The 72,089-nt window shown below is 32.9% G+C and overlaps 3 protein-coding genes and 1 long non-coding RNA gene across 4 annotated transcripts; 2 read left to right on the top strand and 2 right to left on the bottom strand.

Moving 5' to 3' along the window:
• The first annotated feature begins 785 nt into the window (after nt 1-785).
• Nucleotides 786-1,342, top strand: LOC115887007. Its single transcript, XR_004050989.1, has 3 exons — nt 786-950; nt 1,025-1,106; nt 1,299-1,342. It is a non-coding gene; the product is annotated as an uncharacterized LOC115887007 (long non-coding RNA).
• Nucleotides 1,343-16,105: 14,763 nt separating this feature from the next.
• LOC115887036 lies at nt 16,106-18,631 on the bottom strand. The gene is made up of 3 exons (XM_030906358.1): nt 17,882-18,631; nt 17,105-17,822; nt 16,106-17,044 (listed from the first exon to the last, which is right to left on the bottom strand). The coding sequence occupies exons 2-3, from the start codon at nt 17,375-17,377 to the stop codon at nt 16,106-16,108; spliced, it is 1,212 nt and encodes a 403-aa protein (XP_030762218.1). The 5' UTR covers nt 17,378-17,822; nt 17,882-18,631.
• A 33,929-nt stretch (nt 18,632-52,560) lies between these two features.
• Nucleotides 52,561-57,595, bottom strand: LOC115887035. The gene is made up of 4 exons (XM_030906356.1): nt 57,522-57,595; nt 56,110-56,257; nt 53,101-53,231; nt 52,561-53,038 (listed from the first exon to the last, which is right to left on the bottom strand). Exons 1-4 carry the CDS (start codon nt 57,593-57,595, stop codon nt 52,561-52,563), a joined length of 831 nt encoding a protein of 276 aa, XP_030762216.1.
• A 3,998-nt stretch (nt 57,596-61,593) lies between these two features.
• LOC115887034 lies at nt 61,594-64,051 on the top strand. Its single transcript, XM_030906355.1, has 5 exons — nt 61,594-63,288; nt 63,354-63,505; nt 63,555-63,630; nt 63,691-63,759; nt 63,819-64,051. The coding sequence occupies exons 1-5, from the start codon at nt 63,069-63,071 to the stop codon at nt 64,049-64,051; spliced, it is 750 nt and encodes a 249-aa protein (XP_030762215.1). The 5' UTR covers nt 61,594-63,068.
• Nucleotides 64,052-72,089: the final 8,038 nt, after the last annotated feature.

Here is a 72,089-nt window from a genome sequence, read left to right as displayed (position 1 = left end):
CTACAACAAGGCACAGAACAATGTCGCGGCATTTTTTATTTCACAAAGTAAAAATAAATAAACGAAAACTGTTTACCTAAAAATATACGTCACTTACGTTGGTTTAACACTATACACTAACACTAACGCTATTAATTATGTTTTTATATCAATTCCCCCACTTTTTCCTAGCCCGGACACAGTTTTTTTAATTTTACCGAAAGTATGTTTTTTTTCGCGGGTACGATGTTATGAATCGGATCTAGATAGTTCACTATTCATTCAAAGTACACTCAAAATTATTTAGTATAATTTTATTAGCATAGAAACGCGTAAAAACATAAATTTGTTGCGAAACTAATGAAACCAATAGGTTTGTTTACGACTACTAATTCTCGACCACTTCGGTAGAACTGTCAAAACAGTCAGGCCTTAAATATTAGCACAGATAACACATAATCCAGATGGCTCCTTACGTGTTAAAAATTGTCACCCTAATTTCACTCCAATTTGGAAAAATATTGGAGTGACATTTGAATAGTCTGAAATTTTTAGATTTCTTTTCTCACTTTTTTGGGAGGTTTTGCTTCTTTTGCACAGATGTCGCTTGCACTTCAGTTGCGTGGTTGCCAAACGTTATATCGAAATATATTTCATTTCATTATGAATATATAAAATTAAAGGTATACCAAATTAAAAATTATGTAATTTATAAACATGAAATAGATATGTTAAATTAATACATAAATATTTAACTTAATACGTTTATTATTATCTTATTATCTATTAATTTATCGTCCCACGTCATTTACCAGTTGCCTAATTACGAAAAGTTTCATATGACATTAACCTCAAAAATGATCTTTGAAAACAAACAACAACAAACAGAGCAACAAATGAACAAATAACTACATAATGACTGATAATGATAAGTGATAAAAATAACTTTAATGATATGAAGGCTGATGAAGGTAATTATAAACATTATTTTGAGTTTGTTTAATAAAATATAGGATACTATATATAACTAAGCAAAATCAAACAGTTTTAGACAACCAATACAAGATTTAGAACTTGACATCGTGATAAACAAATTGTACATTCAGCAACTCGTTTAAATATTATAGGTAAGTAATATTTTCACAAAACTAAACATTTTAGCATAAAATCACAGAAAATATATAGAATATTACCTATGATAAAATGTTAAATACTGATGTATATTATTCTAATCACATTTAAATTTAAACTCAAAATTTTCATAAAAAGAAAATGATAATTTTTCGTAAATATAAAGTAAATAATATTACATATTTCAGGTTGATTGACGAATACTCTACAGTTGATTAGAGCCCATGATGATGCGAAGATAATTAATATCACCTAACTTCAAGAAACCAGCGTAAAGAAGTTTACATTCACAACTCATCTAACCATTATAGGTAATAATTTACAAAATTAGTCATTTTTGATTATAATATTAAGGTACTTAGGTACATTTTTATCTTCTAGTCAGTAATGTCGTCATAATTTAAATGAACTCACAGATAGCAATGGGGCACTGCACCGAAGCAGTATTACAAAATATGTGAAATAAAACTGTAATACAAATTGCTCTATAAAATTTAATAGAAATAAATTTATTTATGAAAATTAAGTTATGAAGTTTTATTTTTCCTAGGAAAAAAATAACATTTATATTTTGATCAATTTAGAACATTACAGTTAAAAAAATATGTGTTAGAATAACATATTTTTAATAAAATTGCAGCTTTTAATTTTTATACTTTTTTGCTTTTATATCAATAAGAACTAACGTAAGGAACAATTCATATTTATACTATGAAAACACATGCATATTTTTTGATGTTTTTAAAACCAGTGAATGATGTTGAAATATACTACACCTATTATTCTTATTAACTAACTTTAATTACAAACTTACACATTATTGTCATTGGAAATAAATTAATTTGGATATTCTATTTGTTTAGAAACTTTTTTACCTATTGTAGTTTTTTTAAAACCTACTTGATTTAAAACAAAAAAATGTCACCTGTTGTGACAAAATAAGGTCTTTTTTACTAGAAAACAATCTAGTGAGCTTTTCTAATAATACTTTATTTGATATACCATATGATCGAAAAAACGGCGTCAGCGATGGCTATGAAATGAAGATCGCTGTCATTTTAAATGTAAATTTATATGGGAAATGTCATCGATTGCCATTTCCCAGCCAACTGGACGCCGTTTTTTTTTGATCATACGGTATAATATGTATTCCCATCTGTTAATCTTTTTATTTTAAGGAAGATTTAGGAAGGGTAGCTTAAAACATGTTTGTCGATCAATTATCTTTATATGTCGTTTGTAAAAATATTTTACAGTAGTAGAAAATAAAACTGTTTTTAAGGCGAACAGCTTCTTTGCTAAAATATTTTTTTGGTCCCAATACATAATGATTTACATTTTATTTTTAACTTCAAATAATGAATTTAATGGAAAAATTGCAAGTCATAAAAACGTTCTAAATATACAAATCTAACCATTTTTTCCATACCGTTGCTCCAGTTTTTTGTCAAATTAACGAATATTAGAAATAGTTTATTTCAACCTCTTCAGCTTATTTTAAAAATGTTGACAAATAACAAAGAATACACCCCTTAAAGTTTCGCATTTGTCTTGATATACTCTGTTAAGACAACAGTAAATAACTTGTAATATAACTTCGAAATATAAATTTGAAATTAAAATAATGATTTGTTCATAAGTGATTTACGTTTTATTAATTTTGATTTTTTTTTCTTAAATTTAATTTAAAAGTGATTTACGTTATTTATTAATTGAAACATTTAAAATTTGAATATACGTTCAAATTTTTTTTTTACAATAAATTTGTTTATGATAAATAATTTTATAATAAAAATATGACCGAATTTCCTGGAAAGTTTGCCAAATTTGTACATATGAAAACCTAGCTTTACCACTTATCACAGAAAATCTCTATTCCTTCCCTTATCACAGAATAATACAGGAACGAACCATATGCGACAAAGATAGAAGATTTAGATATGTCGTTACTATACCTATATGGTAATGTGGTACGTACGTGTGGTATGTCGTTACTATACCTATATGGTATACTATACCTATATGGTAATCTGTGATGGTAATATACTATATACCTTTGACTGTCTTTGATTAGAACTGTGTGATTAGTGATAATTATTATTAAAATGTCTGGTTATAAGTGTCAATTTTACAATTGTGAGATTTCTCGGAAATCAGGTGTACATGTGTTTAAGTTTCATGCGTCAAGAGATCCTAATTTATGTACAAAGTGGATAGAAAATTGTGAGTTCATTCATACAGAATTTTTTTGCACATTTTGTATGTAAAAATACGGCGTTAAGTTACCTTAGAAATTGTGATCGATGGCTTTTACCATATACCGTATGATCGAAAAAAAAACGGCGTCAGCGATGGCTATGAAATGAAGATCGCTGTCATTTGATATGTAAAATTATATGGGGAATGTCATCGATCGTCATTTCCAAACCAATCGGACGCCGTTTTTTTTTCGATCGTAGGGTATAATTTAACACATTAAGAGTTGTCCATCGTTATATTTCTATATCTATGCAAAGTTTACGATGGATAAATCAAGTAATATTAAGTGGATACAAATTATAAATGAATCAGTGAATATAAACTGTTATAAATTATAAGTAGGTAATGCAGTTAGTGAATATACCGTACGATAGAAAAAAAAGGCATGGGAGTGGGCTTGGAAATGAAGATCGCTGTCGTTTAATAGGTATGTAAAATTATATGATAAATCTTATCGATTGTCACTTCCAAATCAACATGACATGCATCTGTACATCATTAATCTCACGACTAGAGTTTCCTGAAATCCCGAACTCCCAGGATCCCGGCGGCGTGTATGTTTATCTCCGAAATCCCGATATTAAATTCCGGGATCCCGAAAATCCCATAAAATTTAAATGTCCAATCTAAAATGATTCGACTTTATACACCTTTCAAAGATCAACAAAACAAAGTAAAATTCATATTTAGTAAGTAAAAAAATGCAGTTTCAGACAATAGTTTGGTTTGGTTTGGTCGAGTTTTGTTAACACTGTCTAGTCTGGGCTTTTTATTTGATATATGTTAATCAAATAAAAAAGCCCAGACTAGATAAAATCAGGAGCTAACTAATAGAATCATATCAATTCTCTCTGATGTAGGATAAGTTTCTATTTTCGGAAAATTTCTTAGATTTTTTTTTGTTTGAACTGACGAACTGACCCAAAATGATAACTAGTTGCTAAAGTTGAACTAATTTGACAGCTATGTTGAAGTAACGTCAGACATATCACAGCCACCCTAGATTTTATCAAATAATAAAGATCTATTCACACTAAATCATAGAAATGAAAATATCTAGGAAAATCTTTGTTTGAGGGGTAGGCCGGCAACCTTAATAGTATTTGGAAGTGACATGAATTTCCCATTGAATATCGGAATAATATTCTGGGTGATTCAATTAAACTAAAGGAGTTATACAGGGTGGGTATTAAAGGAGTTATACAGGTTATACCAATGTTCAGCATTAATTTTGCCCCACCCTGTATAACTTTATGGGTCAGGTTTTAATTTGATTTAAAGTGCAATAGAGTAAATTCCAATTTAGGTAGTTTTTCTTGAAATTTAAAAATTGTTCTTCAAAATCTTAAGTAAGTCTAAAACCTTACATTTCAGTCATATACTTCCCTAATAAAACACACCTTTATTTTTCTCTTAGAATCTAAAAATTAATTAATAAAGGGGGTATTCCGTTACAAAAAAACACAAATTTGATGTGTAACTTTTTTTGGGGACACCCTGTAGAACTCTCTATATTTTTAAAACGTGCGCAGAATTAACTTACATATGCTTACAAAATTTCATTTCAATACGAACTGGTCGTTCTCCTTGGAGCCTCCGAGTCGTATGAGAGGCGCCACCCTGTATAATTTTTATATAGTTGCACTTAAATAAACACAATAAATTGTTAGTTAAAACTAACAGTCCTACGAGTGTGGAATTTTGTACAGGTGGATTTTGGACATTCATCTCCTAAGAGAGTGAAATAAGGGATGAAAATTTGTGTATGTTAAAATCGGGTTTAGAAGTATGAAATTCTGTTTGTTCCTTATGTAACGTAATTTAGCAATAACAAGCAATTTTTTTTTCAGAACGTCCACACCTCATTTCACCCCGTTAGAGGGCGAATTTCCAAAAATTGTTCCTGAGTGCTAAATTACGTTACATAAGGAACGTCTGCGCAAAATTTCATACTTCCAAAACCGATTTTAATGAATTTTTGTACAAATTTTCATCCCTTAATTCTTATGGGGCGAATGCCTAAAATTCGCTTCTGAGTACTCACTTTCATCACTTGAGGAACCTCTGTGCAAATTTTCATACTTCTAGGACAGATTTTTTTTCAGAAAGTTCACCCCTCATTTCACCCCCTTAGAGGAAAAATTTCGAAAAATTGCTTCTTAGTGCTAAATTACCTTATATAAGGAACGTCTGCGCAGAATTTCATACTTCTAAAACCGATTTTAACAAATTTTTATACCAATTTTCATCCCTTATTTCTTAGGGGATGAATGTCCAAAATTCGCTTCTGAGTACTCACTTTCGTCACTTAATTAACAATTTCCAAATTTCAAACTCCTCGGACTAATTTTAAAAAAGTATGCAAAATTTCACCTTCAGTTTCACCCCTTAGTAGAAGAATTTCCTAAAATCGCTTTGTATAATCGAACTGTTAAGTTACGCTACTTAAGGCACCTCTGTGCAAAATTTCGTAGTCCTAGGACATGCTTTTTTTGTATACAAAAGTACCCCCCATATCACCCCCTTAACGAGCGAATTTCCAAAAATTGCCCTTTAGTGTTCAATTACGTCAGTCAAGGAGCACTCCTGAAAAATTTCATACTCTTAAACCAGATTTTAACAAATTTTTATGCAGCTTTTCATCCCTAATTTCACCCCCTTAGCGGTCGAATTTTCAAAAAATCCCTTCTTAGTGCTCATTTACATCACTTAAGGAACCTATGTGCCAACTTTTATTTATTACTATATAGATAACCTTTACCCTTATTTTCAGCTAATGAATATTAAGAGACAAATAATAAAAATAAAATCTAAATTATAAATTTCATGGCTATAAATAGCATACATATGCATCTAGAAATTCTGACTTTCAAATATCCACTGCGACTAGTATTTTCATATCCAATTGTCTAGTATTAAAGTCCGAATATACATTTTCCCTGGGTTTGACCGGGAATTTGCTTATAAATGTGAACAACCGGCTACATCGCTTCACATCGCGTGGCCGTGGTGTGGCTCCAAATTCGTTCGTTTTAAAAATATTATTAGATTTGGCTATAGGCGCCCTCTGTGTCATTAATAGGGAACTGTCTCATCGAAAACATGCTGTTCCGTAAGCAATGGCCATCTGGATTATGTGTTATCTGTGATATTAGCCACGCTGGGGAATAATAATAACAAATGGTTTACATTAATCCAATACTAATTGAGGACTCTGTTGAGGGGTTAGGAAGTAAAAGGGTTCAAGTGCGTTATTTTTTGTTCTGAGATAATTGACATTAAAGTCAATTTGCATTTAAAAAATCCCGGATCAAGTTCAGAAAATTATGTTACTTAACCTTAGTTTTATTTGCAGGCGGAAAAACACTACAAAGAAAAAATATTTTTTTAATTTTGCTTTTTTATTTTTATTTTTTGCAAAAATGTATTTGAATCATTTCGCACCTGAAACATTATTTGGTGGTAAAATGATTCAAGTACTAAAAAAACATTTCAAAAAACTTAGGTAACTTTTTTAATAAAATTTCTTATTCATAATCAGAATTCAATATGGTGATGTCATCTTCATCGTTTTCTTGTTCCGAATATTCTGGTATTCGTTGGGTTTGGTCCAAATCAGACTCTTTTTGGCTTAAAGAAACGGTCTGGGATTGCTTCTGTTTTCCTTTTTTGGATAATGCACTTCCATCATGCTTTATGTTTTTATAGAATGGGTGGTGAATCGGTGGAATGGTGTCTAATAAAGTTAGCAAGTTTTTGAACTTGGCGATTTTAATTTTTATTGGAGTTTCATTCAAAGGCTTAAGTATTGAGCACTTAAAAGATGGACGCCCAACTTGTGAAGTTGCCATAATGCAACTGCAAAACTCAATGTCATTGTTTAAGGTGTTTTTGTATCTGAACGATAGCCTTTCACTTTTGTAATAAGCAAACCAGCTGATTTCTCTCTATTTTATCGGGTGGCCCTTACTATTTTTTAAAAAGAGTAAAAATCATCCTTGCTCATATTATGCACAATTAAGCTGTCGGGCTGTACCTGTCTGGAAGAGTGTTTAGTATCTTTGATATTAGCATGTCATCATTAATATCTTGCTCCAGAATTTTTAATCTATAAGCTAAGTTTTCTAACTTACTTATCTGGAGAGACATGTCATACCTTTTTCAAATGTAAAGTTCAAGAATTCTTGTAATAAATTACACTTTTGTTGCTCATTATCTTTCTTATATATTGCACACAGTTTTCCATACATATCAGCTGCTGTTTTGCAATTCATAATATGCATTAACCCTTTATTGTCTATTATTGAAATTATTATCCTCTGTGCTTTTGCATCATTTTTAGTCCATGTATTTATATCTTCAATTTTGTTTAAATTTTCAAGCGTCTGCTGACCACTTACTATCTTATATAATCCACTTGTTTTAAGTAGCACAGTGATTTGGAAATTTCATAAATCAAATGATGAAATATCACAAAGTTTTTCGATGTTTCCAATCTCTTCAGTACTTATGGTTCCACAGTAGTAATGTAAAATGACCGTCATTTATAATTCGTGACATATGACGGTAAATGACCAAACCAAACGGTCATAATGTGTAATTTTGCTTTTACTCGCTAATTCATACTATACAATTCTAAAATACGTTTAAAGTTTGATTTTCATGCATCCGTTGTCCGACGATACGATTGTCCGACGATACGATGACCAATAAAATTAATATCGGACCAGCGTATCAACGGATAACGGACGCATGAAAATCAAGCTTAAAACGTACATTTAATAAAATTTTAAACAAAGTAATGACAAAAAACTTTATTCTTCTAATTATTATAATATATTATGTAGACTAAGTAACAAAAAAACATATTCATGGCAAATAACAAATAAACATTGAAAATAAACTCCAAACAAGTAAAACACAACGCTTAAAAATAACCTTATATGTATAATTATGGGCAAATAAACATTAAAAATAAACTCAAAACATTACCGAAAAAAAAATTATACAAGTTCATTTTCGCTCTCGTCATCCTGAGTCTCATCCTTTTCAACTTCATTGTCCGACTCCGACCCCATTTCAATTTCTTCATCGGTAGACTCACTTGACCAATCCTCACTGCTACTATGGAGGATTATTGTCGATGCTCCTGCTGAGGTAGAAGGATCAGCTTCTGATAATGGTTCCTGATGTGAAGGTGGTAGCATTGCATTGACACTCCCTTGCAGCTCTTCTGCAGTTAGAAGAGACAATGTTTTGTTGTAGACTGTTATTGATGCTAACAAGTTTGACAAACTTGTTGGTGTCCAAAGAACCAGCGGCAAAAAGCTTTAGGTTATGGCTAACATATGTGAGCATGCCTGCTCGCTCGTTTGTTAGTCGATTCCTATTTTTTGAGTGTATGCTTGCATACGAGCTAAAACTATGCTCTATAGCCGCAGATGTAGCTGGCATCGATAGAACCGCCTCCTCAATGGCAAGTGGGCATAAATACCTCTCCAAAAAGTGATAACAGGAACGTTTGTGATTCTTAGCAGATTCCTGAACAAAATTCATTTGCCAAAATCCCGAATCACTTCTGAAATCACCAAGATTCTCCAAAACTTCATTTTGGTTAATATTCGGTAAATGAACAGAAAGAGTATGAATATATTGTAATCCTTCTGCAAGTTGTTCTCCAGAAAGGTATTTTCTTAAAAAAAATTATATATATTAAAAAAATCTTTAAAATTAACAAAATAATAACTGTTATACCTTTGTACTTCGGATCTAAAATGTTGGCCGCATAATGAATATGCTTTAAACATAATTGTTTTCTTCGGAAGGTCCTTTAAACATAATTCTAATCTTCTACAGCTTTTAGTATCTTGTTCTCCTTAAGTTTTAACAGGGGCGATAGTGGTAATTCTAATTTTTAAAAATTTCATGGAAATTCACAAAAATTCATGGAAAGCTGTAACAACATCACTAATTCGTCCAGGTGTATCGGATTCCAAAATCGTGATCCACTTTTTTAAGGGTAGAGAAGAATTTTTAAATAGCTTTCTTTCTTTTCCAAAATATGTCCTCATCTAATATATTGCTTACATTTCTCTTTTCCAGCAAATCTTGGTAGTCGTCATTTATTACAAGAGCCTTCAAAACATTTTTGTTTCTTTGTAAGCTCTCAAGACACATCTCTGTAGAAGCCCACCGGGTTGCTACTGGCAACTTTAGCTAACAGGAATTTGGTTCTTTTTTTCTTTTTGTGTATTTAAGAAAGCTAATACTAAAATAGACTTAGTTTTAACAACTTTCATAATCGCCTTACAATTAATGCAGAGGCTGTATCTAATTTAAAAATATAATTCACTAGTAACTTGAGAATATGAGCTGAGCAGCTATAAAAAACAATGGGCTTCCCATGGGATTCCCATGCTTTCCTCATATAGGCAGCATTGTCTGTGCAGCAACCTAAAACCTTATCAGGGTAACGGCCTAGCTACGTTGAAACACCGGTTCCCATTAGAAAACCGAAGTTAAGCGACGTAAGGAGATACTGGTGGATGGACGGGTGACCGGTTCGAAACTCTGTATCGTGCTGTTGTCCAAGGGAAAAGTGTAAAATCTATTGACACACGCTCATTCACGCCGGTTCGAGGCCGGATGAGATCGGATATCTCGTGAGTAACAGTTAATTTAGACACTTCCTAAGTCGATAGGCCACTGACCATGATATGGCCGAGGACCGCGGTTCGGATTCCGCGTAAACAAATTAGGCCCCGTCCAGATTAGCCCTGGCAGCAAAAACGAGACGTTAACTGAAATCTTTACTTTACTTTACTTTAAAACCTTATCAATCCCAACTTCAAGAAAAACCGAATTAATTTCTTCTGACATGTAGGCTCCGGTTTGTCGGTGTTCTATCGACACGGTTTTATAAAAAACCGGCTTTGGGGTTGTGATAATAAAGTTTATGATGATGTCATTACGCATGTTAGTTCATCCATCACACTGGATTCCGACAACGCTAGACAATCTTGCATTTTGAATTCCACTTTATTAGAAACATTTTTTAATAATGTATTAGATAAAATAAAACGAGAGGGTAATCTTAAAGAGGGTCTATTTTTTTAAATAAATCAAGCCAATATTTATTCTCAGTCATATTTAATGGTGCGCCCGTGGCAAAAATAGCCTTAGCCAGCATTTTCCATATTTCCTCTGTTTCTTTACAAGTAGAGCGATCAACAAAACTATCAAGAGTGGAGCAAGTAGTTTAGTATCAGGCCATGGTACGGGAGATTCTTCAAGTTCGCTCTGTGTCTGTGCCGAGGTCTGTGCAGCTATCGAGTTTTCCTTCTGCAATATTAAGCTTGATTTTGACCGCTTGTCTTTCTCCTTAAATTCTTTTTTTATTTCGTTTTTAATCACTTCTAGGCATTTATTGCATCCTAGTAAATGATTTGCCATTCTGGTTGCATGCATAGCCAAAATTTTCTTGCAAAACTTACAGTTATCAGATTTCATTTTCATTTTTTTTGTACTGCTTTCGTTTTGAGCAAGCGTAAAATATTTGAATACCATACTCTTTTTTCTACTCATTGTATTGCCTTTAGTTTATTGTATTTTTAGTTGCAGTTTTAACCACTGTTAACACAAAAAGTCTATTGATAATACGATAACACGATGTAAATCCGAAAACTACTTGCGTCTTAAACCACCCGTCTCACACGTCCCGTAACTGCAAAAATACTAAATAGCTTAAAATTTCCTTGCAAGAAAATAAAATAGATAAATTGTACTGAAGCTGTGGTTGGTTCCTTGTGAAACATCGTTGAAATATTAGTATTTTAATAAAACACGCTTTTAGATGTATCAAAAAACTTTTAATAAGAGTAACTTTAACTCTACATATATGTTTCGGCTTGTTAGGCCTAACAAGCCGAAACATATATGTAGAGTTAAAGTTACTCTTATTAAAAGTTTTTTGATACATCTAAAAGCGTGTTTTATTAAAATACTAATAAAATAGATGTTATACATAATGCATATACCTACCTAATATACCTATATTATATTATATGGCTCTGTTTTTGTTATGCCGGTTCCACATTCACGTCCGAATACGCTCGCTGTGTCTCGCCGAGCTTCTCGGCCGAGAAATTCGTGCTCGGGTACGACCATACACATTAGCGAATGTTTCAGTTGCAGTTGTGAACTCCCGAGAAATCCATCATCCGTGCGAGAACGCGAGAAGATGGCCGACGCAGAAGTTGCTGCTGCTGTTGCTTTATGTGCAATCAGTTTTTGTGCAATCACGTGTTGTGCGACTCAATATGACCGCATTTTCAAGCTCCAGAAGAGAGCTGTTCGATATTCACTGGGATTAAACAGCAGAACTCATTGCCAGGACTTTTTTAAAAAATTAAAAATATTAACTCTTCCTTCCTTATTTATATTTGAATTCGTTTCCTTAATACGTAAGCATGTATCAGCTTCTCAAGAAAGGCCATCTCACACTTATCCACTCAGGAAACTTGGAGCAAGATGTGCTTGTCTATCTACCTACCCCACGCTCAGAGTTAGTTAAAAGTTCAATATTATACAACTCGAAAAAAATGCACAATCACCTGCCATTTGAAATCAAATCCATAACATCATTTTCTTCATTTTGCAAAGCATTGAAATCTTATTTACTAGACAAGGCTTTCTACGCCGTAAATGATTTATATTTTGGTAATCGAATTTGATCTTGTAAACACTGGTCTAATGTTTGCAGTAGATAATAAATGGGGGAAATCAGCGATAAGCCCCGTGTATTTCTTATGGACTTCCGGTGAAGATAAAAACGTCGAATATTTTTTGATCGTGTGTGAATACGAGGTGTGGTATGAAAGTGTGTGTTGGGGGCGAAGTCGTAGTTGAAGGAGTGAGGCCCCTTTTGCGTTAGTGGTGAGGGGCGAAGTCCTTGTTGAAGGGGGTGGGGCCCCTTTGGCGTTAATGGTGAGGGGCGAAGTCCTTGTTGAAGGGGTGAGGCCCCTTTTGCGTTAGTGGTGAGGGGCGAAGTCCTAGGGTGGGGCCCCTTTGGCGTGAATGGTGCCGTGTGTAGATTAGCGTCTGCGTGTTAGAAGTTAGGTTATGTGTGACTTCCGGTCTGAATTCCTGGAATTATGGTGATGACGTCATCGCCAGGAACGGTGGGTGACATAATTGACCTTGAAGGAGTGGGGCCCGTTTGGCGTTAGTGGTGAGGGGCGAAGTCCTAGGGTGGGACCCCTTTGGCGTTAATGGTGAGGGGCGAAGTGCTAGGTGGGGCCCCCTTTTGGCGTGAATGGTGTCGTGTGTAGATTAGCGTCTGCGTGTTAGAAGTTAGGTTATGTGTGACTTCCGGTCTGAATTCCAGGAATTATGGTGATGACGTCATCGCCAGGAACGGTTGGATTAATTGACCTTGAAGTTGTTGTGTTGCGGTTTGTTTGCACTTCCGGTCTGAATTCCAGTAATTCTGGCGGAGGGGGGGTCGGTGGTTTGGGGCTTGCGCATGATCTTCGTGGAGCGCATGCGTTAAATATGAATACTGTGATTTTGTTTGCATTTTGTTAGTATAGTTCTCGTCCTCGTAATAGGTACGAACGTGATTTAATTATTAAAATGGCAGCAGTAAATGAAGAACTGGATCTAGTTTATGGGACATCTGCCAACGAATTTTCTAAAATGAATTGAGTTGTTGGTCACGCGGCGGTGTACGGTAAGAACGGTTTTTCATTTGGACGTGCAATGGAAACAACGTTACGTTGTCTAAATACGTATAATTTGGAAGAGCTCATAATAAATGTCTCAGCACTGGGTTTACTGTGGTATCTGGAACCACTGAAAAAAGTTTATGACAGCTGACCTCGTTCAGATACATGGTTTCCCAGAAAATCGTTATGAAGGGATGAGGACGAAGAAGAAGAAGAATGCAAAAATTTATAATTTACAACATTTATATATTTTATGATTTGTTCAAATAAAACGGAATAAAACAAAAATTATCTCATATTATTCTATGTTTTATTTACCAATTGTTATTCTATCCTAAAAATATATAATAAATATAAATATTTTACAATAAATAAAAAATAAAATAACCAATAAAAAATATATAAAAAAAAAAATGGGGGTCAGGTGGATTCGAACACAGATGATACTTACCTTACCTATATAATTCAAACTATGCAGCCTAACGAACAAACCTTACGGGACCACCCGACTCCCCCATTTATTATTGTGGAAACTAAAATATATAAACCACTGATCCGTTATTAGTGTCTTTTAAAAATTTGGTGGATTTTGGCAAATGATCGCAATGGGGTTGCATACTTAAAATGTTCTTCTATAGGACAGTCTCCTCCCGCCTCCATTTGAAAATTTCAATGTTACAATGTACGCATCTGCATATGTCTCCTTCCTGTATATAGTAAAATCCAGCGCTTGCCAAAGATTTTGCATCCACTTTTTGTCCATTCCAATTTTGAAACTTTTCAAACGGTCCTCGTAAGATATCGGATCGACGCTCTCACCGCGCATTTTTCTGCTGGATAAAGGGAATGTAATTTACGGTGACTGTGGTTGGCGTAAGGATTGACGACGTTTATCTCTTAAATATTTATATACAACTACGATCACTACAATTCCAAGAATGAGCACAATATCACAAATTAATTCATATATAGGTATTTGGTTCTTGTCCTCCTCCTTCCCACCCACCGTCACATCTTCGTACGAGTTTATCTGTATGGATGTGTTCTACAGAACACATATACATATGTAGATTCCATCCTAGATCGGTAAAACTTCTATTCAGATATACGAATCGGATTTTATAGAAAAACATCGAATCCAACATATTAGTTGTATCGTATTGGTAGACACTGATATTATTTATTGTATTTTCTTGCAGTCGACTCCATCCAACAGTAGGCCATTTTTCCTTCAAATCGAGCGCTGCTATAAAGGCTTCTTTGTGCGTCAATAGGATGTAGTATATATAATATATGGGATACAAAAGCAGTTAATAACAACACCTGCATTTTTTCTCTGTTATTGGAATGAAACGATCTTTCACGACGAAAAGATTAAAACAAACTGAAATATTATATAATAAACAATAACAATATATAAAATAACTAGCCGTTCTTCTTCTCTCTCTCTCTCTCTTTCTCGTTTAGTGTACAGAGCAATTTTGTTTGAGATTTTGAATTCGGACAGATTTTGTGTTCGGGACAAAAAGGCAAAAATTTATGTTGATCGTGCAAATGCGACGGATAGATTAGGTCTACTTCTAAAATAATTGATTTTTCCTTTGAACTTCCATACTTACTAGTAACTCGATCAAAAACATTTTAATAAATTAAACTTTAAAATGTCAACCTCGAACTGTTCTAACCATCGAAAATCGTTAAATGGTAATAAATTTTGTGATTGAGCCCATCCATATAAATTGTATTTAAATCCCAATAAGATAAATAAGTATGTGGTTTGTGTTATCGAAATTTTTCAGAATAATACGGGTTATTAGATTTACTATAACGACAAAATTGCTTGATTACACCCCCTCCTCGTATTCCTTTTTCTATAAATAAAATTTGATCTATATCGGTTAATAATTTTAAATTAATTTTTCGACATTTTTAAAGCCGCTGCCCATGAAAAGGAGGCAATGTTAGAAAAGCGGCTGCAATCTAATCAACATAATACTTGAAAGACGACATTTTTCGAAAATTTTCAAATATTGATGTTAGTAAGAGAACGTCAATCTTTAGATAAATATCGCTATAATCACCCATATTATTCACATTAAAAGTAGACCAAACCATTTGCGCATGCCGATACTCTTCTTCAGATATATTTTGGTTTTTAAACAACGAATAAAAAGTCAGTTATGTGGTGGTAAAATAGTATCGTTAAAGTTTATCCCAATCGTCTACATAATCATGGAAATACTCCCTTCCTTATAGCTAGATCGAATTCTAATTCATTATTAAAATGTATTCTTAACGGTTGCAATAATTCTCTATCCAAATTATTCGCTAGCGTTTCTAACGATGCAGGCAAAATTTAAAGCGTGATCTAAAAACATTAATTTTATATCACCGAAATACACGGAAAGAGAAATATAATTTTCATGATTTAAAGGAAGTATTTCCACATGGGAAATTTTTTTGAAAGTTCTCTAATCAATACATTGAAATCATAATTTAAGTTGTGAAAGAAAACGGGAATAGTAGTATCAGTTTGAATCTGTAAATTACAATTGTTACAAATACAAGAAATATAACATGCCCTTGTATATAGTGATCGTGTGATGACGGACTTTAAAATTCGCACTCAGTAAATATGTTATCGCAGACTGTACAATTTGTGGTTTTAATGAAATCATTAAGTTCGTCCTCATTTAGGGATACGTAATTTTTATGTTTTCACTTTTTAATTCTTTTGAATATAATTTGAAATTTTAAACGATTCTTCCTTTGGGGTTGATTCACGAACCAAACGGCACACTTTTCTCCTCGATATAAATTAAATTTATTCAGGTTACTATTAAATGAACAAACAATATTATATGCTACACTATACGGCTCGTGTGTATTTGATAATTATTGTTAAATGACCTATCGGATTAGATTTACAGAATTGAATTTTTTCGTAAAACACTCAAAATCTGCATATATAACGAAAGGTCTTAGAATTAGAGCTTTAAAATTTTTAAATTTTAAACAGAATCCGATTCACTAGGTGTTGTTACTTTAACAGGTGAAAATAATAAACAATTTTCACGATGAGTTTGGTATTTCTTTTCGCTTGAAAAATGATTAAGACAGAGCTCACAAACAAAAAAGGAACTTTTAGATTTGGTTACGTGTTCTTTTACTAATTTCGATAAATCCGTAATTAAGCAATAATGTCCATTTTTTTGGTATTTTGAAATGAGATATAATAAATTAATATGCTTTTCTTTAACTATTTTTGTGTGATAGTAAGGACCTATAATACATTTTGATTTATTGTCAATGCCAAATACGTTTATTGATATATTCGGATTCTGTTTTTCAAACTTAGATATAGAAGTTAGGGCTACAGGAAATTCGATATTTTTAAAATTTAAAAAGTCGTGTATGTTTTGAGGATAAGAATTTACATTTTCACAATCATTTTGAACAGGAAATAAATGAGCTAGTATACACCAAGCAAAACACCTTGAATCGTTATTTTTTATATTAACAATGCCTTTGCCGCTTAACCAGCTTGGAAGGGAAACGTAGGTGGCTCCATTGATTGGTGAATACTTGTTAATCGATACTATTAAATGTGAAATACCTAGATATCTCCATCCAGACCCACGATGTTCAAATTCTTCCAGCTTAGTCAATAGTATAGCTTGAAGTTCTTGTAGTATTCTCGACACATTACTTGAAGATAACACTTCTTTGTTGACAGTTCCAAATTGTTTGATTTCTTCTTCCCCCGTAGAGGGCAATTCAAATAGGCAACAAAGTTTTAAATTTACTTTAAAAGACTGCAATTTTCTAAGTATATTTTTAAATCTAATTTTTAATAATTTTGAACATTCGTTTAAAAATAATTTAGTGTCAGTGTGAGATATATTAACTATTGATGCTGTTATTATTCTTGATTGAAAAGCTGAACTAATCTGGAATTAAAAACGGGGAAAATAAATAAAATTATTTAAATAAAAATTGTAAAAACTTACTTGTTTCCATAAAATTCTCTTCGAGGATGAAGATGTACTTCGAACTCCACTGCCATGTATAATTTTCCTTTGAATTTGAATATTGTACGATTTTAGTAAAGCCAGTGCATTTTCTATTTGCAACTTTTCCCCAAATGTTAAATTATCATCCACCTTCAGTTTTCTTAGAACCAATTTGATATTTTTTTTGTTTAATTTTAAAAATCTGTCCACTTCATTTTGTGTTTTAACAAGTTTAAATAGTTTTCCTGTAGTCCGTAAGATGTCTTCCATATTTACTAATTTGTGAAGTCTACTGTTCGAATTCAAATATATTCACAGGGTTGGCTAGACCACCGATCGTCTTCTTTCCTAAATATTTTATGTAGCAGCCAGTGCCACCCAAAAGCTCATCAACGACTGGTTTCGTCATTGAAGTTGCTATTCTTTTTGGTAAGAAAAATACCCCTTCTTCCACTTCAACCAATACTGTATCGCCATAGGCACCACGCATTTTTTTTAAATTTAAAACCTTATATTTTTCATTGACCTTTAGCGTTTCCACAGATATTTTTGGTTTGTATTCACATCTACTGACACTGTTTAACCTTTCCATTTTTTCTTTTATTGTTTAAAACACAGAAAAAAATAAAAAAAATCAACTGTTACTTGATGAAGCAAAACGGTAACTAAGCAAATATTGAATGATGATTTAAATTTATATTTTCTTGTAATATATCTGAAAAAAGAGGGGGGGTATTACTAAAGCATAGGCGTAGGTAATAGTGTTTTACTTACATAAATATAGGAAATTATCTTGTTCAATTTAATTGATGCATTCTAATTCTAAATATTCTGTAATCAGCACAAAATGGACAAAATTTTAGGAACCTATTTGGCTTATACAGCCATCCTTTCTCCATAATGATTTTGTTAAGTTTTTTACAACCACTGCAAATATACAATTTTGTTCTAGCTACTTCTGGTTCCATTTTCTTTTTATTGATACTATAACTTAAGCAAAGCGATAACTAAGCAAATATTGAATGATGATTTAAATTTATATTTTCTTGTAATATATCTGAAAAAAGAGGGGGTATTACTAAAGCATAGGTGTAGGTAGTAGTATTTTACTTACATAAATATGGGAAACTATATACTCATCCGTCTCTACACTCTTCCGTCTCTAACATTTACCATTACCACATGTTTCATAATTATATTAAACACTGTAAAAGCAGAACAGACGGGGCAGAATCTATAGAAGGGTGGTGTCTCATGCACCATACCCTTTTCGACCGTTATTTTCGAAATTCTTCTACAATTTGTGCACATATACAGTTTTTTCCGAAATACTTGACGATCCATTTTTTTTTACTTGTTGCTACGTTACTGTTCTTAAGACGAGTGAACGTTTTGTTTTTCATGTCTTCTGAGGTAATATAAAAAAAACCGCATTTGGAAACCAATATGGTTTCCTATAAAATTTTATAAAATGATAAGCTCGTGTCTTTTTTTTATGCGAAAAAGGAAAACCGTAAACCAATATCCGCTAGAGATTACACTTGTTTAAAAAATATTTTTTTTTTTAAATAAAATCAAATTCTTAATAGTTAATCAAAAAACGTTTATTCAATTTAGAATACAATATACAATTAAAAACAAAAAATAATTATCTCGTACAACGTACAAGATAATTCAAATTAAACAATTGCAGACTTTTGAATCCAGCTGTTGAATTTCTTGTCAAATCCTAGCCATTTCACAAAAACCTTGTTACCCTTTCTTCGTATGACTTTCTCCACTAAATATGTGTTAGGATAATTTGTTCGTTGTAGCTCTTCCTCATAAAAACACCCCTTTATAGGGTTTCCTTCCAGATCCGACAATAAGTATGTGGGTGGGTATAATGAATTAATTTCATTAATTCTAAACAACTCTGTGGTCCAGCTGGGCGTATATCCTTTCTCAAAAAAATGTTTATATTTCGAGATTCGTACAGTATCCCCCAAATTGTACTTATTTCTTCGAAAATATTCCCTATCGTTGCGTTTGTATACAGTTGAAAGTAGTTTTTTTTCATGTTTTTTGGTTACATTCTTAGGCTTCATTTTAATTGTTCTGTGTACTGTATCGTTGTATTTATTGGTCACATCTTGAAGATGATCTAGCCAATTATAAGATCCGTTGATATGAAATTCTTTATAGAGTTTAGTTTTAAGAGTTCTAATCACTCTTTCCACAATAGCACACTTAATTATACTATAGGTATGATAATGATTTATGTTATAATTGTTCATGAGTTTGCGGAATGGTAAATTTAAAAATTCTCGTCCTTGGTCGTACTGCAGGTTTTTAGGTTTATGCTCTACATCATTTAAGATAGACTGCATAGCTTCGGTTACGTTTTCGGCAGACTTGGTTTTTAAAGGTCTCGTCCAGAGATATTTCGAAAAACAGTCGATTACGACTAAAATGTACTTGTACCCACGATTGGCAAAGGCCAAATTTTGAAAGTCGGCCAAATCTATTTGAAACAAATCTCCTATTGATTTCACTACCGTTTTTCGTCTTTTGAAATTCTTTCTTGGCGCCTTATATAATTCATTAACAATTTGCGTTTTCACATCACCCATCTCTCTCTCTCTCTGTTTATTACTTAATCTTTTCTAAATTATTTGTTGCTATTTCAATAGCTTTCTTTTGTGCTGTTAATTTTCTATCTAATTCTTCTTGTACAATTTTCGTAAATTCTCTACGTAATTTTTTTTCTATATTCTGTAGACCAAATTCAAACACTTCAATACCCTTGTTAATATCCCCTATAGTTTTTGTTGTACTATCCTTGATGTTATTTCGCAAATCTTCGGTTGTAGAATTGATTTTTTGTTCAATTTCGAAATATTTACTATCGATATATTCTTGATTTTCCTTCTTCAAAAGTAAATATTTCTTATCAGTAAGCTTATCAACGTAATTCTTTGTAGTGTAATCCTGAGAATTTACCGGATCAATAGCATTAGAAAATTTTCTACCTTTTAGATCAAAGTTGCCGTCTGTTGTGTAGGAAAACTGATACTGCAAGTGGTTTTGACTTGCCCTTTGTCGATCCCTGGTAACCAGAGACGTACGTCCGAACTTGTCTAGAGACATTTTAATACTGAGGGTTAAATTATAGATTCATTTAATATATAATTTTAGCTTCACGTAATTCCTCTTCTATGGCATTGATTTCATTCAAGTGTGAATTATTTCCGGCATTTGTGGATGCATGTAATAGGGCTAATCGAGACACCAATTCATTTGGATCGTCCCAATAAACATAGTCGATTTTATTTGTGTTGTAAATATTATTATTATTATTGTTGTTGCCACTACCCACAATTCTACCCTCTCTTGTAGCAACAATAGGTTTCATAATATTTTTATATTTCCACGATCTACTACCTCTTAACTGGTTTGTGTTATTAAAATCCCTATAGGGAAGATTAGTTTGCAATACGATTTTCCTATAATTATTCAATTCTAATCTTGAATAATTTTCAGGTCGTTTTTTAAACATTAATTCGTATAGACCTGGTGTACCGGTATATTTGTTTTTACCAACGAAAAAATCTCCATCCTTTGTTATACGTAAGGCTACATTTCCGATTTCCCATGTTTCGTTTTCAACGTTAAATCGTGGACCAAAAACATCATCATATACGTCTTTATTGTGGAAAATTTCCAAAATATATTTTTTCGGCAAATCTGAATACTTCTGAAAGGATTTTTCTAAATTTTCACTGTACCTAAATGGCTTCCTTTTAGTTATTTTTTCCTCCTCTTGCTCCTCCTCCTCCTCCTCTTCCGCGCTCTGAATGTCACTATCCGATTGAGCAGATTCATATACTAAGGTTTGATCGATCTCGCTTTCATTATCGATTTGAGTGCTACTACTATTCGAGGGGTGCTGGTGGCTGGATATTTTACCAACCATACTCTTCCTTGCTTTCTTCTTCTTCTTCTTCTTGAAAAAAGACTTTCTAGTAATTTTCGAAGGTTTTGATGGTAAAGTGTTTGTCGTAGAGATTATCTTATTAATTTCTTCTAAAGGATCGGATATAGGCTTTAGTATATTTTTTATATTAGAATCCTCTTCAATTTGTCCAGCCTTAATAAATTTATATTTTTTTCGAACGTTATCGGCCGCTTCTATAATTTTCTTTTTTAACTCTAGATTGTCTTTATCTATCATTTTTTTTCCGATAGAGATAGATGTTACTTCTATAGAATATGTACGAATACTAACTTATGTATCGCCATGTATAAAGCTTTTATATCCCCCCAGTATAAAATCGTACAGGTGCTGTATGAAAACGTACAGGTGCTGTATGAAAACGTACAGGTGTTGTATGCAGGTAGTGCTATTATAACATTATAAAGGTGTCAAAGCCCTTTCTGTAGCGTCCATTATCAATATCGGCATCTTTTACAAGAACAAAAAATCCAAATTTATTTTTCCAACACTCTATACATACATCCTTAAACGATGAATACGTCATATCGGTATTTACGTGTTCATCATATATATGCTTCAAATTCACTTCATCCTGTTTAAAAATAATTAACATATTAACATTATCTCTAATCAAATGTTTCGGTATTTTTGTATACGTTTGACACAAGTAAAAGCTGTCAATTTTTTTATGCCGTCCCATAGAAAAGAATCCCCTAATTTTATTCTGTTTATCACAAGCAACATCATCGAAAATTATAATGGAATTTTCTTTTGCCTCACTGGGATCTATTATCTGTTCGTTTTGATCGTAGGTAAAGTATCCTATTCCTTTTATTTTGCTAATGACATTCTGTAATAATTCATATTTCGGCTGAAACAATGACTTCGAAAATACGTATATATTTTCAAACCGCAATCCATTCGGTTCAAATATTAGACTTAACAACGCATTTGTTTTACCACAATTACTCGGACCACATATTATAGCTCTAATAGTATTAGGTAGGAGAGAACCATGACGGGTATTTTCGCAAACAACACTTACATCTTGATTTTGAACAGGTAATAATACCTTTTGCTGAACGAACCTCATTCTACAACTGCTTAGATAAGACTAACTGATTTCGAAATAGTTCGATTATTTTATTTGCATGACAAATAAAAGGCGGGTAGCTTCGATATTTAGTTTAGTATTATGTTAGTTGTCGAAGGGAGCGGACTGCTGAACAAGGTTATAAATTCTTTACCTGTAGAACTTCATATACCGGGTTATCAGTATTGTGGACCAGGAACAAAGCTAGCTAAACGATTAGCCAGAGGAGATCCAGGCATAAACGAATTAGATCGAGCGTGTAAGGAGCACGATATCGCCTACTCTCAAAGTAAAGATTTGGCGGATAGACATAAAGCTGATAAAATTCTAGGGTATAAAGCTTGGGAAAGAGTCAAGTCGAAAGACGCGAAAGCAGGTGAGAAAGTCGCCTCCTGGTTCGTAACCACAGCAATGAAAACAAAGAGAAAATTTGGAATGGGTAATGCGATTAGTAAGCTGAAAATAGTTGGAGAAAAACAAAAGCATAAACGACAACGTCGACGACGACGGCCACGACGATTACAACGCCAAAAACGAAAGTGTTCGTTTGAAAGGTCCATTCTGAAGCCGCTAAAAAATAACCTAAATTCAAATAATGGAGATGTTAAGGCAATGGTACACGCAGCACGACAATATGTTAAAGAAGCGGGAGGAAAAAAAAATATACGTGTCCCACGCATCATTCCCGTACCTAAATCAGGTGGATTTTTACCTTTAATACCCTTATTAGCTGGTGTTAGTGCTTTGGGATCATTGGCGGGAGGTGTTTCGGGAGTAGTTAAGGCTGTAAATCAGGCAAAAGCTGCCCGCCAAAAATTGGAGGAAGCGGAACGTCATAACAAGACAATGGAAGCTATTGCCATAGGTAACAACAACAACAACAATAGAACTGGAGGAAGCGGACTATATTTGAAACCATATAAAAAAGGACTTGGATTATATTTAGGAAAAAACGTTCAAAATAAAAAAAACTGCCAATAAAGCTACCCCATAGAGCCCTTACTAATATCGATATTTGTGAATATGCACGGCAGTTAAAACTCAAACATTTTCGTGGTGTATTTATGCGTGATAATCTACCGAAAAATGGCGCACATCGGTTTGAATGCGGGGTAGTTAATTTAGATTCAAATTTAGGTAGAGGTACTCATTGGGTAGCTTATGTTAAAGAGGGACGTACTGTATACTATTTCGATAGTTTTGGCAATTTAAAACCACCCACAGATTTAGTTTTGTACGTGACGAAAAAAAAGGAACCTGTAAAAATATACTATAATTATGTACGATATCAAAAATTTAATTCTTATAATTGTGGTCATTTATGTCTAGAATTTCTGTTTCGTTATGGAAAAAATAAAGCTATATAAGGAATAACATTTGTGTGTTTTTATTTAGTCATGTCTCAGACATTTACCCTAACAGGTCGAAGCAGCGTGTTAAGTGTTGATTTTTATCCACCCATTCAACTGGATTCAAAATTCAACTATTCCTTGGCATTGATTGGTTTTCACACTTATAACAGTATACCTAATATAGAAGACGGTGTTAATAATAGTCTGTATATTAGTGCTGATAATAAATCTTGGACGAAGGTCAGTGTTCCTACAGGGGCTTATGAAATAGCCGATATTGAAAATTTTATTCAGAAGAAATTGTGTTCGAAGGAAAGCGGCTGTGTTCAGGCAGCTAGAGATCAAATATTTTCGCTTAAACCTAATAACAATACATTAAAGTGCGAATTGAAAAGTATATTTCACATCGATTTTAGAGCAAGTGATTCGCTAGGACAACTTTTAGGATTTTCACCGAGAATTTTACCACAGCTACAAACATACGAGTCTGATCTACCTGTCAATATCATCAAAGTAGCTACTATACGAATCGAGTGTAATATATCAAGTGGATGTTTTTATGGAAATAAACCATCTCATACGATATTTGAATTTGCACCGTCTGTTGATCCTGGTTACGCTATAAACATTGAACCAAACAATTATATATATTTACCGATTATTAATAAGAATCTTATAGACAATATCACAATCAGAATTTTAGATCAGAACGGAGATCTAGTGAATTTCCGTAACGAAGAGGTAGTGGTAAGATTAGAATTGAGAAAAAATGGGCCTAGTTATTAAACACACTATTCAAGATGGATTTTTCTTCGCGGACAATAAATTCAAGGGACAGGTGGAGAAAGCGTCAGTAGGTATTAAGGGTTCGAACAAGCAACATCATCGTTGTGGTCAACGACGAAAATCTTGTTTGTCGAAACATCGGTACAATCAAGAATTAACCCAGAAAAATTTGGATATTTTAAAGAAGTTAGGTTATCATGTCCGATAAACTAAATATATTTCAAAAGGCCGTATTCGACGAGGTCGTAGTGAAAGAACAGGAACATACATACTATCCGCAAACGAATTCCTTTGGAAACAACGATGAAATTGAAATCATTATCAATCAACAGGACATTTTAGTCGATTTTTCTAGTGGTTACCTGTATTTAGAGTGTGTTTTTAAACCGATTAATGAAGGCGAGGCACCCAGAGGAAAATGTAAATTAACAAATAATGTAGGAGCATACTTATTCGAGTCCATATCGTACGAACTCAACGGAAAGGAAATTGATAAGGTTCGAGATCCTGGTCTGGTAACAGCTATGCGAGGATACCTGTGCTATACAAGCAATGAAGTCACAGCATTAGAGGGTGCTGGATGGTGTAATTTGGAAAAGAAAAATTCCGCAATAGCCACTTATCATACAGATAACTCATTCACGTTACGAATTCCCCTTTCACACTTGTTTAGTGTATTTCACGATTATCGACGAGTTTTGACGGGGAAGCATAAATTTCGTTTGATTAGGGCTCGTACCGATGATAATTGTTACGAAAGTAGTGGAACCAGTACTGCCACAATTGAAGTGCAAAAAATCGAGCTTAAAGTAAAGCACGTACACCCTAACGATAAATATAAACTACATTTATTGGAACAAATGAATACGGATAAAGTTATACAAATACCATTTAGACAATGGGAATTTCATGAACTACCCGCATTAAGATCAACACACAAGGATGTGTGGAGTGTAAAGACAGCCTCGAATTTAATGCGTCCCAGATATGTTTGCATTGCTTTTCAAACAGATCGTAAGGATAATTCCAAAGCTAGTGTATCCGAATTTGACCATCTAAATTTACGAAATATCCGATTGTGGCTCAATTCAGAAATATATCCGTTTGAAAATCAAAATTTTGATTTTAAAAAGAAGAGATATACCGAAGCTTTCCAAATATATTGTGATTTTCAAAAGATATTCTATGGAAGAAATACGTCATTTCCCCTATTTAATTACGACTCATTTGAAAAATTTCCCATTTTCGTAATCGATTCATCCAAACAAGAAGATATCAAATCGTCTACTGTGGATGTTAAATTGGAATTTGAAGCAAGCGAAAATTTTCCATTAAACACTCGATGCTACTGTATAATTGTACACGATAAAATATTTGAATACAGTGCCTTAACGACAGCCGTCAAAGAATTATTATAAATTATAGGATCTATTAGAAGCAATGGTAGATCGATTTTGGTTGTTGCCGAATTAACATCGACCATGAAGTTTATCGTAATAGACATACAGGGATTTTTCAATAGTAAATTGTCAAAAGATGGGTTTGAAGCAAAAGAACTAACCATTTATGATGGACAGAGATGTGAACATTTTACAATTACGTCACCGAGGTCACTATGTAGCTTAACAAATGAAGAGCGAAAAGAAGTGCGTTATCTGGAAAAGTTTTATCATGGAATCAATTATAGCGCGGTCGGAAATATGGATAACATTGAACAAGTTAAAAGTGCCATTGTGAATATTTTAGATAAGTATTATGTAGATTGTATTTATGTTCGAGGTCATCAAAAACTAGAATTTTTAAATAGACTATTGTATGAGGCGCAAATTAAGATTGTTAATGTAAAATGTCAAATGCCAAAATTTTATAAAAGTCGGCCATCTTGTTTTTCACATAACCTCAAATATTGTATGTGTAGTAAAAATAATTGTATTCAACTATATAATGATATTGTAAATAATATGTTACTTGTATGATAAGATATAATATAGACGTTTTTTAGAAGTAAATAAATCGATTTTTATTTAAATATACCTATTTTTTATATTTTTGTTCAGTTTAAATAAGACAGTGATTGAGTAAAGTCGATAAAATGAAGATAGGAAACATTTATTCATTATTTATTATTATATATTTTTTACAGTGTGCGTGTAGTGACAGCAACGATAAATTACAGTTTGCCACAGAGTATTTAGAAAGATATGGTTATATTAATCATAATAATACCAGCAACGTTCAAGACGAGGAAACATATAATGCGTCGTCACTGCAGACGTTATTTAGGGAGGCCATTTCAAACTTCCAGCAATTTTACCACTTGCCCGAGAATAATGGAGATCTGAATAATGAAACCATATCGCTTATGGAAAGATCACGTTGTGGTGTCAAGGACGATTACTTGCTGGTGCCATTTTCCGTAGGATCTAATAAGTGGAACAAAACAAAAATTACCTGGAATTTTCTTCGCGTAACACAGGATCCTTATATAAATGTTGCCGAAAGAGCATTTACTACGTGGGAAAAGGTTACAAAGTTGAAATTTGAACGGGAAATCATTTTCAAACCGGATATAGTAATTTCCTTCGCCGATGGTTTCCGTCAGCACTATGATCGATGTGATAGAAGTAAGGTGAGTTTGTGCAGTAGTGATTTCGATGGTCGCGGAGGAGTTTTAGCGCATGCAACAATGCCGAGACAAAATCCAGAATGTCTCGAAATCCACTTGGATCGAAGTGAAGACTGGATTTATTCTCGAGATATACAAAATCAGTCCGGATACAGTTTATATTGGGTCTTATTACATGAAATTGGACATACGTTAGGTTTAAGGCATTCATCTAATAATAACGCTATAATGAATGCTGTATATAATCCAACATATCATGATCTAAGTCCAGACGATATACTTGCTATTCAATATTTATATGGTGTTCCCGATGTTCCTAAACCAACACCACCACCACCACCACCCTCTACATCATCAAGGATACTACAAACAACAACGACAGAAAAAATAATAAATTCTACTCCACAAGTAAACCCTCCTCAGATATGTGATATAAAAAAATTCAATGCATTCCTAATTTTAAACAGTAATCTATATGTATTTTATAAAACGTGGGTTTGGATCATCGATCTTAAAGTAAAGGTGGTTGGTAAGCCTCAAATTATAACAGATTATTTAACATTTTTACCGAAGAGTTTCAAACAAGTTGATCACATTTATCGAAGACCCTCCGGTGATATTTTACTAATTAGTGATAACAGACTGTATCTGTTTGATTTTCCGAGTTTTATTCCAAAAAATGGAGGGATGGGTAGAGCATTGGATAATTTAGGTATTCCAAAAAATAAACATATATCTACAATATTTAATTCGTACTCAGGCAACACCTATATATTTTATGATAAAATGTACATCGAATTTGACGAATGCACATTTAAACCAAAGCAACATGGTAGTATTGAAAATTTATTTCCTGGTATACCTTCAACTTTATCCCATACATTCCGCTATACCAATGGATTATTATATTTTTTTCAAGATAGCACATATTATGCTTTCAACGAATTTACGAGACAAATACAAAAGGTTGGAACTATGGATTTATCCGTGTTCGATATACACTGTCCCACCATAGGAATATTAGAACAAATAAAGCATCTTCTGGATCAGTTGTCGACTTTTCACCACAACTATATTACTTAGAGATAGAAAGAGAAAGAGAGAGAGAGAGAGAGAGAAGAAGAACGGCTAGTTATTTTATATATTGTTATTGTTTATTATATAATATTTCAGTTTGTTTTAATCTTTTCGTCGTGAAAGATCGTTTCATTCCAATAACAGAGAAAAAATGCAGGTGTTGTTATTAACTGCTTTTGTATCCAATATATTATATATACTACATCCTATTGACGTACAAGAAGCCTTTACTTTAACGCTCGATTTGGAAGGAAAAAATGGCCTACTGTTGGATGGGGAGTCGACTGCAAGAAAATACAATAAATAATATCAGTGTCTACCATTACGATACAACTAATATGTTGGATTCGATGTTTTTCTTCTATAAAATCCGATTCGTATATCTGAATAGAAGTTTTACCGATCTAGGATGGAATCTTACATATACAGAACACATCCATACAGATAAACTCTTCGTACGAAGATGTGACGGTGGGTGGGAAGGGGGGAGGACAAGAACCAAATATCTATATATAAGATTAATTTGTGATATTGTGCTCATTCCTTGGAATTGTAGTGATCGTAGTTGTATATAAATATTTAAGAGATAAACGTCGTCAATCCTTACGCAATATACAGTCACCGTAAATTACATTCCCTTATCATCAGCAGAAAAATGTGCGGTGAGAGCGTCGATCCGAGATCTTACGAGGACCGTTTTGAAAAGTTTCAAAAATTGAATGGACAAGTGGATGCAAAATCTTTGGCAAGCGCTGGATTTTACTATATACAGGAAGGAGACATATACGAGATGCGGTACATTGTGTAACATTGAAATTTTCAAATGGAGGCGGAAGACTGTCCTATAGAAGAACATTTTAAAGTATGCACCCCATTGCGATGTTGCCAAATCCACCAAAGATTTTTAAAGACACTAATAACGATCAGTGGTTTATATATTTTAGTTTCAACAATGATAAATGGGGGTCAGATTGGTCCCCGTGGTTTTGTTTTGTTAGGCTGCTAGTTTGAATTATATAGGTATGGTAAATTATCATCTGTGTTCGAATCCACCTGATCCCCATTTTTTTTTATTGGTTTATTTTATTTTTTATTTATTGTAAAATATTTATGTTTATTATATATTTTAGGATAGGAATAACAATTGGTAAATAAAAACAGAATAATATGAGATAATTTTTGTTTTATTCCTGTTTTATTTGAACAAATCATGGAAATATATAAATGTTGTAAATTATACCCCTTTCGCATTCTTCTTCTTCTTCGTCCTCATCCCCTTCATAACGATTTTCTGGGAACCATGTTTGCACGAGGTCAGCTTGTCATAAACTTTTTTTCAGTGGTTCCAGATACCACAGTAAACCCAGTGCTAGAGACATACATTTATTATGAGCTCTTCCAAATTATACGTATTTAGACAACGTAACGTTGCCTCCATTACACGTCCAAATCTTTCTTCTTCTTCCTTACATTTGCCCGTGAAAACCGTTCTCTACCGTACACCGCCTTCGTGACCATTAACTCCAATTCATTTTAGAAAATTCGTTGTAGATGTCCCATAAAACTAGATCCAGTTCTTCATTTTACTGCTGCCATTTTAATAATTAAATCACGTTCGTACTTATTACGAGGGACGAGAACTATACTAACAAAATGCAAACAAAATCACAGTTATTCATATTTAACGCATGTGCTCCACAAGATCATTGCGCAAGCCCAAATACCACCGACCCCCTCCGCCAGAAATTCACGGATTCAGACCGGAAGTGCACCCAAACCCGGTAACACAACAACTTCAAGGTCAATTAATCCAACCGTTCCTGGCGATGACGTCATCACCATAATTCCTGGAATTCAGACCAGGAAGTCACGCACATAACCTAACTTCTAACACGCAGACCCGCTAATTCACACACACAAGTAACCATTCACGCCAAAGTGGGCCCCACCCCTTCAATCAAGGACCCTGCCGCCCTCACTCACTAACGCTAAAGGGGCCCCACCCTAGGACCTCGCCCACCACCATTAACAACGCCAACGGCCCCACCCCTTCAACAAGGACTTCTGCCCCTCACCACTAACGCAAAGGGCCTCACTCAACTCAACTACGACCCCTCGCCCCCAACACACACTTTCATACCACACCTCGTATTCACACACGATCAAAAAATATTCGACGTTTTTATCTTCACCGGAATTCCATAAGAAATACACGGGGCTTATCGCTGATTTCCCCCATTTATTATCTACTGTTTGCTATTACTATATTTACCAATGACATCGAAATTGATTTATCTAGAGGTCATTGATATTTAGTACCTATAAAGTTACTAAATATTTTTGCATCTTATGTTTGTTTTTTTATTCTTTGACGTTGTAAACATTTATAAATGTTTATTTTAACAGTAAGACTGACAATGTTATTTGTATAATGTATTGTATTCTCTTCTCTCTTTTGTTTGTTTGTTTGTTTACTTTGTTTATTTACTTTGTTTGTTTATTTTACCTTTGTCTACAAATTGTAAAAAAATGTTGACAATAAAGGCATTTATTTATTTATTTTATCGATATTTAAACACCTATCATAAGCATAAGACAAAAGTGACAAAAAAGTGGCGTAAACCAAGATGGTGGATGATTACAATTCACAGAAATAGAACACAGTAAGTAGTTTTAAATGCAGTTTTATGCACAAAAAAATTATTGATTATCTACCCAAACAAATATTGTTTACAAACATTTTGGTTCAATCTTTTACTTTTAAACCACTTGTTATTTATTTTCTTGCAGGGATATTTTGGGCACACCAGTTGGCTGAATTAGTTGCAGTCTTCCGGTCAGTTCAAGAAGTTTACAAGAATGTCTGTCATTGACTTTAATTATTTATTGGAAAAAGTGACACCCATGATAGCAAAACAAAATACTCGATTCAGGGAGTCAATACCGGCAAAGACACAGCTTACTGTCATATTGAGATTATTGGCTTCTGGATATCTAGCCTCCATTTTCTTTTTAAAGTATCAGCGCAGTTGATATCTCAAATAGTACCAGAGGTATGTGCAGCGTTAAATCAAGTTCTACAGATGTAAATCAAGGTAGGCACCTAGCAAAATTAAAATATAGTTTTATTCTTTATCAGTTTTTATTTATTTCACACACAAAGTAAAAAACAAACAGAAAGTATTAGGTTAGTTAGTTGCTTTAATATCTGTGGATTGTGAGGTCTCATTAATCCCTTCAAATGGTAATATGGTAATGGTATTATTTGAGTTTCCCACTACTACATTTGGAATATGAAAGACAGGGGGAGGGGAAAATGTTGATGAAGATGGACGGCTTGGTTCCGAATAATTTGTTGAAGTGGTCGAATGCGAAGTTAATTCTTCGGGCGAGGGAAAAACAGATGGAACAAAGTTAACTGGAGAATGGAAAAATTGTGATTGTTTCCTTATTTTGTTTAAGTATAATCCATCTATGTCATGCATTAGTTTCATTCGGTCAAAATCAGACAGCTTTCTTAGTTTCTTGGCAAGCATTTTCCCATATAGATCGCACTCGTCTAGGGGCATGCCGAGTCTCCCAGTAAGTGACAATTTTCTGGTAAAGGACAAGGTTCAATTCCTAGATATTTAGCAAGTGGTGAATTTACTCACATTCTTGCATCATTTGATGACCCAGGCCAGCCACAAAAAACATCTAAGAATTTTTTCCTTGTGTGTATACTTAGTGGACTGTATTTCAGTGGCGGCTCGTGGCAAAAAAAAGTAGGGAAGCAATAATAGAAAAGAGCACCCCCCCCCTGTCACTTTCGTTAAAAAAATCCTAAAACGTTATGCATCTAAGAGGACAAAAAAAACTTTTCAAACATTTTAATAGGGACCAAACAGCACAAAATTTGAATTGAAAAGAAATGACTCGGATCTGGTGTAACAAAAAATGTATACTAATCACGCGTCTAATCCAATTTTTTGTTCTTAGTGTGATGCACTATTTTCTACTGCCTACAGTAATGAAATAATCCAGAATACAAAGGTATTTTGTAATTTAAAAAATGTACTTACCAAAACAAACTTTCTATTTCTTATATAATAGGTCAATTCTTCGGGATTTTAAACTTGCAAACCGGTCAATTATATCTTCATAGAAGGGTTTAATTAATTTGAGTAAGTCTTTTAAAAGTTCTTTTTCAATTGAAATTGTGGCCAAGTAATTAAGTCTTTCTTCAGTGATTGTATGTCGCAAATAGGTTTTAATTCTATTTAAACATGAAAAACTTCATTCAACGGAAACGCTAGTGGAGGGAATAGTCACTATTAAACAGAATAATTTGTATGACTCTTTAAAAACTTCGCTATTACTATACCGAAAAACAGTAATAACACGAAAGACAAAGGTTAGGTTTTGTTACGTACGAAAAAGCACATAGGAACCAAGTTTTGCCGATGCTTCCAGCCCGTAATACACTAGACAAAATTTCAGGCAAATTACACAGGTGAGACATGTTTGGTTGCCTATCTTTGGGCTTTATTTATTGTCGAACGGAATCATATTGCGTCATTGCAAAATTTGTTGCCGTTTGACCGTGGCGCGTGGCGTCTCGTTCGGCACGCGTTCGGTTAGAAACTTATGAAAACTAAATCGGCGTGTTCAGTTTTGGCTAAGTACGTTTAGGTTAAAGTGATATGATAACTCGGATTCCCCAAAAATTAAGTGATGGAAGAGTAAAAAAGTAAAAATTGGTATATTTTATATTTAATTTTTATTAAAAATAATTGTATTACTTTTATCTGAATTATTTTAGAGGAAGCAATGCTTCCCTTGCTTCCGCTGACGAGCCGCCACTGCTGTATTTAAATAAAGATTATGCACTTTTTACTTATTATTTATTGTTTAAAACTGCAAAATACATTAACAAACTGGGTTACGACGTGAACGCTTCGAGAGGTAGCGGAAGAGAGAGAGAGAACAATATATTCTTCTTCTTAAAGTAAAAACAGGCCGAAATCGCTAAAGGCGCTGCCACACTACATATTCAAATATTGCGTCTTATGACAAAACACCTTGCGTCACAAAGAACTGAAGCGTTTTTTATAAACATTACCACTGCGAACGGCAGCTTTTCGTTGGTAGAGCAGTCGTGGATAAGGTATTTCACTGGAAAGAACTAATTAACAATAATCACCCGAAATTATAAATATTGGGCGCCAGGCATGAACAGAGAAAGAAAACACAGTTGTTTATTACTTAAAACTAGTGACTATATTCACTCATGATGTATCCTGATGGTAAATAGCATTGTACAATTTTAATAATTATTATAGTGGTTATATGTCGAGTAAAAAGCTATGTATGTAAATAATATTAAATATGTTCTATGAACAGACTATGAAAAAATACAATGCGTGTAACGTTATGGAAAATATAAGAAAGGTAGCATTACTTTATTTAAATTGTTAAATTTTATGCGGTGTTAAATCTGATATGTTGCAACCTGTAGATTCTAGAATATATGTCTGGTTATTCATCTGTTAATATAGCGTAATAATAATATCTATAGAAAGTAATACTATTACAAGGCGTAATGTAATGAAACCTAAAATCTAAATCATATTGTAACAACTAAATCGACATAAATGTTCTTAATAATCTAACCACTAAATATAGTCTGTACGATATTATTTAAAATGTACGTTAAGTTAAGACTGAAAATCGACTGAAAACCAGAACCTAAATCTACACTTAGCTGTTCTTGAGGCAATCCTGTTTCAAAGAGTAGCAGCGTGAGGTGGGCTCATATCTCTGTACTGTCTGTCGGCGATCCTGTTGGCCCAAACAACAAAAGGGGCCAGAATGAGGACACCATGAATCAATACAGCCGTAGCTACTGACTAGGCTTAGAAATGGGAGCGAAGCAGCATGGGGCTTACGCTGTATCCATACTGTGGCAATATGGGGACACTACCCGTACCTTGGAACACTACTAAGACCTTGGATAATGTCCGTAACCTGGACTATAACCTTGGACCATAACCTAGGACACAGTCCGTCCATAAGACCCTAAAAATACCAAACTCTTGTTTAAAATCAAACAAGGTTTAATAAACAAAATGAACCTATCTCGAATTACTTCCGAGGGCTCACTAAATAATAAAGAACCTGTCCTTTCTTCCATGTGACATTTTGGAGGACAAAAGAAAAGGGACGCCAACGTGCCAGCAAAATACAAATACAAGTTAGGTTGGGGCATCCGTAACTCTACCCTAAAAATACGCAGTAATAATAACGAATCAAAAAAGATAATATCTCATTTTTACCTGTAACTTCGAAATAGCAGCTGATTCAAATTATACAGCAAGATTTTTATAATTGCAGTTTCTCGAAGCAAGGATTTTTTGACGGTGACAGTAGGACGGTCAAAGCCAAGTGAAGTTAAGCACGGAGAGGCGCCTTGAAGCGATGTTGACAGCGCTCCACAGAACAGTGAAACGATAGCAGGGTTGCCGACTAGAGAACGTAAAAATTACGCCAAGCGCGTCATATAAACTATCCGGCCTGAACGAGAGGGAATCCGGTGATGATAGGCCAGACATCATATATTATATATAAAAAAGACATGTAACGAACTAAAAACGTTACAGAACGTAGTAAAACTGAGTGAAAACCCTTCCTGTTATAGTATGAATTGTCACCTCGAGAAGGAGCTGAGATTCTTATATGAGTACCATCGATACATCCAACGACTCCATGTATACCATTAACTCGAATTTGATCAAATTCTCTCACCTTCTCTTCTATTACCTGTCCTCTATGCCATTGGACGCATTCTTCTTTTAGTTTTGAATCAAACAGTGGTAAATATAAATAAAAATTCTATGGCCATAAAAGGCCATGTCTCTAAGCCAAACCGATCTGAGACACCTCGAAAACTCTCACAATGTGTAATAATCCATATGCTAAAGAGTATAGCAGTTCTGCATGCTATTCTATTTCTTCCCTTTGATGCATAGACTGGTTTGTAATGTGGCAAAATTCACTTTAAAATTATCTAAAAAGCACCGAAATAACATTTTAGCGCCTTCAGTTCCACTAAGAAATTCAAACTAATACCAACCCGCCAACCCAAGTCGTATACCAACAGCACCATTCGCGGTCTTTGAGTAAAACTGTGGGAGTACCTCAGGGTAGTATCCTAGGACACTTACTATATACAATTTACTGGTGTAAATTTTATGAAACATTGGATCATTGTAGCTCCCACCTTTATGCAGATGATAGCCAGTTATACTATTCATTTGCGGAACATGAAATTGCCGAAGCAGAAGTTAAAATTAATAGTGATTTAACGAAGTTTTATAAAGTAACCTCATATCATTTATTAAAATTAAATCCCGAAAAGTCTTGCGTTTTAGTGTTTGGTATTCATACCCAGATTGAAGATGTTAAGAAAAATTTAAAGATTAAACTGAATAATGTAACATTAAATATAAATTCAATATGTAAAGTTTTGGGTTTAGTGATTGACCCCAGACTTCGTTTCAAAGAACATTTAACACAAAAACTCAAGTCTGCTTATGGGAATTTAAAACTTATATATAGCCATAGAAAATACCTGCCAATTGATACCAGAAAAATTCTGTGTGAGAGTCTCGTTTTATCCCAGTTTAATCATTGTTACAGCGTATATTTTCCTTGTCTTGATGCATCTGACAGATGCAGGCTTCAAAAGGTACAAAACTCATGCCTAACATTGATATATGGTGTAAGACGGAGAGATCACATAACCCCATCTCTAACTAGGTCAAAGTGGTTGAATATGTATAACAGATTCCGATTGCATACCACCCTTTTTGCTTACAAAATTCTCAGGTTGAAATTACCAAACTATTTGTATTCCAAGCTTCTGTTTAACGAAGGTTTGGGCAGTTATGATTTACGCACGAGAGGGCTTCTTAAAGTGCCTAGGCATAGAAAAGAAATCTTCAAAAGGTCTTATCGATATAATGTAACAAAACTTGTAAATACCTGCGGTCTTACCATCAATATACAGTCTGTACCAGTCTTTAAGAAGTCTATTAAGCTAGGGCTGTTGCTCCAGCAGTGACGTCGTGATGTTGCCTCAGGTGGCGACCTTGTCTTCTCCGTTATTCGTTGCGTGGAAGGGCATGATACTTAAATGGTTCATTTTGTTTTGTTTTGATATACTATATATACGATACCCCTTTAGTTACTCATACCTACTCCCTTCTTTCTTTCCTTTTTTCCTTTTAAAACTTGTCCTTAGAAGCTGAATGTCATTCATGATGCCAATTTTGTTTTAATGTAAATTTTTTTAGTATGTATTGTTGTAGTTTTTTAGTATGTTTTTTAGTTATATTGTAGCTTTCAACAGACTCCCAACTACTGATTGAGATGTCTGCACTTAAAGGCCTTTTGTTTAACAACATTTTTTTTTGCAGCACAAATATGTATTGTATTTATATTTTGTTGAACAATAAACTATTTATTATTATTATTATTATTATTAATATACCTCAAGAGTTGACCTGTTAATTCTAAAGTGAATCAGAGTAGAAATTAGTAAGGCTAATAAATGATTTTGTCTTTTTGGATTTCTCCTCATTAAACGGCTTGTTTTCAGAATCTTCCTTGCTATTACTGCAGAAGCAAGTTGTAATTTTCTCCAAAAAATATTTTGACATTTTCGAAATTATTAACTATCAAATTAACTAGGTAATTACTTTCTATTCGCATTTATTTACAACCGGACTTTTTGAATTTGGCAATGAAGTAACAAAATGTAGGTTTAGGTTAAGAAAGGGCAAAGACGGGATCCCAAACAAAACAGATACGGAAAACAAAATGGCGCTGTGCTGGTGTTTACTTGCATCTATATCTAAACGTGACTCCGCATACTACTCAAGCGCCATCCCGCACGTCGTTTTACGATTTCGTCTTGGCGCCCTGAAGCCAAATTCCGTTTTTGATCGTCCGTGACGATGACGATACGATTGCATGCTCGATCGAGTTTTAAGATGGAATTCTGTTTTTCGATCGAATTCGCCTTGGGAAATCTTCGGTTTTTCGGAGAAAGCGCTGGAAAAAAGGAACATATTCCAAATAATTAGGAGCTAACCTATATGTTTTTACAAAAACACACAAACTAGTTTGTATCTGTTACGAACTTTGAATAAAAAGGTTACGAACGAATTAATTTAGAAGTTGAGGAAAAAAGAAATGTTGCCTATAGTTGACGTCCGACTGAGGGCTGCTGCTACAAGGGCAAGTAATTTGCGCCTTATTCGAAGGTGAATTGGTGTGGGAGTGAGAAGTAGACCTTTTGAATTGTCAGATTCTAGATTTACTTAGTTTTGCTTATTACTTCATAGACTTAGTTTTGCTTATTACTTCATAGACTAGACTTAGTTTTGCTTATTACTTCATATTTTTAGAATGGTCCGGAATATTATTGAAATTTTAAGACCACATATGCAGGATAGGCAAAGTCACAAGGGCATACCACTGGAAACCGAAGTATTGGCTGCTTTGAGGTTCTATGCAGTCGGTCCTTACCAGCGGTGTATTGGTCAGGACTTTAATAGTGGATTAAGCCAGACTAGCGTTCATCGTTGTGTTAAGTTTGTATCTCAAGCACTGGCAAACATTGCTCCAGAATATATATTTTTTCCCAACACATTGGAAGAGCGTAATTTAATCAAGGCCGAATTTATGGAAATATGGGGTTTTCCAGGAGTTATTGGAGCACATTGCTATCTTAAAACCTAGGGTTTGTATCTTATGTGTATTATTTATGTAGTATACTGCTTTTGTCAACATTTTAATTGTTTAAATATAAACACCTATCTGCAGGTCTTTTTCAACCTAATATCTTTACCTTTATTGCAAAAATGAAGTTGAGAAACATACAGTTTCACTATTTAAATACTGAACTAGACAAATAGCTAGATAATTCATAATTACCATTGTGAATTTTAATAAAGTTTAAGCTAGATTATTTTATTTAAATGTAATTATTCATGACGTGTGTAAAACTATGTATTTTTTCTTGAGACGAATAAATTATTATTATTATTATTATTATTAATGCAATTATTTTCAGGTTGGAGAGCATAACTTCATTAACAGATAAGGATTTCACTCACTAAACGTGCAAATGGTGTGTGATCATACGTTAAAAATAAGAAGTGTGTTTGCAAATTTTGGGGGTTCAACCCACGACTCATTTATTTGGAGAGCTTCAGAAGTAAAAAAATATTATGAACTAATATCATATTGCTGGTGAGAGATGTTGGCTCCTAGGGGATTCAGGTTACCCTTTAGAGGCAGTCTTATTGACTCCGTTTAGAAATCCCCAAAATCAAAATGAAGAAAGATACAATAGAGTCCATATTCGAGCAAGAAATTGTATAGAAAGATGCTTTTGGGTGTTGAAAAATAGATTTCGGTGTCTACTCAAAGAAAGATCAGCAAGGTACAATCCAGAAATGATGTATACTATTATTAAAGTCTGTATTGTTTTGCATAACATGTGTATTGTTGAAATTTTTTTTATATGATAGGGAGTGAATTGAACAAGATTATGCTGAGCCACAGGATAATAATCCTATTATACAACAAAATGTTATAGATCAAGGAATTTTTGTTTGAGGAAGAATTGTTAATCAATATTTTGGGTAGGGATGTACATATTATGTATAGGTATACATATAATTTTGAGTGCAATTAGATTAGCTTCTTTGTTTTTAGCCTTAATAATGTTTAGTGTGATTAGATTAGTTTGTTTATTTGTATCCTTATTTTTATTTAATTACCTACTTTAGTATAGTATTATTTTAAACTTGTTTTATTTCAAACTTTTATGTGTTTTACTGTACAATAAAATTGGAGTATATAGGTATTGTCTGTGGAAAAGAAATTCTTGACTTTTATTAGGTTGTTTTTAATGATCCAATTAAATTAATTAATTAAAACAAATACTCTTAAAAAACAAATATAAATCTTTCCAACTAAACAGCATGATATAAAAATACATAGTATTCAAAATAAAAATAAATCAAATTTCTTAAGAATTAAAATTAACAAAAAAAAACAATATAAATCAACATTTTTGACCTAATAATCACATAAATTTATAGATTAACAAAGTTGCAATAACAAATTTTCACATTTTAATATATTGGATCTGAGGTTGGATCCCTATGTGCACTGGTGTCCATAATAGCTTCTGTTAGAGCACCAATATTACTAGCTATTTTATCTAGCCCAACCTTGACCACATTCTTAATTTCCTCTAATACTACTATTGTCTCTTGATAAGCCTCTGATATTTCTTCATTATCTGTTCTACGTTTTTTTTGTTCTCTTTGGTAAATAGTCGTGGTCAGGTAATCTGCTAGGCCCAGCAACAGGCTCTAAAGGAACCATTTCAGGTTCTCTGAAAGGAACTGGGACTTTACTCTGTTCATGCATAATTATTGGTGAAGGCTTTGTCTAAAAATAAACCACTACATAGTACTTATGGAAAAGATTAATCCTTTAAAATAATGTTTACAACAGCAATTTCTTCACTTGAAGTCCCTTGATAAAATATGTCTCCTAACAGATTCAAGACTCTTAATTCTAATTCTGTAAATGAAAGAACAGTTGACCTTCCACCTGTAACATCTTAATCTTTTTTTAAGGCAGCTTTTTTTTAGCGCATATTTATAATCTATCCAAGTCTAAAACAAATATTAAGTATATTATACAAAAACACGTACCTATATACAGGGTAGTTCAGAACGATGATTATATGGTGCACATAAAATTAGTAAAAGCTAAAATGAAAAAAATACTTCTCTTCGATAAAATAAATGTACCTTTTGCCATTTGTCTGGACTGCGGTCGCCAAAGCCCAATGAATTTAACTGAACCGTTAGTTCAGCCCATAATATTTTTGCGTTTCCCTTCCAGTAGGTCCAGCAAAAGGTCCAATGGCCAGTTCCCTATGTTGCTCTAAAAAACTAATGATTATTTCCCAGTGAGCTTCCCTAACTTTAAAAGCCATTATAAAAATTACGATTCCAAACTGAGTACCAACTAAAACCGTTTTAACCTATAAAACTTTTCAAACCGTTTAACTCGACAGCACCAAGATCATCGTAAGTTTTGATCGTCAGTCGAGTCGATTATCGTTGAACGGAATACCATTCTCGGCGACGATTTTGCGACGATCGTCGTGCGATCGTATCGTGAAACGGAATTGCCGTGCTGATTATTTTGGTTTCAATAATCTAGGTTAGGTTAGGTTGTCTTTAATTTGTTTTCAACTTTTTGTTTGTTATATTGTGATGTTGGGTTAGATTTGAGGTAATTTGTGACGGTGTACGGTGCTGGTTGTTTAAAATGAGTTAGCGGTTGGCGTAAGGATGGAAGAAAAAACTAAAAATAAGTAAGTGTTGAATAAACAACCTGTTTTGTTCAATAAAACATTATTTTTTTGAATATTTATAGATACATATATGTATGCAGTTGGTGTTCCAAAACATACTCAAAACAAAGCAATTTAAGCAGGCATACTAAAAATATGCATAATTCTTCTCTGGGCAAGAGAAAAACAACTCTGTGTTGTCCTTTGTGCAATAGATTTTATTCGAATTCTACACTAAATTAGACAAACATTTGCATAATAAGCATTCCATACCTACAATAATAAAGGAACATACATTTTCAAATATTGAGGATTTTCAAAATTGGAAACATCAAGTTGAGATTGAAACTAAGTCAAGTTATCGGTTTTTGAACTCCACTAGGCAAGGATCAAAAAAGAAAACAAAGTACATTTGCCATCGCTGTGGACTTAGCGACCTAAAAGGAACACCTCGTCAGCGAGCAATTATAGTAAGTAGTCCAAAACATACAATAACAAACTGGTTTGGTAATAAGAAGATTTATCGATAAGATATAATATACTCAAATGAGTGTTTAATTTTAGATATTTTGATTAATAAAATAAAAACTAAATTTGAAGCCTCGGAAGATAATCCAATATTAGTAGGAATAAATATCCTGAAGTGGGCACTGACTTCTTTTTAGTGTTCATGAATCCTGCTCAACAAGAATTATTAAATATGTATGGAAATGAAGTGCTTATGATTGACTCAACACATGGGACTAATCCTTACAAAATTCAGTTAACAACTCTTATGGTTGCTGATAAAAATTTTGAAGGATTTCCTGTTGCATTCCTCTGCTCAATAACTCAAACAGAACATATTTTTATAAAATTTTTTGAATGTGTTAAGAAAAAAGCTCCAAGTATTTTACCTAATCATTTTATGTCTGATGATACAAATACCTTTTATAATGCCTTCACAAAGGTTTATTTAATTTTCCCCAACAAAATACTTTGTGATTGGCATGTCAAAAAGAATTTGTTTGAAAATTTGTCCAAAATTTCTATAACAGAAAAAAAGAAAGAAGTTAAATCAAATTTACAAGCAATGATTAATGAAACTGATGTATGTGCATTAGAAAAATATTTCCCAACCTTCATTCAAAAACTACTACAGGACCCTGACACTGAAAAATATGGATTTTATTTTTTAAAATACTATGGAAATAGACCAACACAATGGGCTCATTGTTATAAAAAAGGCTCCCATCGAAATACAAATATGGCACTGGAAAAAAGGCATCAAGAAATAAAGCAATGTCACTGTTAATGGCAAATATCAGCAAAAACTAGACGCTGGTATTGCAAATGTGTTGGAATGTGTGCGTGTGAAGTTTTTAAAAAGGTTAGTTTATCACGAAACAAAGTTCCTCATAAATTACATATTTTAAGAAAAAGACACAAATTAGCTTGTGAATTCTTAAGTAAAACTGTTGTGCAGAGAGAAACTACAAATACTTAATCCTTTTCTAGTTGCTTCTTCAATAAATACAGACTCGACGTCATTTCTTGAATATTAGGTACAACATGTGTAAACATATACATTTAGTTTGTATTTCATCTTTCAAAACAGACGATGTCCAAACTACTAATTCAATTCTGATTATAGTTTAATGAATGAAAATAATAACAATATTCAACCTAATGAGCACGAAATTACTTCAATTACCAATCATTTATTGGACCGGAAGGCTTTAAGGGACTCAAAGGAACTTGAAACAAAAAAAAAATCCGTAATAGCGGATATTGCCAGTTTAACATCTAATGTTTCTATGTATCAGAGTTATGAGGCTCCATTATATGTCTTAAAAAATATAGACTCTATAAAATCCGGGATGCAAGCAAATGAGCGCCATTCACGCCAAAGTATTGTACCTGAAGCCAAATATAGCCATAATAAAAAATCTGAACACCAAAAAAGATATTTTGCACCATTAAAAAAGGTAAAAAGTACAAAGCATACACCTAAACTCCTTGACTGTGAAGACTCTCGATCTGTGTTACTTACCTTAACCTTGCCATAAGAGTATACTCTAATGATGTACGTATGCCCTTCGTTTTTTTTAAACATAATACTCGTATTATTAAAAAATAGAGTTTTATTTCATCATTTTCTTAGTCTATTGACAAAAATATATATATTTTATTATTTTATTCTTTATTTGTTATGTTTTATTTGTGATACTAAAAGTCATAACTACATTGCTCAACAATTGCTGAGGATCAACATTAGGATTTTTCCGGGCTAAAAGGCAAGATAGATGCACAACTATTACAAGCTGAAGCAATATTTACTAGTTTGCAAGATCCCCAGGTGAAGATATATTTTGCATTTCTCGCGTGGGTCTTGGAACAAACTGTGGGAGTGAATACCTATTTTCAGTCGGAAAAGTTATAAGCGAATCTTGCTGTAAAATGGTGGGGCTTTACAAAAATCTTTTGAAGTGTTGCATGACCCCAGCATATGTGGAATCTCAGGAAGTTCACAATATCGACCCTAATAAAGATGACCAGTTCATTAATCTCAGTACCATGTATTTAGGAGTTAAGGTACTTCAACTATTGCAAAATAATCACAACGAGGATATGAAACAAGATTTTTGTAGGGAATTTCTTAAGACTGCATGGGTTCAAATTAAAAATAGGTACGATTTTTCAAATCCTCTATACAAGCAAATGGAGTTTCGACTCCCCAAGAAAGTCTTGCTGGTAGAAAGGCCCCAGAGCATCTACAATATCATGATTTTGGTGCCGAGAATTATACATCCAACACAAGAGCCAGAATTGGCTCAGGATATTGACGAGTGGCAGGATATTAGTAACCACCTCTCGAGCCTGCAGGAATTTACAGACTTGGACACCGATTTATTTTGGCATAAACTGGGACAATAAGAAAACCAGGCTGGTGAGTTTGTTTTCCAGAAAGTTTCAAAAGTTGTTTTAGAAGTTTTAAGTATCCCTCATTCTAACGCAACATGCGAGAGAGTTTTTTCAAAAATTAATTTGAATAAAACAAAGCCTAGAAATAGACTGGAAGTTATCACTCTAAATGGGTTATTGCTTAGTTCGCAATGTGTAAAAGAACAAGAAAACTGCCACACTGTACAGGGTGGACCATTTTGGTTGTTTCTATAGGGTATCTAGGAAACCGTAAAAAATATTAAAATTTTGATACTGCAGTCTCGGGTTCTTTTTTTGAAAAAATCACAATGCCGCGAACGGATCGTGGCTATCTTGATCGGTTTCGAAGCTACAGGGGGATTTTCAAATTTTGTACTTTTTAAAGATGTTCGATAGTTTGTTTATTTCAACAACTAGGCAAAAATGAATTAAACATTCTAGAGGCACTTTTCTGTGTAGAATGCAGTGGCGTAGTCAGACTTTTTTCGAAAAAAAATATTTTTTTAGATATTAACTATACTTATGTTTTTTTTTAAATACAACCCCCTGTATATTTTTAAATTTCCTGATTCAGTTTGCCATGGGTTTCTCGAAAATATATAACACTCTATATTTATTTTCACTATTAACTTTAAAATTACAATTTATTTAAAGATAACGACTTTCCTCTTGGTAGGTCATGCCAAGTATTAAAGGAAACAAGCAAATATCTACTTTCAAATTAATCGATGTATTAGCAATTAAATAAATTTAATATAAACTCAACAGGTTACTTCAATTGGGCTTCTCAGTTAATATAAAAAATAAAAAAAAACACAAAGCCTACATTAAATGTTCAAACTATTATCTAGACGGAGTTGGCACCGTCTCTGCACGCCGCCTCTAACTCTAACAGCATTTCGAATGTGTATGTTGGTTACACTTTGCAAAGCCACATCAAAACTATCTTGTAACTCTTCTAATAAATTTGCATTTCGATAAATTTCGTTTTTCATAAATCCCCAGAGAAAGAAGTTTAAGAGAGTGATATCACGTGACCTAGGTGGCTAGGATTAAAATATTTTCTGACCTTTTAAAAATGGCTGGGTTTGGTTGCTAGCGCTCAAAATACCGCTCAAAATACCGCTCAAAATATAAATCAGCTGCCATTTGCTTATGTTTCTTAGACTCATTATAACATTCTAACATATTATATATTTCTCAAAATTTTCAAATTTACTCATTTTTTATTATTAATACACACACATCAATCTGTTGAAATGAAATGTCACGCATCTATCAAAGGTATGTACCGATCACCATGACAACCGTTTACTTTGTAACTTGGCGCGGCCTACTATACTAACTGGATATTTTAAGAAAATTTTGAAATGTTGAGGTTAATAGTGTAAATAAATATAGAGTGTTATATATTTTTGAGAAGCCCATGCCAAGCTGAATCGGGAAATTTAAAAATATACAGGGGGTTCTATTTAAAAAAACAGAAGTATAGTTAATATCTAAATAAATATTTTTTTCGAAACCAAGTCTGACTACACCACTGCATTCTACACAGAAAAATGCCTTTAGAATGTATAATTCATTTTTGCGTAGTTGCTGAAATAAACAAACTATCGAACATCTTCAAAAAGTACAAAATTTGAGAATCCCCCTGTAGCTTCGAAACCGATCAAGATAGCCACGATCGGTTTGCGGCATTGTGATTTTTTTCAAAAAAAGAACCCGAGACTGCAGTATCAAAATTTAAATATTTCTTACGGTTTCCTAGATACCCCATATAGAAACAACCAAAATGGTCCACCCTGTACAAAATTACCGCATTGTACGTTATAAGCACATTAAATTTATTCTCCTGTTTTTTTATAAACAAATACCTATAATATATGTTATGTATAAGCCTGTGTCATAAGCACATCATTTTCAATTAAATTTCGAACTAACCTAAAAGTGTAGTTGAATTACTATCACACCATTAATCTAAGGCAAATTATCACATACCTTTTATTTAATCTAAATAATTCAATAAATCGGGCCTCTGGTACAGTAAATGGATCACTTCGATTTCGCAATTCTTGTCTTCGTCGCCTTAAATTAAGACTTCTTTCAGCATGTTCCATAGCAACAATTCTTTCTCGTACAATAATGGGTAACATTTTTAAGTGAAATAATAAACTCGAGAAACAAGAAAAAATCAAGTTTAAACAGATTTTATATAGGCGAAAATAAAAATTCCTAACGTCAGTTTATAAATACGACTCTTTTAAAGCTATCGAATAATACAAATCGTATATTTCCGTTATTTCGTAAATTAGAATCGGCAGCTGTCAATTTCATGCGGCCGATACGTCCGGATCGTAAAACAGCTGTGGGACTCTGTGTCATGTAGAATTCTACCTGTCGCCATGATTCTACAGGTTGCGCACTCCGTGTTACCGTTGAATCGACAAGACTCTACTTTTTCGGTCGTTTCGTTTCTACCGATTGGGATGTGTCATTCATGGACGGTGGATGAAAATTAATGATTTTTGACTGTAAACAAACTGAAGAGGTTATGTTTTACTCATTTCAATGATGGTTTTAAAAGAATTGTTATAGTTTTTGAGTGTTCATAAGCTGTATTTTAGTATGTTGCCAGCGGTAAATGCATTGAACATTTTAGCAGCTGAAAATGAGGAAAGCTCTGAAAGAGAAGGAAGTTATCCGGGTTGAGAATATAGAGAGACGATTAATGAGGGTCAGTTCTAGACGATAACCACTGAAATCGTACTCAGACCCGACCCCGGGCCTGAAATGTCGAAATAGGGTCTGAGCCCAATGAAGCAACGTAGTTTTTGGGCTCGTATAAGCGGTTTAATAAATCTATATATCCCAATATGAGAGAAAGCAATAATCCAGTAGCCGTACCCAATATTTTAAAAATTTTTGGAGTCCTAAGGTTTTATGCCAGTGGAGCTTATCAGAGGGTTGTAGGTAGAGGATTTGACATTTCCATGTCACAAAGTATGTCACGAGCAGTGCAGGAAGTTACTATGGCGATTGTAAATACTTTTGCTGCCGAATGGATTAAGTTTCCCATTACTAAAGAAAGTAAAAATGAAATCAAAGCTGGATTTATGGAACAATTTAATTTTCCTGGAGTGGTAGGTGATGTGGATTGGTACACACATAGAAATATTAAGACCACTGATTGAAGAACACAATTATTTGAACCGAAAAGGATACCATTCTAAGAACGTTCAGAGAGTAGGTTAAACATATTGGTTGAAAGTATTGTCATTACATGTTTTATTTGTTGCTTTAAATTTGTACTCATACCCTAAAATTTTGAATATAAAGGCTCAATATGGGGGTGGTACACATGGTGCATTTATTTGGAGAAACTCAGTAGTCCGAGCAGAGATGGAGCGAGGATTATCAAAGAGGCATGTCTTAAAATTTTCACACAATAATGCCTTTAAAGGACTTGAAAAGAGCTGAAGGAAGAAAAGAGCGGAAGCAAGAATAGCCTTATATGTTGCCAACCATACTTCTATCAATGTCTGCGATCATATCAGCAATATATGTAAAAATTCCTTTCAAAATGCTGATGCACTCAGTCTACATAGGACCAAATTTACGTTTTATTTACGTGAAAATAAAGTTGTAGAGACATTTCTTGACATGTCTGAATTAATAAATGCGGATGCCGAAGGTATTGTTAGGGCAGTAAGGGAAACACTAGCAAAGCACAAGCTTAAATTGCAAAAATTAAAAGGTATAGGCACTGATAATGCCGCTGTTATGGTAGTCATAAACAATGGTGTTTATAAAAAGTTAAAAGATGATGTTCCGAACTTAGTTTTAACCAGGTTAGATTGTTATTAACCTTAGCCACAACATATACTATTAAAAAGTGAATTATCAAATAAGCAGTTATCAGATGCATAAATGGCATTATATGGAGCACTGAAATTACAAAGAACAGGAAATATAATATATATACGATACACTAGTTAAAAGCATATTACTCTATGGATGTGAAACATGGCGACTTACTGAAAGGAATAAAAGGAAATTACAGATAACAGAAATGGACGCGATTAGAAGATCAATGAGAATTTCACGGAGGGATAAGATCTGAAATGAAGACATTAGACGATAAATGGGAATAGAGGGAACAATAGTAAATGATATAGAACAAAAACAATTAATATGGTACGGCCACGTTCAGAGAATGCACAATAAAAGAATTCCAAAACAAGTAATTCATTGGATACCACCTGGTAAACGAAATAGAGGACGTCCCAAGAAAACATGGATGGAAGGAATAAGAAGGTCGATGAGCGAGAAAAATCTGACCGAAGATCAATGGGAAAATCGCGCAGGGTGGAAGTTAGGCATCGGACAACGTCGTATGACGTTCTGACCCGAATTTATATATAAATTATCATATAATATTAATTTGATTATTTTAGGTGTGTATGCCACTCCTTACAGTTAGCTTGTGTTTAACAGTGCAGCAGCAGCTGAGCACCTACCTAGAGATATTGAATTTTTAATTAGAGAAACCTCTGATTGGTTTGCTAGATCATCCTTAAGACAAGAAAAGTATAAATTATTGTACAAAACTATAAATGATGACCATGATAATATATAACTACTTATTCCTTCTCCTAAGTTTCGTTACATTGTGTGAAATGGATCTGAGGTTTGGAACTGATGGACGCCTCATATTATAATGTATGTTTATTATGATGCTATCTCTCCGTCCTAAAATATAAACTATCCCTCCTAAACTGGGACTGGGGTATTTTGTAACGCAATTTTATTTCATTCATGAAAAATTAAGATTTTTTTTCTCATAATTTATAATGTCGAAAAATTTTAAACATTAGTATAGTGTATTTCGTGATAAAACCACTTGCTAACAAGGGTAGTCTTTATGCAACCAATCCACGACCATATGATTTCTATTATCCCTTGTTTTTTCTAAGTTGAAAGGGCCTTAATATACCACTAAATTTGTAGCTTGAAAAAGACACGTTTTATTTGATGTTGAAAAGAAAAATCACGCAAAAAATTTAGTTGCAGCGTTATCGCCATGTTATTTAAACCTTTAAGTATAAGTACTTAGGGTAGGTACTTGAGTAAAAATTGTTATTGGTTGTGTAAAATTGTGCAAAATTCAAGCTCTCGATTGGCATATTAAAGGTTGCAATAGGTTTAGTGGGGGGGCTACCGACATTTTTTTCTAATCGCCTTTCGATTGGCGTAATAAAAGTTAAGGAAAATTTAGTCGGGGGGGGGGTACAGTGTTGAAGAGGTCAGTGATTCCATCTTGAGAGAAGTCCTTTGTTGGATCTATGTCAACTGAGGGGTCAGCGAAAAAGAAATATTTTACGGGGGGATGTGGAGTGGATACAGGATATTCGGGAATATCCGAGCTTTCAGTGACCGTTAATATGACGGTTTGATTTTCTTCTTTTTGGGGGCCATGATTGGTGAATGCTAGGCCACACCTCTTGAACTAAGGCTGTGGTGGACGGGGCAGAAGAATCGAGCAAGTTTTTGTGGTTAGGGTGCACTACCGGCGCGAAAAACCGAGCGCGAATACTAACGGAGCTACAATGTACACAGTACGACGCACGATACTCAACTGACTGATGATTTATTGTGATGTGGCGTTTTGCTTAAATACGCACGATGACGTGTTACCATACAATGGTAATGTTGCCATACTTAACATCTCCCCTTTTCTAAAAACATTTCGCAATTAAGGGGAACATAATAATACAAAATAAATACATAATACTAATTTAAATTAATATCACAGACAATAAATGATGAGGCAGCAGTGTTAGTTTGTTACAGATAGGTAAACATTTCGTTTGTATGAGTTTGTACACGATAAATGACTATGGTCAGCCAAACAAATATTATTGAACGAGTTAACTTTATGCAAAGCGTTTTGAATCAATAGCTAAGCACAGTCATCTAGCGTTAATAATTTGTAGTATTAACAAAAGAACCTAAGCAAAAAAGGAACATACATGTTGCATTGTTGCAACAATTTCAGACTATACGTTGAATACAATATTATTATAATGACTAAGTCGACATAAACTAAACATCAGTTTTTCAAAAATATACAGTGTGTATTATAGTAAATTCATAAAGTTGTTAACCAGAAGCAGATATACTTAAACTAAGTCAGTCAATATCAACATGATAGTATCTAAATTTTACAGGTCGCTTTATCATTCTACCAGATGTACTGGTACGAGTGTCATTCAAAACATTATGTACAATATCCCTATCTATATCCCTATCCTGTTCGTCAGAAATAATAGTCAAGTTAGATGGTGAAGTTGTTGAACTAAAATAAGCTTGACCACTATTATTTGAGTGATCTAAATTTTCTTGAGAATTTTCAGACTCTTCAGATACATAACTATCACTACTGCTGTTTTCAACACTTACATTTTTTTCTTTAAAATCGGACCCAAAACTGACACAGTCATCTAGGTTGCTGCTAGATGCCTCTCTATTGCTCTCCATAAATTGTTGTTCAGCCCTTTCCTCTTCAAAGAAATTATCACTAGTACCACAGACTGGTATATAACTTAATTGTTGAAAGTTTTCACGAGATGCAAAATTACTTAATTTATCTGAATCAGAAACGGCTGGTTTACCCCTTAGCTGATGCTTTATTTCTCCAATAAACCTTCTATTTCTTCTTAAAATTTTACCAATTTAAGTTAATGCCAACTTTTTTAATGACCTTCGCTAAAGTCCATTTAGATTTAAGTTAACTTGAATGAGAACTGAACAGTTTTTTGGTAAATTTCTTATATTGCTGTACTTTTTTGTCAAAATTTTGTTTTTGTTGCTTTTGACTATTTTTTATAAAGTTATCAAAATTATTTTTATTGAACGGTTTGTTATTGTTTATTGGTACAGGGAGAGTTGATCTTAAGTTTCTATTTAATAAAGCATTAGCCGGTGAGTTGGACTTGTCTAATGGCATGTTTCTTAATTCTAGTAAAGCCAAATAAGGGATCTTTTTTGTCAGATACACATTTTTTAAGAACATTTTTCACAGTCTGTCCCATTACACTTGACCATTCGATTGAGAATAAAGAGGCGAGGATGTTTTATGAACAAAGTCCCACGCTTTTGAAAAGCTTTTAAAAGCCAAACTAGAAAATTCGGGCCCATTATCACTCATTAAAATATTAGGAATTCTAAATCAAACAAACACACCCTTAAGTTTATGAATAACATTGTTGCTTATTAAATCTTTCCCTAAATTTATTACTTCCACAAACTTAATCAAGAAAAGAATAATAATCTGCTATAAGAAGGTAAGACTGATTATAAAGATGAAAAATGTCTGCACCAAGCTTACACCTTGGTCGCAACATTATGTCATGAGAAATCATAAGTTCGGAGGGCTGAGACTTTTGGACAGTCTGACAAACATGACACGAGAGCACAAAATCCTCTATTTGCTTTCTCGAAGCACTTTTTGGCTGAAAGATGACTATAATGTAATTTATCCAAAATCTCATTTCGCAATAATTTAGGTACAATTAAGTTTTGACCTTTAAACAAAAGATCTTCAATTTCTGAAATTTCGCCTCTGACTTTAAAATATAATTTATTTTTTTCCGGACAATCCCTTATTTTACTAGAGCTCTGCTTAGAAGGGCCTGCCACATGGCATTCAACACTGCCTATAAAATGATAATCATCTTGAACTTCAACACTATCTATGCTAGAATCATTATGATCATGGTTGTTATCTAAAAAATGAACCTGATTTTTGTTACTTTTACATTTAGGATTTTTATGAGTTTTATTAAAAGAGTTTGACTTATTAGTTTTACAACAGAAAGAAAAATGATTTAAAATACCACAGTTTAGAGATTTTTACCAAACGCAGGACAACTTCCGAATCCATGCTGCCTTGGACACTTCTGGCAAGGTCGCTACGACTTCCCAGGATGTAATGATGACTGGAAAGGTTTCGGTGGTTGAAATCTAGACGAGTTGGTCGACTGCTGCCTGGTGAACCTGGAGGCGATGGCGTTTACCTCCGATTTTTCAAGGTTGAACCCATTGGTTATTTGCCTGCTTTGCTGCTTGGTACTATCCAGATTTACACATATCTGGACTGCTTTTTCCAGAGCTGAAACGTCTTCTTGAAGTAGCTTCTCTCGTAGGGAGGTGGAACGTAGCCCACAAACTAACATGTCCTTGATAAGGGATTCCCTAAAGGTACCAAACTCGCATGATAGTGAAAGATTTTTAAGTTCAGTGATAAACTAATCAGTTGTTTGACCCTCTACCTGACGGTAGGTAAAAAAATTATGTCTTTCATAGGTCAGAATTTTCTTTGGACTAAAGTGCTTTTCAAATCTTTCTTGGAGCAATGTCAGGGTTTCATTCTCCGTCTCAGGAAATGTATTATAAATCCTAATGCCTTCATCTCCTATTTGGGTCAGTAACTGGACACATTTGGTGGTTTCGTCTTTTTTTATCAACTCGGTGGTCACGAGGTAGTTATTGAACCGTTGTTTTCAAAATTTCCAGCTTTCAGCTAGATTTCCATTCTTAACCATCGGGGGTATTCCTCTATCCTATAGTCATTTTCCCGTTCTTAAAGCGTTTCAATTAAGAAGAGAATGACTTTTTAATTAATAAAATTTAATTTCCACGAGGTACGACTTTTTACAAAATGGCCGATTTCATGCGTTTTGCGTGGAGTGATGAGCGGTTTATACGTACTGCGCCATGTTAGGTTTTGACTTGGTCTGGCACTGATGATATCTACACACCCACCCTATGGTGTTATGAGCAATTATCGTTTCTCAATACAAGCAATCCTGTTCAGTGTTATTATGTTAGTGTAATTTTAGTGCAAAGCAATAAGAGGCTATCTTGATTGTCATTTGCCTGGAGTTACATTATTTTTGTATTTGTTGATTAGAGTTTAAATAAAACAATGTTTTTTTACAAACAACAGTGTATGTAATAAAGGTTAATTTAAGTATTATTAAGTTTTAAGTGCTACTTAATTGGCTCTAAACTGAACATTTTTATAAATAATATAAACAAAATAGAAATAAAACATTTTAAACTTTATGATATTGCCAAGGTACAGCACCTTCATTCACAAAGTAATTTTTAAATTCTCTTTAGCTCTGCTTTCAGTCTTTAGCTCTGTTACCGCTTTGTTGAGATAAACCATATTTAAAAACATAAGAATCATCAATCTCTCCATCGTCATTTACCATGTATAGGTTTTCGGCACTCAAAGAACTGTGAAGAACACGCGCTGCCAAAGTTATAATTTGAACTTTTTGAGCACTTAAATTTATGGTTGTTAAAGATATTCTAAAACGGTTGGCCAAAATTCCGAAAGCATTTTCCACTACTCGCCTACCACGACTCAGTCTGTAATTATATATCTTCTGTTCATTAGTCAAATTTCTGAATGGATAGGGCTTCATAATGTGTTCACCAAGGGGAAAAGCTGCATCAGCCAAAATAACATGTGGAACTAATTTATTTCTTCCAGGTAGACATCTATCCTCCGGAATATTTAAATAGTTTTGTGCTATAGCTTTTGCTAATGTCGACTGACAATATACTCCACCATCGGAAACTCTCCCATTAACTCCCCACCTATATCGGGATCAACCAATGCAAGTAGCACAATGCTATGACTATGTTTATAATTATAATACATTGAACCATCAATTTTTGGAGCTCTAAAAACAATGTGCTTGCCATCCATGGCACCAATAACGTTAGGGATGTTGCATGTGCTTTCGAAGTCTTTTGCTATATTTAGCCAGTCGGCAGCTGTGGTTGGTGTCTGAAAAAGAAGATTTCCATAAGTTTTACATTATTTAGTGGAATTCAACTTTTACCCTTAAGAATTCATCTTTTACTATATAGTATATTGCAGTACAAACTTCAGGTACAAACAAGGAAATAGTGGATTCTGATATTCTGAATGTGCACATTAAACTTCGGTAAGTTTCACCATTTGCAAGGAATATCAAAATTACTATTAATTTGTCTCTCGCAGTGATTGCATCTCTAAAATTAGCATTTGTTTCTCCAATTGTGGTGCCAGGGACTTAAGTAATTTATTAATTCATTAAACTTTTCCTCTCATATGCGTAAAAACTGTTTAAATTGCTCTGGATTTTCTCGAAACTCCGTGTTCACCAATTTTAAACCAGCACTTTGTCTTCCAACCATGGTCTGACCCACCATCTTCTTTGTCTTTTTTCAGGTTGTTCAATAAAAAAACTACTGGCTGCAATAATTAACGCAATTGCTGCAGCTCGTTTTTTGCTTTTAGAAACTTTTAAGTTTTTAAACATCGTCACTCATATCAAGCTATCACTATTCAATAATAATAAACATAAACAAATATGACACACAAACACAACCTAACAATGTTATGTTGGTAGACCTGTTCATTGACATTTGTCGTTGTGAAAATTGAAGTAGGGAAGTCCCGGTGTAAAGCGAAGTTAAGCCAACAATAAATTGGCAAACAAATTTGCAAACAAATTGATCAATTTAAATTGTCAGTGTAAAACTGGCATAAGGTAAGTTCATATAGCAACGAATCACGAATTGTTGGTTTTGCAAAGTCGTAAAAATTGACCCTTTCATACGAAAACGAAATTCGTTGGCGTTTCTAGGGCGTTTCTTCCAATTTTTCACTAGGCAGCGTTGCCTTGCGTTTCAGGTTAGGAAAGGAGAAGGGTTTATATTTTTCTGCTTTGTTGTGTTTTTCTTGTATTTTTTGCAAAAAAAAATAAAATTAAATTTTTAACACGAACGAGAACGTATTTTATTGGCGATATAGACGCATACGTCTAATAGCAGTTTACTTGTTGCTTAAGAAGATGCGGCAAAAAATAATAGATCTGTTAGTGTCTGCGAAATATTTAAGCAACGACGGTCGCAAGAAGCATTTCATAATTTGGTGCAAGAAATGAGGGTAAATGACGAGAAGAAATTTAGGAACTACCATAGAATGTCCGTCCAAGAATTCGATTTCCTTGTGGAAAAGATTTCTCCGTATACAACAAAAACTTACCATACCCTAGAGCCAATTTCACCACTAGAGATGTTATCTGTTACACTTAGGTTATACTACTTTTACCACTAACCCTAAATATTATTTGTTGGTACAGTACCACCACATCTATTTTATTTTTAGATATTTGGCTGCTTTTTAGATTGGGATTAAGCATAATATCAAATATAGTGGTCAAAAGTACATGTTCAGCTCTTTGGATATCTTTAAACAAAGAATATTCAAATTTACCACTTCCCGAAGGAAAAATGGCTCAGGATCGCAACAGATTTTGAGTTGAAGTGGAATTTTTCTGGAAACTGCCTGTGGGCAATTGATGGGAAACATGTTAGAATACAAGTAACTATAGTTTTTTTTTTGTATTTTGTTGCCCATGTAGTTGTTTTAGAGTTTTTTTTGTGTTATTGTATTTTTTTGAATTATTTTTTTTAATGTAAATATATAATAAAATTTAAAAAGTTGTTTTTTATACAATGTTAGGGGTCTAACTATTCTGTTTTGTCATTACCATATAATTTTCCATGACCCTTATAAAATAATAATAGCATGTTTTAACAAGATATAAAAATAAATCGGTTAAAACCAAAATTTTTTTGGCAATAAGGTGTTTTTGTTAGACCACCAAAGAATTAATAGACCAAATTATGTATATTTTAAAGGTTTTCAAAAAAACAAAATATTTTTCAACTTGTAGATATCTATATTTCTATATATAGGTAAAAATCTAACTTAAATTTAACTGAATTTGTGAAACAAAACATAAAAAATATAAGAAAAAAGTAATAACATCTAGATTTTTTAAGGCACACCTCCTTTATTAACGTAATTGTCTTGCCAAGAAATGTGTCCTCTCCTTCTTTTGAGATAAAAAAACTGCTAACTTATCTCGATTAACCTTCGCAGAGAAGGTATAATTATTAGACCCTAGTCTAGGAGGCAGATTTTAAACTTGGGCCTTCTCTTCGCCAATTCCCTTCCTTCAATATTCCATTGTTGTCAAAAGTATCCACATAACCAGTTCGACAATATTTTCGTTCTTCTGGCCTCAAATCCATCTCGCTGTTTTGCAGATAACTACGCAAGACGATAGTCGCTTGAACATTAAGTTCAGCAACCTCCAGGCTTGTATTTATTGGTCGACGAAGAATCCTCCACCGTTGGCTTAAAATACCAAATGCATTCTCAATACATCTACGGCCTCGATTTACTCTGTAATTAAAAATGTTTTTTTTTCTCCCCAAGCAAGGAAAGTTCCAGGGTAACGCCTAATAATATTTTCATGCAGAGGAAAGGCAGCATCTGCTACTAAAAATGTGGCAATTTTACGTCAGTTTTCTGTAAAAATTTTGGCGGAGGTATTTCTAAGTGACTGTTAAATAAAGCAGCGTCAAAACTACTGGCTTTAAAAATAGCAGAGTCATGATTGCATCCTTCTGCACCGATATCAACCATGGTAAATCTATAGAATGCATCGCAACATGCCATGAGGACGATACTAAAGTTTTTCTTGTAATTGAAGAATACACTGCCAGATTTCTTTGGGGCCGTTATAGTAATATGTTTACCATCAACAGCTCCAAAGCAATTTGGTAGGTTCCATCTATTAAAAAATGACAGTTCTATGTCCTCAAACCTTTTTTTTTGTGGGATTGGGTAGTTCTAAAGGCTGTAATTTTTCCCACAATACACCACAAGTTTCTTTAATAATTATATGGACAGTGGCCTTTCCAAGTCTATAGCCCCAAGCAATCTCCTGCATGGAGCATCCTTCAGCCAAATAGCTACAAACAAAAAGTGATTAGAGAGACCTAAATAATATAAAATTTTACATACTGCAAAGTTATTATCAATCTCTGAGCAGGACTATCTAATATGCTGCTTATTTTTATCCTTTTGAATGTGATCGGCTACCAACGTTAATAAAAATTTAAATTGAGTTTGCATCATTCGGGAATATTTAAAAAAATTCTCATCATATCTTGGAAAAGGGTTGAAAACAATCCTTCGCTTTCCCTTTTTCTGTTAATTGGTCGCTTTTCCATCGCCTTTGTCTTCCACATTTTTTTGCATTTTATTCGCAGCTACAGCCACAAGTGATACAAAATTTAAGAACAGATAGGTGGCACCTATTATTTTAACACACTTTTTACGACTATTTTTCATTTTCATTTTTCATGTCTTCTAGATAGATAGATAGATATTCATTTATTTGTTCCGATTAACAAAAGTTACAAGAGCCCGCAGGCATGGAACATTGTAAAAATAGCAAAAAAACAAAACTTAAGACTTAATATAAAACACACATAAATACACTTAAATAAGGAAAAAACTAGAATAACCCTCGACAACAAAAAAATGTATGTTTCGAAAATCATTTAATTTCACATATTCAAGACTATTATTTAAACTGAACAATGATTTTCGAAACATACATTTTTTTGTTGTCGAGGGTTATTCTAGTTTTTTCCTTATTTAAGTGTATTTATGTGTGTTTTATATTAAGTCTTAAGTTTTGTTTTTTTGCTATTTTTACAATGTTCCATGCCTGTACATATATATATATATATATATATATATATATATATATATATATATATATATATATATATATATATATATATATATATATATATATATATATATATATATATATATATATATATATATATATATATATATATATATATATATATATATATATATATATATATATATATATATATATATAGTATATACTATACTACAGTAGTAAGCAACTAACTCAAAAGTCCACACTACATTACAATTACTATAAACAATAAACATGCTCACTAAAAAGTGAGATATGCGAATCGGAAAAAAAATCGGCTATAGTTACGGCAACTATAGTATGCCTTTTTGATTAAATAATCTTTTAGTACAGTTCTCATCTTTCCATGAGACATGGCCTGCAACTCTTCGGGGAAACTATTAAATATTTTTATAATCGAATACTCAGCATTCTTTTGTATATAAGTAAAATTGAATTTCCCAGGTATAAGATTATATCTATTTCTGGTATCATACCTGGGATCACTAACAAAGCCTGCAAAGAGATCTCTATTACCGACCACAAACATATAGGCATCGTAAACATACATTCCTGTCAGCGTCAATATACCCTTCTCTACAAAAACACTCCTGCAACTTTCTAAACGGCTCATCCTAAATATATTACGAATACATCTTTTTTGTAGCAGAAAGATTCTACCTATATCAGTACAATTTCCCCAAATTACCAAGCATTTTAGATTGCACAAAAGCATAATAAGCTGTCAATGCTGCTTGTTCGCCCACATTCTCCGAGACAATCCTCAAGGCAAAGCCGTGTCTTGATACCCCCTTTGCAACACCATCAACGTGCGCTTTCCAATCCAATCTGTGACAACACCAAGCAGAGATACGTTCTTAGTTGTAATAATTTCATCATTTTTATATTGAAGTCTAAACGCATTATCTGCTCTGTTACCAAAACCTACACACTGCGTTTTAGATGTATTCATAGATAAACCCATTGACGAAAAATATTCTACCAATATATCACATGTTCTTTTAATTTAACTCTCATTAATTCTGCATTCACTGCATCAAAGATCAGCGTAGTGTCATCGGCATAGAGAGTTGTATGTTCTCTCGTTATATTTGGTAGATCGTTCGTATAAATTATATACAATAATGGCCCCAAGATTGAACCCTGAGGGACACCTTTTATTACTTTGGTTTTATTCGACACTGTAACTCTACCCTGACTGTAATATTCAAAAACCTGCTGGGTTCTAGTAACTAAATAAGATTTTATTAGCTCCAACGCCATACCCCGGATGCCATACCTATCCAGAACCCGGCATAGTATTTTATGGTTTACACAATCGAACGCCTTTGATAGATCAATACACATTGCTACAGTTAGCTTTTTTTCATTCAATGAATTTAGTACTTTTGTTATTGCTTGATAAATCGCTCTTACTGACGATTTCCCTTTTCTAAAACCGTTTTGACTATCCGAGAAAATGACGTGGCTTTCTAAGAAATCTGATATTCGACTGTAAATTATTCTTTCAAAAATCTTCCCGATGTTTGGAAGTAGAGATATAGGTCGATAATTATGTTCATCATCGATCTGTCCTTTCTTGAACACAGCTTTAATTAATGAATTCTTTAACTGATCAGGATAAATACCCGTAGAGAAACACAAGTTTGTTATATACGCTATAGGATCCGATATACAATGAGCAATACTCTTAAGGATATGCACAGGTAAGTTGTCATCACCGACAGATTTTGTATTATTTAGTTGATTAATTTTATCTTAAAGATTTCTGGGGAGTTTGTTGGCATTAGAAAAATCGAATCAACTATCATAGCTGGTATTAAAACATGATTTGTCATATTCTGTATATTTGGAGATACATTGACAAAAAAATCATTTAAACTATTTACAATTTTGACAGGACTATCATTAGTTAAAATTTACGAACTTCAAGGTTATTAAGTTATGCTTATGATTACGACTGCGACATGTAAACGCTCGTATCTAAAATAATGGTTTTAACTTTTATGATTGTGACTAAAATTGTGATTATGATTACGACTATGTTGTATAAACCCGCCATAAGTTCTGCAACAGTTAAATTAAGACATTAATTATGTGTCGCAATTAGCTAACTGATAAAATCGTTAAAAGGCACAGTCGTGGCCAAAAAAAGTTTCCGGGATTTGTACATACATACTTCAAATGTTTTAAGAAAGTGTCTCGTAAGTTCGTCCATTTTCTAATTAGATTTTCTAGAGTTATTTTCCTCCTAATTCATTATAAACCTCCTTCCATAATTTTTCTCTTATATCTTTGCCTCTTTGCTTCAGAGGCAGGGTATGAGCCCACAATGCTGGCCTCGCTTGGACGGCCCCCGCTAAATTTCCAACAAAGTTTTTGTCAGTTACTGATTCTGTTTGGGATTCATTTTCAATCTGTATGGATTGCGACGACAGACACTCCTGAGTTTCCGCACAAGTGTGTCTTTCAAATTCTTCCAAAGTTAGTGTTTCCCCACACTCAACTTGGTACTAAAAATTTTGCTAATATGAAAATAAACAATTTACTTAAAAAAGTCGGCAAAAAAATTACCTATCCTATAAGTACCTAATGTAATATTAATAAATGAATATTATAATACTATTAATTACTTACAACAAATTCAGACATCACAAATAATAATCAACATTAACCTAACTAATTAATAATATTAATCTGCAAACTATCAAATTAAAGCCAAATTCGTCACAAATATCGGAAAATCTTGAAATGAATTCAAGTTTCCAGCAACCTAGATTGTCAATTTCACGAATTCTTAAAAACTTAACTAAGACACCTGCCAACTTTCTCCCCAATAAATCTGACCAATGACGTTAAAGTTCGTGATTCGTTGCTATATGAACCTAGCAGCTTTACACTTTTCAGTTTTGTCCTCGTTCTACCGTTCTTTCAATCAACGGTACTACATAAACGGAACACTAATAGAGTAAGGACCGTCTGACACGGGACAATATTCTAGCCTAAATTGTATGTATAAAATTTGTTGCGCGCGCATTTTTAGTCAAATTGATTTTGTAAGGTTATGTTTATGTTACATTTGTTTGTTAAGTTAATTGTTTATGTTTGCTCTATGTTCGATTGTGAGGCTTTTACTGACTGTAATTTGTGCTTCAAATTAAAACATACCGTGGTCTCAGCAGCATGTAAAAATGCTTCTAGAGCTCTATAGGGAACACCCTTGTTTATATGCAGTAAAAAGTATCGAATACAAATATAAACATGCCAGAAATAGTGCACTCGAACAAATTCATTCAGAATTGAAGCTGATTCGACCATGTGTATCTCTAACAGACATCAAATCCAAATTTAACAATATTCGTACTAACTTTCTATCTGAACACAGAAAATATGTGAATTCATTAAAGAGCGGAATTGGAACTGATGAGATAAGTTAATACTATAATAATAGTAATAATAATAATAATAAATGGGGCACTGTAGGTACACTTTTACCTAATATTCACGTTCTTTTTGATCATGATCACAGATGTACAAACCAAACATATGGTATTACGAGCATATGTACTTTATTCTTGAACACAGTATTCCACACCAATCTATAAATAGCATTATGTCACCGCAAACATCTCCCAACATAACTGAGTCTTGTGAGAACTCTTGTAAAGATTTACTATTATACTCTCAATCTGAATGTCGATAATACTGAAATTGGTCACTAAATGAAGAGGTACTGTTATTTAATAATTTACATTATTTTTTATACATTTAATACTAAATATTGTGCTCACATAGGAATTGCAATTTATCACTGAGGCAACAGATTTTTAACAGACGCAGTCTACTCAAAAAATTAATATTATTAAAGTTAAAAACGTTCCCTCCAGTAGTTGATTATCAGCGTATACAGAAGCGCAGCAGCTATTCCAAAGGTAGCCCGGTTAAAAGTCTAACCCCAAATGTAGTTGCGAACATTAATCAAAAAAGGAAAAGAAGTGACATTAATGAAGATGAGGCCATGAAAAATGCCAATAAAGTCTTGAAGGAAATAAGTACAGCTATTACCTCACCTCTAACTACCACCCAACAGGAAAAATCTAAAATCCGCTCAGAGAGTGAAATTTTTGGTGAATATGTTACTAAGCAATTAACAGCAATAGAGGAGGACGAAGAACTCTTTTTAGATACTGCTCATATTATTAACAATGTGCTATAACATGATGCTAGGAAAAAATATTACAAAAAATTCACAGTCCTTTACAAAGATGCAACCGGGGGGGCATTGAAAATGATGAATAAAAACGTAAAAATATGATTAGTGTTAATATGAGTGTATTACATACATATGTTTAAATAACGAACTTAACAAAAAACAACAGATTTAAAGATTCACTGAAAAAGTAGTAATGTTAACATTAATATATATATATATATATATATATATATATATATATATATATATATATATATATATATATATATATATATATATATATATATATATATATGAATTGGTATTTAGTTAATCTGTGATTCCATCTGAGTTAGATCTGTGGTAGACCGTAAGATACGTCGTTCGTTCGTTCGTCACGAGTGGATCGAAAAACTTTAAGTTTTATGTTAGACCATTTTAGTTTATGTATTTTGGGAAAAAATAGAAACAAAGAAGTATTAGTATCGTTTTATTAGCAAAATTTATGATTGGCGGCCGGCCCCTTCAGTTTTTCAGAACTGGGATTCAAAAAATCACGACTTAGAACTTAGATGAATGTGGATTTAATTGGTAGGCACAAGTTAGGTAAAGGTAGCCATTTTGAGAAGAAAAATAAAATTGATTATGAACCAAAACCAGGCATTTAGTTTAGACGAATTTAGAGACGGATTTGAAAGTTTTATGGATAAACAAATGGAGAATAATTAGAGAGATGAGCCAGAACAAAATAACGAGGTAGATTTTAATAAATTTATCGACACTAAATGGGTTGATGCAGCAAAATGCCCAGCTTTTAAACTTGTTAACTTTGACTAAACCTGAATCAGTCCAAACGTTCAATATTACTCCAGAGTTAGTAAAAACTATAGAATATTTTGAAGGTGATAAAGATTTAAGCAAAGCACAGTCATGGTTAGAGAAACTGAACAGAATGGCTAGCTTGCATTCCTGGCCAGATACATTTCTTTTTCAAACAGCCCAAAATTATTTACGAGGAGCTGCACAATTGTGGTTAAATGGAAGGAAAGACATTAGAGACTGGCATAGTTTTCAAAAAGCCTTTCAAAATACCTTTATATTTGAGGAAAATTATTCAGAGTTGTAAATGAAAATGCAGAGACGTAAACAAATACCAAATGAAAGCTTAGGGGGTTATTATTATGAGAAATTGTCCTTATGTAAGAAGCTACTTTTATCATTTATGCCCGATTCTACAATGCAAGTATAAAAGCCAGTATAATTATTCTACTGATAACCTATACCCCGATTTATTCCAAGTATAACTGGTTGTCGGTTTTACAATCGTTTTTTATAATCGGTATAGTTATTCCAAGTATATCTCCTTGGTAGTTCCAATGAACTAGCATTTTGACATTTGACATTTTGAAAGGCGGATATTATCTGTGGTATTATACACTATAACCTGACTTTCAGCTCTGTTTTCAGTAACGTTTTAGTGGTTTTCATGGGTAGTTCTTTATCTTTAGCGGTCAGAGTAGCGGTTTCATTTCATTTTTGTTTCTTGAGTGTGTGGTTTGCGAGCGAAAGCTAATATAAGTATGGAGAAAAAACGGTGTAATAATTTTACAGCCGACGAGACTGAAGTTTTACTGAGCTTAGTGGAGGAATCTCAGCTTATTGTAGGCAAGTGCAGCATATTGATTTCTTTATAAAGGACATCCGGTATACCGGACATCCTTTGGAATTGTATTTTCATATTACTTATTTTATAGAATGCAAGAAGACAGATACGATTAACAACAGCAGAAAAGAGCTAGAATGGAAGAAGATTGAGACTAAATTTAATTCGATGTGTGCAACAGCACGAACTTCTAAAATGCTACGTAGCAAGTGGGATTCTCTAAAAAAAACCACCAAAAAGGAATATGGAGAGTACAAACAAAGTTTATATAAGACAGGTGGTGGACCAGGAAGTTCTGACTTTAAAATGTCAGGCTATATGAAACGTATTTTGGCTGTAGTTCGGATTGGGATGTCTGGCACTTGTTCTAAGTTTGATTGCGATTTTGGTAATATTAGTTACTTCCATAACTAAAAAACTTGTTATAATGACATTTATATTTTTTAATTCTAGATTTACCTAACAGTAGTAATAAGCTACTCACTGAAGACTCTAGCAGCATTTCCTCTCAGGTCCCTATTGTACCTACTGAAGTAATAAGTAATGAAGATATAGCAGCAGAGGAAATAACTATAGATAAAGACAGTTCTGATGCAGCTGAAATTGTAAGTAATTGAATTTAAAATGTTCTTTTAAGTGCATAAATAATTTTAGATAAGCTTGAGCAGTTGGCAGACGTGGAATCCACAGCAGTTGAGGCAGCCGAAAAGTATCGAGTTGACAGTTCCTGGTAAGAATTTTCATAACTGATTGTTAAGGGTTTACTAAATGAATATTATTCTCCTTACAGAACCAAATAATACTGATTTAGAAGACACGAATGAACAGGTGACAAAAACTATTGGAGTAACCCCATGCTGTACGATAATATACTTGTATGTCATTAAATTAGTTTTATGTACTAATAATATTTTTTAGGCTCTAATGATGTCAAAAAAAGGAGGAGGGTTAGTAAAGTGGAATCCATTGGTTCCAAATTAAAAAATAAAAGGGCAGTTCATTTTGAAACACTTCAAGAGGAATTACTGAAGAAAAAAATTGCCCTTGTAGAGTTACAAACTCAGGTTCTGCAAGAAGAGAGGGAGCAGAAAAAAGGCCTGATTGAGGCACAGATCAAAATATTAAGGGAGGAAGCAGAACAAAAAAAATAAATATTGCTGAAAAGCACAAGTTAGAAATAGATATATTGTTAGCTGAATTAAAAAATAAAAACTAACTTCTATTTAAGTAAAAGAATTGTTTCGTATATTTATTTATTCTATATAGCCTATATATTCTATTCATATAGCCTATCACGGAAGAATATAAAAAAAAATAATATTCTTCCGCAAATGTTTCTATAATAGGTATCAAAATTAAAGTATACTTTTTAAAATTTAAATATGTTACAAAGCCAGAAGAAACTTCAAATTCATTGTAGGGCCTATTCTGAAAATTAGTAAATTAATACAGTATGTCCCTGGATTGTCTTTACAAAAGGAAAGCCTTTTTTATTATTGGCATTTTAAGAAAAATGCATTCTTCATAAAAATTTTGCTTGTTCTAAAATGGTTAATCCTGTTTATACTTTTCCAATTTTTGGTAATATTGAAATATTACCTCAGTGTCCCCGAAAAAGAAGAAACGAAGTACATTAGGAAGAACCAGTTAGACGTGAAGGTCGTGATAATAGAAGAAGAGGACAGAGCGAGGAAGTATCAAATCAGGGGAACTCAAGACATATTGAGCATTCTTTGTTAGTTCAGGACAATAATGTGACACCACCATATTTCGTACCTATCGTTTTAACTAAAGATTTACATAGTATTGGCCTTAATGCCATTTTAGATACGGGTAGTTCAGTATCACTAGTTAAGTAGAATGTTGTAGTAGATATAGGTTATATTAGTGAATTTAATTTAATGAATTATGAAGGTATTAACAAAAGCAAGGTATCTGTATTAGGTAAAATTGAATTTAATGTACATTTAGCAAACCTAGATTTAAATATGACTTTTCTAGTTGTACCTATAATAACACTATTTAACCTATGATTGTTTACTAGGAAAGGATGTTATACGGAATGGCAGATTTAAATTTATTTTTTCTAATTTAGGCATTGAGAATAATTTAGAGAATAAGCAAAGTGAGAAATTAATAACTGATGAAATATTTATGATCGATACTACTGATGATTTTGCTAATTTTGACTTAGATATTAATAGAAACTTAGAATTTTAAGTTAAAAATGATTTTCAGGAGAGATTTTTGAGAAATTATGTTAATGCAATAAGACCAGAAAGACCGGCAGTAGATTATGAAATGAAAATTAATGTAAAACCACATAATTCACCTTTCTTTTATAGGCCTCGACGACTATCATACTATAAAAAAGAACAGGTAAATATAATGATTGATGAGTTATTACAAAAAGGCATTATACAGAGAAGTACTTCAGAATATAGTTCTCCTATAGTTTTAGTAGCAAAAAACCAACGGGTTTAAGACTTTGTGTGGATTATCGTCGTTTAAATGGCATTACTGTTCGAGATAATTTTCCTTTGCCCTTTATTGATGACCAGCTCATTTAAGAAATAAGAAATATTTTACTCGTCTTGATCTTAAAGATGCGTTTCACCATATGTCAAGATTCAATTAAGTACACCTCTTTTGTTACACATTTAAGCCAATATGAATATCTTAAAGCACCTTTCGGATTAAAAAATAGTCCAGCCAGTTTTAGTCAGTATATTAACCATATTTGTAAAGATCTTATTGAGCAAGATAAAATTAGTATTTATATTGACGATATATTAATCGCGACAGATACCATCAAAGAAAATGTATTAATTTTAGATGAAGTATTTCACCTTCTAGTCATAAATAAGTTAGAGTTAAAATTAAATAAATGTTCATTTTTCATTTCAAGACAGAAATACAGTTTTTAGGTTATAGAATTAATAAAAATGGTATTACTCCGTGTAATGAGAACATAAAGGCAGTTAGTAATTTTCCCATTCCTAGAAATTTCAAGGACGTTCCAAGCTTTCTTGGACTAACATCTTATTTTAGACGATTTATTAAAGACTTTGCTCTTATAGCTAAACCGCTTTATGGCTTTTTAAAAAAGAACGTAGAATTTAATTTCGGGAATACAGAATTACGCTCATTTGAATCTTTAAAATCTTTGTTAATTGAAAAACCAATTTTATCTATTTATGATCCTCATGCTGAAAATCAATTACATTGTGATGCATCTTCTCACGGTTACGTTAGTAACTAAGGTAGTGTACTAATGCAAAAACAATCTGACGGAAAGTTTCATCCTGTTTTTTATTTTTCGAAGAGAACAACACCTACAGAAAGTAAATCTCATAGTTTTGAACTTGATCTAATGGCTATAGTTTATTCTTTAAAACGTTTTCGAATCTATTTGCAAGGTATCGAATTTAAAATCATTACCGATTTTAATAGTTTAAAGTTAGCGATACAGAAAAAAGAAATTAACCCTAGAATTTTAAGATGGAGTCTAGAATTACAAAATTATTCTTATCATTTGGAACACCGATGAAGTCAGTGAGTGCAACATGTTTAAGTAGACATTCGGTTTTAATTATTATTTATTTATTTACGTATCGTATATAGGAAATTTCAAAATAGAGTATTATTTTATGTACCAAAATCTATGGAAAAAGTTATTATTCAAACGTATCATGATCACTTAGGTCATGTAGGTGAAAATAAAACTCGAGTATTGATTCTAAGAACATATTGGTTTCCACTATTAAACGAACGAATTAAAACATATATTTCTAATCCTTTGAAGTGTATATCTCATTCTCCGGTTATGGGTAAAGTGAAGGGTTTTTGCATTCTATACCAAAGGGTAAATTGCCGTTTCAGACTATGCATATCGATCATTTTGGACCTTTGGAAAAAAATCGTTTTAAACATAAGCATATATTAGTGGTAATAGACTCTTTTACGAAATTTACTAAATTATATTCGTGTCCTTCTACTGAGACTAAGTATGTAGTAAAACATTTACAGTCGTATTTTGGAAGTTATAGTAAATCTATAAACATTATGTCAGATCCCGGTACTTCTTTTACGTCACATGATTTTAGAAATTTTATGCAAGAAAATAATATTCGACATATTTTAATAGCTAGTGGTGTGCCAAGAGGTAATGGTCATGTAGAAATAATTAACAAATTAATTTTTTTTTTTGCGTTGAGGAGGGAAGAAAACTTGCATAAGACACCCAAAGTAGTGCCGGATTCCTACCGGCTAAAAAAACCCTCCTCCAACTACCACTTTACACTGGAATCCGCTCTCGCATTGCTTCAGTGCAAAGGGTGTCTAGATTTATCTTATCATGCAGTTGTGTGAATCTACAGATCATTGGGACGAAGTAATTGAGCAAGTAGAGTTTTCGATAAATAATACTGTAAATAGGTCGACAGGGTTTACATCAAGTACACTTTTATTTGGAATTAATCAGAAAGGTCAGGTTGATGATAATGTAAGAATTTATTTAGAAGAGAATCAAGATTGTGAACGCGATTTAGTAGCTATCAGAGATCAAGCGTCCGTAAATATTTGTAAATCTCAAGAAAATAATAAAACAAATTATGATAAAAAGCATAAACGTTCTCGCAAATATAAAGTTGGAGATTATGTGATGGTTTTTAGTAATGAAGTAACTCCCGGAACTAATAAGAAATGAATACCTAAATACCGAGGGCCTTATGTCATAAAAACTGTTCTAGAAAATGATAGATATGTAGTAAAAGATATTGAAGAATTTCAGTTAACTCAAATGTCTTATGAAACTGTAATAGCGTCTTCACGTATGAAACTATGGCTAGAAAATTTGTAGACTTTTGTACTTTTAGTTAATTTTAATGTCAGTTAATGAATATTTTGGTTGTACTTTTATTTATACGACATTGTATTCTATTTTAGGTTAGAATTAGGTTTTGTAAGCCATATTTAAAATTGTTTTGAGATTTGCTGTTTTGTCAACTTTAGAATTTTATGAACAAACTTAAGTAATTTTTGATCTTAAAATTTGAGATGTTATGTATGATGATATTTTATATATTTCACATTTAGTTTATTTACAGGAAATATTGTGATTGAGGGCAATCACATGTCAGGAATGGCTGAGTTGTAGTAACATAATTTGAATTATCCGCCAACCTTTAAATTGCGCGCCGATATGCCGCGTGGTTGCCTTCAAACAAGGATGATGATCATATATGTTATATCCATATTTAACCTTCAAATGACCTTATTTACTCTTTATACTTATTTATTGTTATTCATTGATTATTCCAAAGTTAAACGTATAAGTTCGTTCTAATATAACTCATAAACAATCATATTATGTTTCTTGAGAATCTTTCCAACTACGATGTTCCCATGGTCTCTTCAGTAAACAAGTCGCAGTTCCATGATGGGAAGCGAAGACTCAGCAACTTTAAGAATATTTAAGCCGATCTCTTTCCCAGGAGGAACAACTCGAACGCACAACGCACAACTCGAATAAACTCTCGAACGCAACTCGTATCCGTGTCGTATCGAAGTTCATATAATAATTTTGTATCTATAAAAATTAATAAAGTGTTTTTAAGTATTTTAATGTTTTTTTAAAAAATAATAAAAGTGAAAGATAAAATCTAACAATTGGCGCAGTCGGTAGGATATTCACAAAACGTCGGTAGAACACGAGTATTCTAACTACCAATGGTGGATTCCAATCCTTCAAGCGAAAGAACTTACGAAAAATCAAGAAAGAAAATTAAGAAAAATCAAGAAAGAAAATTAAGAAAAATCAAGAAAGAAAAATCAAGAAAGAAGACAAAAATACATCTGGCGTCCTCACTCATAGGCAGATCTACGGATTAGGAACACCTAGTGAAACCCCTGGTAGAAAACTCCTTTGAGAACAAGACAAAAGCATGGTTTTTGGAAAACTAGTGTAAGTACACAACGAATCATTACGTTTTATTTTAAAGTTTTTTTTTTGAAAAAAAGAATTACCTATTTTGAAAAAGAATTATTTAAACATTTATAAACGATAAATAAAAAATAAAATATTTTTTTTAGTTATTACTATTTACTAAAAATAAAAAATAAAAATGTCTGAATCAGAAATGAATAATGAACCAGAGATAGAACCATATAAACTATCTGAAATATTTTCAATAATACCAGAGTTTGACGGAGATCAAATCTTTTTACAAACATTTCTAAATGCATGTGATTGTGCTTTTGGCATGTCAACCGGTAACCAAAAACTCTTATTAGTTATTCACATTAAAAATAAACTAAGAGGTAGAGCAGCCCAATTAATAAATTCTAGAAATCCATCTTCGTATTTTGAAATTAAACAACTTTTAAATTCTCATTTTGGTGATACTAGAGATTTATCATCATTAATTCAAGACCTACAAAGAGTTAAACAACTACCAAATAAATCGCCTTTAATATTTTTAAACAGAGTGCAAGTTCTTAATGCAAAAATGCATGCAAATATTCAAAAATCCAGTTTAACAAATAATGGAAAACAAGCACAAATTTGTTTAATCGAATCTATGGCATTAAATACATTATTAACAGGATTAGACCCACGTATAGGACATATTGTTCGTGCTAGTAATCCAAAAGACATTATAGAAGCTCAAATTCGTATTCGAAGAGAGTTACAACTTTCTTATTTTGAAAATCAGAAACAAAATAAATTGAATACAGTTAGATTTCCACAAAATCAACCTACTAAAAGACCAAATTTGTCACCACCAAAGTGTACATCTTGTGGACGTTTAGGACATTTATCCAGAGACGATTTATGTCGTGCAAGACGAATGAATAATAATAATTATACTCATTTTAACCCACAAAATACCAACAATTTTCAAAGACAACCTCAACATTTTACACAAAGTCAGAATGTTAATCAAAGACCATATTTTCAAAAAAATAATTCAAACAATCAACAACGCCCTTCAGTAATTCAAAGAAATCCTAATTTTAATGATAATAATCACCAGAGTACATTTTACAAATCAAGATTATTCAACTTATAATTATTCAAATGAATATTCAAACAATTATTCTGATAATTGCTCAAATAATTATTCTGAAAATTATTCTGATAATTTTTCAAATGATTACTTTTATGATAATTCTCCAAATTCTCAAGATTATTCAAATTATTACTCTGAGCAAGAATATGATGACTATCAAAACTACGATAATGCTCAACAGCAAAATTTTCATTTGCGTTCCGACCAAAACTATCCCCCGGATACACAGAAAACGGACACAAACGAAATTCAAACGAAAAATTCAAACTTTGATATATTAAAAACTTTGTAATATTAAATATTATATATATATTAAAACTATATAAAAAAACGAAAAATTCAAACTTTGATAATATTGATGCAATTTTATCTAAACAAGACAAAGAAAAAGTTTATATTCCAAATGCGTTAGTTCATGTTAATGAACATGGAGAATTTTTGACATCAATAATTAATTGTAATGCTATTCCAAAATCAATTAATTTTTCCGATATTCAAATTGAACCTTACATTTCACAAACAATTTTAAATTATCAAACAAATAATAATTATCAAACAAATAATTATTTTCCAAATTCAAATCAAACTGATAGAATTCAAACAATAAAATCACAACTTAGGACTGATCATTTAAATGATGAAGAAAAAGAACTTATAACTAATTTATGTCTCGAATTTCAAGATATTTTCTATTTAGAAAATGATGTCTTAACTTTTACAAATGAAATTAAACACTCAATTGATACAAACAATGCTAAACCAATATACACTAAATCTTACAGATACCCACAAATACACAAAGAAGAAGTTAGAACACAAATCAATAACATGTTAAAGCAACGTATTATTCGTCCTTCAATTTCTCCTTGGTCCTCTCCAGTTTGGATTGTTCAAAAAAAATTAGATGCTTCTAAAAACAGAAATGGCGTATTGTTATTGATTATAGGAAGTTAAATGAACTTACAATCGATGATAAGTACCCCTTACCTAATATTTCCGATATTTTAGATCAGTTAGGTAAATGTGAATATTTCTCAACACTTGACCTTGCCTCAGGATTTCATCAAATTGAAATCAATCCTTCAGATATTTCCAAAACGGCTTTTTCTGTAGAAAATGGTCATTACGAGTTTGCCAGAATGCCATTCGGACTTAAAAATGCCCCTTCGACTTTTCAACGAGTCATGGACAATATTTTATTAGGAATTCAAAATGAAAGATGTTTAGTTTACATGGATGATATAATAATTTATTCTCCAACTATTCATGAACACATTTCCAGACTTAAAGAAGTTTTTCAAAGATTCTTCTTCTGCTGCTATCCATTAATGGATGTTTGCGATCAGTTCTGACCATCTTTCTCTCTCTCCGGTGGCGTGAATTAATTCTCCTGTAGTTCTTATTCCCGTCCAATGTTTAACATTTCGGAGCCACGACATCCTCTTCCTGCCCAATCCCCTTCTTCCTTCTATCTTTCCTTCTATTATTAGTTGGAGTAAATGGTATCTCTCATTGCGCATAACATGTCCCAGGTACGCTGTTTTTCTGCGTTTTATTGTGCTTAGCAGTTCACGCTCTCTCCCCATCCTCCTCAGGATTTCCTCGTTGGTCTCTCTTGCTGTCCATGGGATTTTCAAGATTCTTCTGTAGACCCACATCTCGAACGCTTCCAGCCTGTTCATGTTTCTGACTTTCAATGTCCAGCCTTCCATGCCATATAGTAACACGGACCATACGTAACATTTTGTAAATCTTACTCTAAGGTCAAGGTCACTTGAACTTTCAAAGATTACAAAAGGCAAATCTTAAAATACAACCAGATAAATGTGAATTTCTTAAAAAAGAAGTTGCATACTTAGGACATTTAATAACTCCAGAAGGTGTTAAACCCAATCCAGAAAAAGTTTCATGTATTCAAAATTTTCCACAACCCAAAAATCCGAAAGAAATAAAATCTTTTTTAGGCTTAGCTGGATATTACCGTCGATTTATCTCAAATTTTGCAAAATTATCAAAGCCTTTAACAAGACTTTTGTAAAAAGATGTTCCATTTATTTTTAATCAGGATTGTTTAGATTCTTTTGAAGAATTAAAGAATTCTTTGACTTCAAATCCT

The sequence above is a fragment of the Sitophilus oryzae genome, unplaced genomic scaffold, assembly GCF_002938485.1.
Source record: "Sitophilus oryzae breed Bouriz unplaced genomic scaffold, Soryzae_2.0 scaffold_551_pilon_pilon, whole genome shotgun sequence".
In the NCBI taxonomy this organism is placed as follows: domain Eukaryota; kingdom Metazoa; phylum Arthropoda; class Insecta; order Coleoptera; family Curculionidae; genus Sitophilus; species Sitophilus oryzae.
The sequence above is the reverse complement of the archived record's forward strand: the minus strand, read 5'-3'. Positions and strand labels throughout refer to the sequence as shown.

What these genes read in the sequence shown, in the direction of transcription:
- LOC115887034 (XM_030906355.1), top strand. Translation starts at nt 63,069, where the DNA reads ATGTGTGCAACAGCACGAACTTCTAAAATGCTACGTAGCAAGTGGGAT. An exon ending in TAAGTTTGATTGCGATTTTG is followed by an intron (nt 63,289 to 63,353) that starts GTAATATTAGTT and finishes TTTTAATTCTAG; the next exon opens with ATTTACCTAACAGTAGTAAT. An exon ending in TATTGGAGTAACCCCATGCT is followed by an intron (nt 63,760 to 63,818) that starts GTACGATAATAT and finishes AATATTTTTTAG; the next exon opens with GCTCTAATGATGTCAAAAAA.
- LOC115887036 (XM_030906358.1), bottom strand. Translation starts at nt 17,377, where the DNA reads ATGGAAGACATCTTACGGACTACAGGAAAACTATTTAAACTTGTTAAA. An exon ending in AGAGAATTTTATGGAAACAA is followed by an intron (nt 17,045 to 17,104) that starts GTAAGTTTTTAC and finishes TTTTAATTCCAG; the next exon opens with ATTAGTTCAGCTTTTCAATC.
- LOC115887035 (XM_030906356.1), bottom strand. Translation starts at nt 57,595, where the DNA reads ATGTATGTTTACGATGCCTATATGTTTGTGGTCGGTAATAGAGATCTC. An exon ending in GGCTTTGTTAGTGATCCCAG is followed by an intron (nt 56,258 to 57,521) that starts GTATGATACCAG and finishes TTTTGTTTGTAG; the next exon opens with CTATTTGGCTGAAGGATGCT. An exon ending in CCAAAAATTGATGGTTCAAT is followed by an intron (nt 53,039 to 53,100) that starts GTATTATAATTA and finishes ATCCCGATATAG; the next exon opens with GTGGGGAGTTAATGGGAGAG.